The sequence below is a fragment of the Hemicordylus capensis genome, chromosome 3 (genome assembly GCF_027244095.1).
Source record: "Hemicordylus capensis ecotype Gifberg chromosome 3, rHemCap1.1.pri, whole genome shotgun sequence".
NCBI classification, from domain to species: Eukaryota; Metazoa; Chordata; class Lepidosauria; order Squamata; family Cordylidae; genus Hemicordylus; species Hemicordylus capensis.
The window spans coordinates 321,168,798-321,240,886 of record NC_069659.1 but is presented as its reverse complement, the minus strand read 5'-3'; the positions used below and the strand labels follow the sequence as shown (position 1 = coordinate 321,240,886).

The following is a 72,089-nucleotide window of genomic DNA, read 5'->3' as shown; positions in this document are numbered from 1 at the left end:
GGAGGGTACTGTAGTATCTTAAGCCTTGTTTGACAGATGTTACTATCCATGACTCTCCAGACTAATAGCATTATAGGCCTAAATAAATGGGCACATGATTGATCTTTAAACTTACAGAATACCACTACCATTTCTGTTTCAAAAATCTAATATGTGGGACACAACTCACCCACATCCATACATGCATTTTTGTGCCCCCCCCCATTTTTTCTGTATGCTTAGAAGGGGTAAATCACTGCTTTCCTTCCTGCCCACCAGTTTGCTTTCCATCTTGTCCCCTAGTTTCCTGTTTCCCTAGATGAAAGCTGACAGCTTGATTTGCTAAAATTTCACAGATGCTGAAAGCTGTAAGAATAAGGACATAATTTAATAATAATAAGTCTCTTTTCTTTCCAATATTATTTTAGCAGCCAAATAATTGTCTCCTCCCCCCCAAAATTTTTTTAGGTTTTTGTTCAAATTTTGTTTATTTATTTTCTTCGTTTCTGTTATTCTTTATTTTTTATTGTTGTGGTCAGTAAAAATCTTAATAAACTAATACCACAATATGAGAGAGAGGAGGAGGAGGAGGAGGAGGAGGAGGAGGAGGAGGAGGAGGAGGAGGAGTATTTATTAGTTATAATTATTATTACTATTACTACTACTACCATGGGCACATGATAATTGGAGACTTCCTTTTCATTTTCACATGGAGCATTTTCTTATGAATATGGCCCATCAGTCAGAGATGCATTTATTACCAACATCATGCAAGAGTAGAAAATAAACTGTTTCCAAGATCTAAATACACTGGCTCATGATATCCAGGGTAAACTACTCATTAGTAGTCCCATTGAAAATAATGGAGCAAGCTAGTCATGACAAACTTGTCCTATTAATTTTAATGGGACTACTCATGAGTAATTTAGTCTAGCGATCGGTGACTGGGTTGTTCACTGAAGAAATGGAAAGGGGAAATCACCTCATGTAACCTATTGTGTGCCCTGTCACATTTATTATACATAAATTACCTTTAAAGAATTGCAAGATTAAATGAAGGCACATATCATCAGTCTGAAGTTATTACTGTATGTCAGGCCTGCACAGCTTCAGCCCTCCTGCAGATGTTGGACTACAACTCCCATCATCCTTTGGCCATTGTGGCTGGGGATGATGGGAGTTGTAGTGTAACAACAGCTAGAGGGAGAAGTGGTGCACCCTGCTGTATGCTATTCAATGTCCAAAGAACAAAAAGCAGAGACACCAGGATGATATATTTTTCTTTAAAAAGCCATCAACATTTTCACTTCCATCCACATGAAAAGCTGTTTTGAACCTTAGGTGAATTTCAAAAGCAGTGCATGATGTGGTATGGCAGGCTGATATTCAAAGGAAAAAAGTTGGGACGAGTACAAGCCCTTGAGCATCCTAAAGGTACTCTCTGGATTATGGTCCTTGTCACAACATGCTGACAATGACAAAACAGATCCCATACAAAAGCTACATTTTGCAATTCAGCCAATTCATACAACTAGAACACAGTTTAGTCCTTGGGTACCTTAAGAAATAAATACTCTCTCTCTCTCTCTCTCTCTCTCTCTCTCTCTCTCTCTCTCTCTAACAGCCACTGCAGTAGTTGTACTATCATTAAGAATTTGAGGGTGACACTTTAGCTAATGAGTTGTAAATTGATTAAGCATCTTCAGGTTAATAATCAAGACAAATAGAACTTCAAGGGAAACAAGGGGCATAGTTTCTTTTTGTGTGGCTAAACTGCTCATCAAAAGACGAACACATACCCAGAGACGTAAAACAAAACAAGTTGTTCACATTCTGAGTTATAAAGGAGAGGAAAAATGTGGTTGATATGATGCACAGTGAACCAGCAATGGTGCACACTGCACCAGAGCTGCTGCGGATTCGTATGGTAGCCCTGATGCTATTAAGAACAAGTAGTTATGCAAGCAGTGCTACTGTAATAATTTACATTGCATGCAAGCGTGTTAGCAGATAAGCTCATGTCTTTAAGCAGGGGTCCTGTTGCTGGCTAGCCAGGGTTCTTCTAAGTTATACAAAGAATGCATTTATACATGTATCTCTTGCCTTTTTAGATGAACACTGAATTACTGGCAGAGGCGTATCTAGGGAAAATAGCGCCTAGGGCAAACACTGAAATTGCGCCCCCTGTCCAAGCATCTGACACCCAGCTTTCAAATAACTTTACCATAATATCAGCTGAAAAATACAAGTCAAGCTCGTTAATCTTTTAATATTTCAAGAACTATTTAGCAGTGGACTTAGCCAGACCAAAAAATGCTGGAAAACTACAAATTTCAGTATGCTGGGGCTCATGAAATACCCAAATACTATGTGGAGGTGTACTTGGAAAACTAAACAGAAGTGCCTGTCTAATTCTCTACTATGTATTGTAGCATCACCATTACATAAGTTTTAAAAATAAATGGAGAATTTGACTTTTCCCAGATACTCTGTAAATAATTAAAGGATATGCAGAGTAAACTGTGTCACTGCTTGGAATATATTCTAGTCTTTCAGAAAGTCAGTTGAAATGAGAGAAAGAGAGCAAGAAACTCCCAGTGGGCCTTAATATTAAGGATTTCACACTGATTCAAAGACAAGCTCACCATTAATAGCCATATTATTAAGACACCACATTTAACTCACTTATCATAGGAAGCAAAGTAAGAGCAAATGAATACAATCCTAGCTCATAAGCTTCAGCTCAGTATTCACAAGCCCTGATTCTCTGTACATAGTGCCAATCTGAATATGTGTACAGTGACTTATATTATATATTATTATTTTTTTACCTGTAGCCCCTTCGGGGGGCTTCCTATAGGCTGGGGGGGTTGCAAAGGTTCCTCCTCCCCCCACTGGCCTCTAGGGCCTCGCAGGGACCATTTGAGCATGTGCAGTGGCCATTTTTAAAAATCTTTTTTTAAAAAAAATGGCCACTGAAAACAAAATGGCCACTGCGCATGCTCAAATGGCCTCTGCAAGGCCTGGCAAGACCTAGGGCCTCACAGAGGCCATTTGAGCATGCACGGTGGCCATTTTGTTTTTGGCAGCCATTTTTTTTTTTAAAAAAATAATTTTACAAAATGGCACCCCCCTTCAAGTGGCGCCCAGGGCACGTGCCCTGCCTGCCCTACCCCTAGATACGCCCCTGATTACTGGACACCCAGAGTAGGGATGTGCATGAACCAAGGAGTGAGGAGAGCTGGACTTGTGGTAGCAAACATGACTTGTCCCCTTAGCTAAGCAGGGTCCACCCTGTTTGCATTTGAATGGGAGACCACACGTGAGCACTGCAAGATATTCCCCTCAGGGGAAGGAGCCGCTCTGGGAAAAGCAGAAGGAAAGAGAGATTCTTGCCTGCAAGAAGCCACTCCAGTCTGTGTAGACAATACTGAGCTAGATAGACCAATGGTCTGACTCAGTATATGGCAGCTTCCTATGTCCCTATGTCCCAAGGTGCATGCACCTCACAGTGCATGGCATGTGCATGCCGGCACTGCACATGGGTTCTTGTGGGGAGCACCATAGCAGCAGGAAACTGCATTGGGCAGTGGAGAGCAGGTAAGGACCTGCGCTACTCCTTTTTAAAGGTCCCGCTCTCTGCTCGCCACTCCCCTGCCCCGAGCGGCACCAAACCTGTGCACGAACCTCAGTTTGTGTACATCCCTAACCCAGAGGTTGTGACTAGCCAGTGCACTCCTGTCTTCAACTCACCCACCCCCCAAGTAGATAGACAGATTCCATAGAAGAGGTGGGTACAAATTGGATTTTGCTATTCAAATCGAGCTCAAATCGAATTGCAAAATGCTCAAATAGATTTGTTGATTCATCAAAAGGGCATCCATTGCTGGCTGTTTCGATGAATCAATTTGAGTGATTCAGCTATAAAACAAAGGAGAACTCAAATCACCCTATTGTTCCTCATGGCTAGGTCATAGGGACACCAAAGTGGTCTGGGAGGTAGTGCATGATAGGTGCTACCTACCACTGAATCCACAAAAGAAATGGGCAAGCAGGCAATTTTTTTTAACCTTTCCACCAAACCCACATAGGATCCACCCATTAAGTGAATAGAAGGCCACTGAAGATGACAGAGCCAAAGGAGGTTGCTATAGGCCACCTCCAGCCTCAAAGGCAGGATGCCTCTGAGTACCAGTTGCAGGGGAGTAACAGCAGGAGAGAGGGGATGCCCTCAACTCCTGCCTGTGGGCTTCTCAGAGGCATCTGGTGGGCCACTGTGTGAAACAGGAGGCTGGACTAGATGGGCCTTGGGCCTGATCCATCAGGGCTGTTCTTATGTTTCTAGGAAGCTCTGGTGGAGGTCTGTAGCGGCCCGCCAAAGAGGCAGTTCCTCTTGCTCTTCTTCCTTTCTGCTGTCTTCTCTCCAAGCAAATAAGTTCTTTTTGAGAGTTATGAAACTTAATATTATGCAACTTATTATTATTGTTGTTGTTGTTGTTAAGTTATTATGCTAGCTTATGCAAGCAGAACAGCAAGAACAACTAGTGATCTGCGGACACCTTGTAGTTTGTCAGCAATTGGTGCTGGCAAAAATGTGACAAATGACTAAAGAGAAGTTTTTCTTCTAGGTCTTAAGTTGGAACTGATTTTCAGGGCAAAGTATAGGCTGTTCATACAGTTGTGAACTGCTTGATCTGTACAACTGTGGGATAACTCTTGGTGTCAAAGCCATGCTGTATAAAAGTGGAGCACTGGAAAAATATTCCAAACTGTGTGGAACCAGGGTCAGTTCCAACTGGACAATTTTCCTCCATGGTAGATTTCCCAAGGCAAAATATGCATGATACATATTACATCAGAATGCAATTTCACTTGGTCTTTCCTGTTTCCTTGCACTTCTTGCACTCATCAGTTACAAGGCTGCATTGCTACTATTATCCAGCACCAGTGTTCCCTCTAACAGGGATTCCCAGATGTTGTTGACTACAACTCCCACAATCCCCAAGCAAAAGCCATTGCAGCTAGGGATTCTGGGATCTGTAGTCAACATCATCTGGGAATCCCTATTAGAGAGAACACTGTCCAGCACTAGTATCAAGTTCATAAATTTCCCCAGTTCACCCTGATGTGCTGAGCTACTAAATCAAAGGTCACTGGTCATGTTTAATAAATGTCAATAATCTAGGGGAGAGGGGTTGAGGCAGGGAAAAGGAGCTTGGATTCAACCCCGCTAGTCCCAAACAGATGATTGGCGCTGTCAGAGCTGAGTATGCCAACCATTTGTCAGAGGCTGCATTCCTAGGACCTGAACTAGCATGGTGAACCACAAGGCAAGCAACAGCCTTCTGTACATGTGGGGTCTGATCCACCACAGAGGATCCATATTTAGAAGCATGTTTCCATGCATGGACTCCATGTATTGGTGTACTAAGTTTCCTTTGGTCAGGATCAGAATAGCCAAGAAATCAAACCTTTGAGCCTAAGGGTCCCCTGCTAACAGAGCAGAGGCGCCTTTTAAAAGTGGCAATTCTCTTTATTTAGCAGCGGGAGAGCAACTGGCCCTATCCATCCCCAGCACAGCATCCCCACAGTGGCTGTTGCTGGTGTCTATCTTATGTTTCTTTTTTAGACTGTGAGCTCTTTCAAGACAGGGAGCCATTTTATTTATTTATTTATATCTATGTAAACCGCTTTTGGGAACTTTTGTTGAAAAGCAGTATATAAATATCCATCATATTCATATTCATAAGGGGGCTTTTTACTTTTTATCTCTATCTATCTATCTATCTTAGCAGCTAACATCCCTCACAGTAAATTGCTTCTTTTTTTTTAATTTATTCATCAATAGGATTCATATCCCACTTTTACCATGAACATGACTTACTAGAGTAATAAAACCATAAAGGAGCAATGAACCTTTGGTGATATAGGAGTGAAGCTATAATTGGTTGGACAGGTTCAAAGAACGCAAGCTGCCCCGCTCCTGGAAACTGCCTGGCTTGCCCCTCTCCCCTCCCCCCAGCTGGACTCATTCACAGCCATCTTCATTGTCAGCTGGGTGTTGAGAGAACAAAGCTGGCTGTGAAGTAAGATCCAGAGGGCCACACAAGGTCCTCCCAAGTGCTGGCCACACCCCCTGCATGTGACATCACATGAAGGGGGTGTGGCAGGCACACATGAGGGGCTGCTGGGGAGAGGGGTGAACATGAGCCTACTCTCCCCTAGCTACGGGCCTGCTAACATTGGTAAACTACCAAAATAAAATGAGCCAGCTGAGTCAGAGATAAAACCAGCAAAAATCAATTAAAGGCCCTCAAATTTTATTCAAGGCATAAGAAACAGGATAGATTTCACTTGGCACCTAAAAGATAACGGATGGTGCAAGGCAAACACTTCTAAGAAGAGAATCACATAATTTGGGCTACTGAAAAGCCACCATCATCAGGGCCTTTTGAAGATTCTGAGAGGCCCAGGGACAGAATATTCATTTGAGCCCCGCTCCTGCTTTCATTTCTGTAGTTCACATACTGCACAATGTTATGGATGCAGTGAACCAACATTTGTGCAGTTGCACAAGAGTGTTGTTGCACAAACACAAAAACTGCGCAAACTGAGATTATGGGTGTACTGTTACACAACTCCGTTTGCACCAGAGGAGCCCCTGGTGGCGCAGTGGTAAAACACTGCCGCCCTGTAACCAGAAGGTTACAAGTTCGATCCTGACCAGGGGCTCAAGGTTGACTCAGCCTTCCATCCTTCCGAGGTCGGTAAAATGAGTACCCAGAATGTTGGGGGGCAATATGCTAAATCATTGTAAACCACTTAGAGAGCTTCCAGCTATAGAGCGGTATATAAATGTAAGTGCTATTGCTAGTGCTATTGCTATTTTTGCACGTGCACAAGTGTGCTTTTGGGCATCTGTGCAAGCATTATGTTTTGCTGTGTATGTGTATGTATGCACAGTTGTATGTGCATACATTGCACAGTATGTGCACTGCATCCTGTGTCAATGCAATAACCCAAAATATTGAACTAATTCTTGATCCTGGGGTTATATTTCAATGTTACAATTTTACTGCCTTGAATGAAAAGGATTGTTGTATTCTGTCTAGTTATCTTTTGTGTTTTGTTGTGTGGGCGTTTGTCCCAGTGGGGATCCTGTAGAGAGTGTGGGGCGGTGGACAGTCAGAAAGGGGAGGGAAAGGAGAAGGAGAAAATGGAGTTATTTCTCAATAAACTCTTAGTTAACTCTATATAAGATTACTTTGTGTTTATAAGTAAGCAGTCATAAAAAGGATCGATCTGAGCATTTCAAATACTGAACCATTCTTTGGAGGGCTGCCAGGGTAACTGTCCCCTCCCCCTCTCCAAAGGCCCTGACCTAGGGCACATATATTCTGAAATATGGAATATATAAATATAACTGTTAATAATTCCCCTCTCTGCTATATTATATAATTCAGGAATACAAATTTCAATGAGAGACTGATTTAAAAAAAAAAAAAGATTAGATTTTCATTACAATTGGCCTATTAGGACATCTCTGAAGATAATCAAAACTGAAATTTCATAATATACATTATTGGAAGGCCATTAGCTCTCCAGAACTTTTTTCTAATAGCACAATGCACACCTATTACCTCAGTATCAAATAATTTTCAGGGAGGTTAAACTCTTGATGGTTCATTTATTTAAAAATATGACAGCTATAATTTATATCCTTGTCTTCATTGCTAAGTTTTCTAAAGACGACGTTTCTGATGGACTAATTAGAAAGATTTCTGAACAAGCAGCTACAGAAAACTGATACTCTAGCAGCTGAATCTTCTGAGGTTCATAAATCATTGCCCAATTCACACCTTGATTAATACATAATGCATGTTTGAGTTTTCCTCATACTTCTTATGGATCTGACAAATTTCTGCAGACCTTAACAGTGGCAAAGTATATTCTACTTGCATGTAATGCTACATTCCTCCTTCTGAGGACCAAGATATGTATTATCTTTGCCCAAGATATGTATTGTTTCTGTAGCACAGTCTTCTTTCCCACTCTTCACCATGCTGGATGCTTGTGCATCCAGTCACCAACTTTTTTTTTTAGCTCACTGAACTTAGTATGATAAAATCAGAAGATTAGGGAGAATCATCCACATCAGCAAAATAACATTTTACCTGGCAGATTTATATGATATCTCTGATCTATTATAGACAGCCAGGCATCCCTATAGATAGTCAGCCGGATTCCAAGCTTCCTAAGTTTGTACTATGTAAATTCTAACTTTCTTTAATTAAGGTAGGGTGCAGTTCATGATTTCTGCTATTTGATCCATAGACAAAATTTCTGCAGTTAGGTATGGGAACGTCGTATGGGCGAGCAGGATCCATTTCAGTGCTATTAGCATATCAGCCTGATGGAACACTTGCAAAGAAATCCCTTAGAATCTTTGGGGAAATCCAAAGCCTGCTTCGCCAACACCAAAATCAGATCATTAGATTATGTGAACAATCATTTCTCATTTGAAATCAAACAGTAGCACTGTTTCCATAGAGATGGATGTCTTTTGAAACATTGTTTGTGTCTGTGCACAAAAGCAGGAATGCACTCTACTGTGCTAAGCAGCCCTGCTACAAGAAGCAGAACTCAGTGGATCATAGCATGTCTTCATTGATTTAATTTCATTTTGAACAATGAGCAATTATTTCTTGACAGTGAAGACTATATCTTTCTGTCTATTTGTATACTATTATGCACTTTGTAAGGAATGACAAAATGTGGATCACTTGGTTTTCAGAAGCCTTCCAGTGGAAGTAATCAGCAGCTGACCAATGACGCACTGGTGCAATGGGAGAAGCACTGGTTGGTGCTTCTGAAAAGTTCAACTCACTCAGCTCCACTGTTGGCTCAATGGTGGGGGACAAATTTCAGTGATCTCCCACTTCAACAGGAAGCTCTCTGTGCCACTCAAAAATATGTCCCTGAGAGTCACCCAGCCCTTGGGGACATATTTTTGGGTGACACAGGGGTCTGGGGGAAGGGGAGGTCATTGACATCCCCCCTCCTCACACAAGTGATGCTGCTGTAGTCTGGAACAGCTGTAATGTGGATGTTTTCAGAAGGACTGGTGCTTCACCACTGCTTCTTCCATTGCACCGGTGCTTCATTAATAAGATGTCAGCCAGCAAGTTGACTTATACAGAGCATTTTCAATGTTCTTTGACCACAAGATACATGGACCCTGGTCCAGCACTAACTCTACATTGTTATATATAACTAGTGGCACTACAGAGGGATGTGCACCCACAAATGCATTCGACATATTGTGGATAATCTGTTCATTTTAGTTGGGGATACGGAGGTATTCATGCTTGCACTGCTATTTTATTAATGTGGAGCCTAACCTAGTGCCTGTTGCTAGGCAAATTAATAGAGGGTGTGACTTAACTGGGCTCATGGGGTCATTGTTGATGGGAGAGAAAGAAGTGACAGATGGAAAAGGTGGAGTTCAGTTGGAGTTTTTCTTACAGCTGCCTGAGGATAGACAGGAAGAGCTGGTGAACTGAGGATGGGAAGAAATCCTGAAAGAGGAGGGGGACACTGCTGAGGTCACCAAGAGGAAAGCCCATAAAAGTGTTGAAGGCATGGGTAGAAATAATTCCCAGGGCAACACTAGTAGGAGCTTTCTGAGGTGAGTACCTGAGACCCTGCAGATACAGCATCAGTATAAGACGTTACAGTCTAGTTTCCTGCTGTCAGAATGGAGAGAAACGAAGCTGGTTGACAGAACTAATGGTTGAAGTTGTGAGGAGATAATTCTGAATAAAGGGGAAATTGGCAGTTGGGTTCAACCAAGGGAGTGACTGGATCCTCTGAGTGGAAGCCACAGTCTTAAAAACCTAACAGGAAGGCACCTGGAACATCATTTATATTATTATTTATATTATTCAGCAATTAAGGGGAAAGGAAAGGAAGGTTCTGTTCTGATTTGTAGAAATAAAAGCTATACCTTTTATGTCTATGTATTTTTTAATGTCACATTTTTATGTATGTCACATTTCTTGTAGTTCTTTCCCTTGCCCAGTGCCAAAACCAGCCACTGAGAAATGAACTTTCAGTGTTTAAAGAGATCCTTGTAGATGATCATTTTGGTGGCAGTGAAGACTAGGTGAATCCATCATGGACATTCACAAAGTGCAATGGTGATGAGATGAGGCTTGTAATGTGCATCCACAAGCTGGAGTGTAGCAAGGGGAGAGGGGGCCTGTGTTCACATAGCAAACACGGGCTGCCTCCCTGCTCACAGTGGTGCCTCCTATGGTGGTGCATGTGTGAGTGCACACAACTCCATTCCCCCCATGCTTGCCTTCTCCCCATTGGCTGGCTAACACTGCCACTCGCTGGCCAGTCCCACTCGCTCATCACTCACTTGCCAGCCCCATTGGCTGGCCAACACTGGCCAACCGCTGGCTGCCTCCTGCCACCTGGCTCTCAGGCTCTCAGGCCCATCCTCCTTCCATCAGCCAAGAGTACACTGGAAAGGAGAGTGCATGCAGGCAGCAGCAGTGGCAATGGGGGAAGCCTTGGCCAGCCAGAGGGGGGAGGGGAGGGGAGCAAGGCAGCTCCTGGGCAACTGGGTGGCTCTCAGACACTGGGCAGCTTGGATCCTTTGGACCTGCCAGCCCAATTATAGCTCTGCCCCTGCCCATAAGTACATAGGGCATAGGAACATAGGAAGCTGCCATATACTGAGTCAGAAGAACATAGGTCCATCTTGCTTGGTGTTGTCTACACAGACTGGCAGCGGGTTCTCCAAGGTTGCAGGCAGGAACCTCTCTCAGCCCTAACTTGGAGAAGCCAGAGAGGTAACTTGGAACCTAGATGCTGTTCCCAGAGTGGCTCCATCCCGTAAGAGGAATATCTCACAGTCCTCACACTTCTAGTCTCCCTTTCGTATGCAACCATGGCAGACCCTGCTTAGCTTAAGGGGACAAGTCATGCTTGCTACCACAAGACCAGCTCTCTTCCCATCCAGATCAAGATGCCCACTTGCATCTAAAATCCTGTTAATGCTCGATAACTATTTCTCAGGGCTACTTTAACAAGACCTTCAAGAAAACTTCCAGCTCTAAACTTCTATGATTCTATCATGAGCTGTGTGCAGGCCTCCTTTGATGGATCAGTTTGATCTCCATCAAACCAATCCATCAAAGGAGGCCTGCATACAGCTGATGATAGCTGCTTCTTATGAAATTATTATAGAAAAAATGCATAAAGCAACACAAAATAAATATTTTTTGAAAGGCAGTGATTGTTTGGTCTTCGAACATGTTTAGTTTAATGAAGTCCCATTCCTGAAATTTCATTATTAATTTCTGTAGGTATTATCAGCTCACTTGATATTTTGTTTTGAAGTTTTTTCTTGTAAATAAAAAGATGTGGAGGCAAAACTTTTATGACACAGGTATAATTTAATAAGTGACTCTCAACACTTCAACATATTTTAGCTATCCATCAGCTATCCAATCTTTAGACCATATGCATAAATATACATTTTAACTGTATTATTAAATGTATACATTTTTAAAACAACCCTCTAGCATAAACAAACAAAACCTCTTAAAATTGTGAGCAGGCAAAGGCCTTCAAGGAGCATTGGGCTCTCACCCCGAATGGTGCAATGGGTTGGGCCTTCACACCCACCCCAAGGCAGCCAATGTGCAAGAGACATAGGGCAGCAATGAGAGGAGAGTGATAGCTCATCCCAGCCTCCACTAACAAATGGGGGATGCTTTGGTGGTAGCAGGTGGGAACTGCTCTCCCTCTTTCCTTCAAAGGATAAGAGGAAGAAGTGCCAGCACCACATCTTGCTCCATTCACCAGGGAGTTTGGAGGTTGGGAGAAAGAGAAGCTGCCACTCCTGCCGAATCCCTCAGTGGAGGAACCTTCCTCCCCACAAACCCTAAGGCTTTCCCCCAACGGCCTCTGCATCCTCACAGAAGCCTTTGGAAGAAAGTTCATTGGCCAGTGGGTAGAGTGGGATAAGGAGCTTCTACACAAGCCTCTTGACCAAGAAACTTGCATAGCGGTGCCTCCTTCTTCCACCTTCCCTGACAGTCAGTGGGAGCCCCCTCCCCCCCACCCAAGCTCCCATGATGATTCAGGACCCTGGAAGATGCTCTCATTTGTAAATGGGTGCTGTATGCAGAGGTTGTTGTAAGTCTCTTGGTTGACTACCACTACCACTGAAAGCGGGAAGCTTCAGGGCCTGGCCAGGTGGGGCATATTATCAGTGTGGACCCTCCTTTGGTGCCTGTTCTGATGTCTGACCTGGTGCATCAACCCCTGATGCCATTCTTTTTTTTTTAATGCCTTATTTCCCAGTTTGTTTCCTTTACCAAGGTGGTTTAAATGCATGGCTGTGAGAAAAAGCAGGCAAGTCATCTTGTATGGAGATGCATGTATTCCAAATGAGAATTTGATCCATGCATTCCAGTGAGAATTATGAGGTATTAATCGTCTTGTCCTGACAGTGCTGAAGAGAAACTATTACTCTCTTCATGCAGGATTCTAAGGAAGCCATTGTAATCCAAGAAACAGGCTAATACAAACAGCTACTGTAATACTAGAATACTTCAAGTTGTGGAAAGCACATCACATATGAAATCCTTCTCTGTGGAATGTTTAATGGCCCAGTTGTTGCTGTACTAATTGTCATGATCAGGAGGGACATTTCTGTTTGTCTTGTAATAACATGTTTCATTTTCTTTACAGCATTTTCCTTTAGCACAGTGGGCTGGTTCAGATTAACACAGACCCCATTAGCTTCCTACAGGGGATACTGTTGGAGCCATGCCTGCTCTGACATCACTCAAGGATCTGCTGATGTGTTTTTGGCACATTCTCTACTAACATATAAGGGGTAATCATCCAAATTATCCCTCTACACGTGCTGCAAATCCTGCTTAAACAAGGTTTTTCAGCACATGTAGAGGGGCAATTCAGATTATCACCCTTTAGATGTGAGCAAAGCATGTGCCAAGAATGCATTGGCACATCCTTGGGTGATCATGTTAACTTGAACCAGCCCAGTATTTTACAAACATTTGATACCAGAGCACAGGATTTTTCGCTCTAGATTAAACCTGGAGGCTCACTTTATTCTTACATGAACAGTAACAAGTGGAGAATGATACTTGGGTGAGAATACATAAAAATTGTTATGAATGCTAGCACCTAATGGTATCTGACTACTGTCAGTTATGGTCATTGTGTTGTTATAAAATTTGCCAAAATATAGACCCAAAAAAGAAAAGAAAAAGATGTGTGATATTGTTTATAAGATTTCAGAAGACAACTTCTTTGAAATGGTGAAATAGCCCACTTAATACTGCCTATTATGCCTTACTTTCAATTTCCCAAGCAGTGGTGATTTTCCTAGAATTCTGCCATACCTGTCAGCTGTACACCATAGCTGAGTTGGGGATCTCAGTACAACTTTATTCCCTCCCTTGGACTGATAACACTATTCACACACTCTCTGAGAGAAAAGGCATTGGAGCTTCATGAGACCTTCCTGATCCAGTAAGTACAGAATCGCTCAGTAGCACACTCATCCAATATAGAGGTCTAATTTTTTCCAAATACCTTTCAGTCCTTCCCCATACCACACTAATGTGCCCTGTCTCAAAGTTGGGGGAATTATTGCTCTAGATTACTCATTTGAAGCCCTCTGGTGTGGAGACACATTGGTTTCCAACATGGTGTTGATCAGACTCTGCTTCAACTTGTATACTAAATTTATTCTGGTTGCAATGGACTTGCAGAATTCAGCTTTCTTAGTTTGGAGGTCTGTGCTGGAGTGCATAACTCATTCTTCTCTGCAGCTCTGTTTTGTTGTTGTTTGCAAACTCCTTGCAAAGTACACTTCCCAAGGAGGCATGAAAAACTTCTCTATTTGATGTATAGCACTACCATATGATAGGACAATAAAAATTCAACATATAAATCTCATCAACCAATCATATTTTAAACAAAAGGTATGGCATGTGGCAAAAGGTAACAATTTACTGAAGTAATATGTTGTGCTTTGCACTTTTATAATTCCTGCCACCCTCAAAATGAGAAGAAGCCAGGATTTCCCTGCTAGTTTGCCTAGTCTAACATTCTCTTTCAGTCTGTGTCACTTATATGCCTCTGGAATGTCACTAGCAGGAGTGGGTGGAGATAGGCATTCCCTGTTTGTTCACTGCATCTGGTATTCACTGGGATACCTATTCTTCAGACTTATGAAGGACTCCTCCCAAATACACACACACCCCATATATTTTAAAGGAGGGATCATTTTCTGGTGTGCAATTCCATCTGGACCATGTCAGAAACACTAATCCAGTGATTTCCAAGCTGCGGTCTTCCAGATGTTCCTGAACTACAACTCCTATCATCCCCTGCTACAATAAATTGTAGTTGGGGTTGATGGGAGTTGTAGTGCAGCAACTTCTGGAGGACCCCATCTTGGGAACCACTAGACTAGTCAAAATGCAGATGAACATGGATAGTTTGATGGGCAGTCCTGAAAAACAGAGGACAACAGAGGACAACAAAAAACAGAGGATAACTGTCAAAATATTTTGAAAATTTTCTCTATGTTCTAGTAATTACTGGAATCTGTTCATTGCACTTTTGAAAATGCATAGAGAAATAAGATGGCACTTTGCAGATGTCCTGCATATGCTGGAGACTTTCTCATAGACAGCTGATAGTGACCTCTGTCAAGGATGAAATGTTCTCACAGACTGACATAATAGACCACAGCATTATTGATAGATAGGCAATGCATCATGTCTAAGGACCCTATGCTTTATATCTGCAACAAACCTTGGACATAAGATATTAAACATATTGCAAACCTGCTGTGTCAGCTGCTCTTTGGCATCAGGAAAATCAAAGGAGAAGACAAATGAAGCCAGCACCATCTTTCTGACAGAAGAGTCTTTCACATTTAGCATGGATGCTCATATTAATTGTTGAAACAGTGAAGTCAGCCCAAGGTGAGCTTTACCTGCAGTTTTAACATGCAAATGTACTCCAAAAGCACCCCCATGTGGTGAGATACAAGATTGAGCTCTTCTTGCAGAAACCAGGGCTACTTTAAATGCATGTGCACAGTGCATTTAACCAAATCAGTATTGTGCAGGGAACATCACATTAGAATAGGTTCTACACCTTCACACACCATCTATATCCCAGCAATTGATGGCCTGTATGAAAGCCATACTCTCATGTGGATAGTGCGTGTTGGGGTTGGTGCACAGTTTAGGCAGTACCCGTCAGTGTGATGCAGCAGTGCAAGATGTGGAACATCTCAAATCATGCTTCATGGGGTTAAAAAGTAAAATGACCACTACACAGAGACACATACGAGTAAAGTTAATTCTATAGTGACTTTGCTGTGCCAATAGCAGCTTTAGGGTGGTGAGAACCTTTTAAGTCAGGGCAATGGCAGAGGGAAAATGCTCCATTCCCCACTCCTTCCCAGCACTGAGTTTCTCCTAATCTAGATCAAACTCCTTCTCGCCCCCCACCCCACCACCCACACAGCTGCTTTTAATTAAAGTATATTAAAAGACCCAGTCACAGATCTGCTGTGTCACAACCCCAGCCCTGAGCAGTAGTCTGACTTTGAGGAGGAAATTCTGCCTCTGATAAGGAAAGAGCAGCCAGGCCCATCTCCGGCCCCAAGCCCTGATACCAGGCTAGTGCCTGAGCCTTCCAGCTGGGAGAGCCCTGGAAAGAGAACCCAGAACCAGCACTCACTGTGCCTGAGCCCAAGACCCCCAATGAACCAGTCTCTTCTGCACCAAGTCCTTTGAACTCCCCCCAAACTGCACAAAAGCTTGATGGAATAGAGAAGAAGTACTAGACTCCAGATCAGAAGACTGTCCCTTTAAATCTCTCTGCTCTCCAAGTGGGAGGTGAAGCCTTGTACCAGAGTTCCCCACTTGGAGCTAGCCAGAGTGCTGCAACTCTGATTGCCCTGCCCTGCCCATTCCTGATTGTGGGACAGGACATATAGGTCAGCGTCATTCTAATAGGCATGACATCATCAGTCTACAAAGGCTGCAGTTTTGCACACGGGCTGCTTGCCTGCTTCAGTTCCCTTGATTTCAGTGGGATGTAAGCAGCCTAACTCCCTACTAACTGAGCAAAGAGGCATCTTTTAAAGTGGTGATTCTCTTTATTTAGCAGGAGGAGACCGACTAGCCCTATCCATCCCACACACCGCATCCCTCCAGTGGCTGTTGCTGGCGTTTATCTTATGTGTTTCTTTTAGACTGTGAACCCTTTGGGGAGAGGGAGCCGTGTGTGTGTGTGTGTGTGTGTGTGTGTGTGTACATACACATACACATACACACATATATACATATATGGAACTTCTGTTGAAAAGTGCTATATAAATATTGGTCAACATCGTCATCATATGTGGAGTTGCAGCAAAAATATATTTGCCCGTAAGTGCTGCTTTCAACATCGCTTGCCATTAATCCTCAGATATAAAAGAAGGCCAACCATTTCAAATAAAATAAGGTGCTTATTTTTCAAAGTCTGCCTCACTGATGAATATATATATTTGAGAACTGTATGTGAAAATGACAGCGAACCAGCCTTCTTATCTAAGGAACAATGAACTATTGACTTCCATGGTTTTGTATTCTTGGTGCATTGATGCCAGTCCAAAGAAGCTGCTTTTATCCTAGGATTTGCTCTAAGTTTGCAAGCCCCACGGCAATGCCTCAGACATTCTCCATGAAGTCTGCAGTAAGGCAGAAAGTCCTGTGAAATATATAAGGATGACACAATAGAAGTTTCTTCAATGGAATCCCTGATAGAAACAGGGCTTCTGCTTTCCGTGAAACAGTCCTTTTCATCTAGATTGCCTTATTCAGTAGGAGTGGAAACTTTTAAAATGTATTTTATCTCTAAGTCTAGAGATAGTGCTTAAGTTTTTCTTACATTCTGTGTGAGAATGTTGTAGTCACTGTCGTGTGTGAATTCTGAAAAATATGCACCAGACTGCTCTGCCATTGTGAAAGGCTTAATACTACTGATTAGTGATGGCTGAAGTCCCCCCTCCTTGCCCCCCCAGCTCACCTCAATTTCCACTTGTTTTTTCTTGTAATATTTCTATGTAATTGTCCTTTTATAGGAACTCCAATCTTTCTAAGAGCTTGCAAGGAAAGATTGCAAAATCTTTCAGATGAGGCAGATTCATCAGTTGAGGCAATTCCACCACTCCTGTGAACCTGTGAAGAGGAGAACTGGTCTTGTGGAAGCAAACATGACTTGTCTCCTTAGCTAAGCAGGATCCACCCTGGTTACATATCAATGGGAGACTAGAAGTGTGAGCACTGTAAGAGATTCCCCTCAGGATGGAGCTGCTCTGGGAAGAGCAGAAGATTTCAAGTTTCCTCCCTGGCTTCTCCAAGATAGGGCTGAGAGAGATTCCTGCCTGCAACCTTGGAGAAGCCGCTGCCAGTCTGTGAAGACAATACTGAGCTAGATAGACCAATGGTCTGACTCAGTGTATGGCAGCTTCCTGTGTTCCTATGTAACCTCCTTAGACTCTTCCTTCATGGCCCCCTTCTTTCCCCTTCCACTCTCCAAACCTTTGTGGCAATGAGGCAGGGTCAACAGCAGCAGGGTCCTTCTTTCTCCCTGCCTCTGCCTGCCTCAATCCACTAACTCGGGAACCCAAGATAATTAGATTTTCCAGGGCTTCTGATGCCTGGGACTGTGTGTTGCAGCAATCCTTTCCACCAGAGGGAAGAAGGAGAAAATGAGGCAAACAGAGGCCTCCAGAATGGGGGGTAGAGAATCTTGTTCCTTACAAGAGATGTTTGGAAGAAAGGAAAGGGTGGTGGTGGAGGGAATGGTGACTGTTAGTTATTATGGTGATGGGTGGACTCCAAGACAAGCAATTACAACTCCAGGTCCAAATTTGGAAGAGTCTGGTTTTCACCTCTTCATACTGGGAGATGCAGTATTTCAAACCATATTCAGAACTCACTAGCTTGAACTTTGCAACATCACTGCTGCTGACCAATCAGTGTGACTAACCAACCCCTGCAACTATGTGGTCCAGCAGTTTACATTTGTCTTGTATAGGCATTATTGGGTTTAGTGATACTATTAAAAAGATGAAATCAATTAGTAATTTCATTTCTTGGGTAAATTGGCATTATTGGATTTAGTGATACTATTAAAAAGATGAAATCAATTAGTAATTTCATTACATTAGTAATTTCATAAGTATCGTTCTATTACTTTCACATCCCTTCTGTCATGATGATGATGATGATGATGTTTTACATTTTATATCCCGCTCTTCCTCCAAGGAGCCCAGAGCAGTGTACTACATTTTTAAGTTTCTCCTCACAACAACCCTGTGAAGTAGGTTAGGCTGAGAGAGAAGTGACTGGCCCAGAGTCACCCAGCAAGTATCATGGCTGAAGGTGATCCCTGAAGGTGATTGCCGCCCGCCCCCATCTGAGGCTTATCCTGAGACATACCCAAGGACTCAGAGGAAGAGGGTGCCATGATCCCTGAGTTGAACTCCCCTTTTCCAACACAGACCCCAAGGATGCAAGGGGAGAAGCAGTATGTGATTCCCCCCTGCTCCAGGATTTGGGAGATCCAGTATCTGCTGAATCTCCCTTCAACCATTGCCTTCTTTCTCCTCCTCCAGCTCAGAAAAGGAAGCTGCACCACCACCTTTATCATCAAGGCCTTAGCTACAGTATGCTGCAGCCAGTGATGGCATAACAAAGTGCAGGTATCTTCTGTCTTCCAGACCAGGAGGCATGGCCAGGCTCTACTTCCCCTTCAAAAGGGCTCAATCTGCTGAGGGACCTTGCTGAAGCAACATTGTTTCCAGACTCTCAGCCTGACCCTTGATCTTGTGTAAATGTGACTTCCTGGCTTCTGATCTTGGATTGTGACTTGACCTGCTTTACCTGGCTCCCACATAGACATGACTTTCCACCCTGTGACCTCGGCTTGGTGACCTCAGCTTACATCTCATTTCCTTGATGAGTCCTCACCTGGAGACCAGCCCTGCAAGACAAAATACCTTCCTTCTCTCAACAAGATAGAAATAAAAGGAACAAAATGATTGATAGTCTATATTTAAAGATATAGCCAAGCAATACTTCTCTCCAGACTTTATTGTGTAAAATAAAGTGTAAAATTAAAACATAAGTAAAACTACAACAGAGAACAAATGTTTTGATGTAAACTCGTCAGCCTCAGTGTCCGAAGAGGCCTCACTTCGAACACTGAGGCTGATGTGTTTACATCAAAATGTTTGTTCTCTGTTGTAGTTTTACTTATGTTTTAATTTTACACAATAAAGGAAGTCTGGAGAGGTATATTGTCACAGATCCATCATGCATATTATGTCGCCTTTATATCAGCTAATATGACCAAGTAGTTCAGATGTAAACTAATGCTTCTACTTTCTGTGCAGCCACCATCTTGAACTGGAAACATGACAGCATCACAAACCAAGCTTTTTAAATATCCCTATGTGGCACCACATCTGTACCACATTTGGTGCAAATCAGTGAAGGCATTACAAAGTTGGGGGGAACACACGCATGGATGGACATGTGTGGAGAGCAAGGTGATCTCATAAGGGTACTTCATGTGAAGAAAGTAGGCTACAAATGAAATATGACTCCCCACTGATTCCCTAACTGAATAGTAGCCCTGTTTTTGCCAGATAGATAGATAGATAGATAGATAGATAGATAGATAGATAGATAGATAGATATGCCTGTTCTATGAATTAAAAAGGTGGATTTTGAAAGCAAAAGTCCCAATCCTCCACATTCATCAAATTGAGTTTAGAGCAAGGCAAGAAGACAGAAAAACGAAAGGAGAGTTACTCTGCGTCACCAACATAACACTACTCACATTCTGTCATGTTTCGATATTTGTTATTTTTCAAGTAACTGCATATTTGCAGTTTTATTTTGTTATTTGTTTTATTTTGTCAAGAAACTGCAAAGAAGAAGCAATTACGCTGAAGAAAGCAGTCATGTTTTAAGAGGACAATATGAAATGAATGGTACAAAATAAGAATGGGGGGGGTTGTATCACTGTGCAGGTAGTGGGGGGCATTTGCCTATCAGGCACTCCACTTGCTCATAGTATAGGAAAACTAACAGAGGATAACCAAAGGGATCTTGACAAAATTGTCTGTTCACTGTCTTAAAACTGCACTATGTGAGTGTTTATCAAATGAGACTGAAATTTCAAATCTGAGTGCATCTGCTGTAAGGAAGACCCAATTTCACTGTCGCTACTTGGGTTTTGCTGAGCCACCTTCCCTTTTAAAGCAGTCTAATCCAATTTAGGTGAGCCTTTATTGCAACTGTCACTTGTGCTTTCATCACAGCCAGCACCAGTGTTTCCCTCATAAGCCTCAACTGGGAAGAGCTATAATGGAAGAAGGCACAGTTGAATTATTAACGTCTCTATCTCTATCTATTTTATGCTCATAAAAGTGATGGTAATGATGAAGTCATTTTATGCCAAGAGTTCAAGTTCTTGGGGAATGAGACTCTCCCTTTTGACGTGGTTGGAAGGCAGAAAGGGGATGGAGTTAGAGAGAACTTTGCTTCTTCCTTGTCTCTATCTTTATCCACTCCCACTCCCTTTCTGATTACAGACTCTCCTCAAGCACAGAATCTGTCTGATCCAACTAAAGAGTCCTTTTCCCCCTTGGCTAGCACAGCTACTGATCCATGCCTTAAACTCTCACTTCTTACATCAGAGACGCTTATTTGTTTATTTCAGCATATGTCATCAATTCTTGCTAAGCCTGATGAACTTAAGGTTGCACTCAATAAACTATCTTCAATTTCAACTTCCTACAGATATGAGACTATGAAGTCTGATTTATATTCTGCTGAAGGATCTCAAAAGATTTGCCAAGAGAACTCAGGTGATTTGGCTAATAATGTTAATTCTAGAGAATGGAATGGAAGCTTCCCTTCTGGAAATAATAGCCACCTGTAATAGCCCCTTATGAGAGACGTGTCACCTTTCAGACCAAGGGCTGCTCCTTTAAGGCTGCCACTCTTCGGGCAGAGAGGCAGAGCACAGCAGGGGTAGATTGCAATCATGGGTATTTAAATGATCAGTCTGCCTTTGGCTGTTACTGTATCAACATGTCCCATTGACCTGTCCATGGTGGTATCCCAGCCAACTCTGCCTTGTTGCCTTATCTCATTAGCCACCAGACTTCATGGGCTCTGTGCTATGGGACACAACTTGGCACATTTTTGTGTGTGCAAATGGATCGACATTAACTGTTCAAAAACCTGTTGCTTAACTGGGGATGCTTATTTGACTCTACAAATATGTATATTTGCCCTGGAGGTGGGGTGGGGGGGGGATGACTTGTGGACACATTGATTAGTATAAAGCGAAACTTGTGCAGGGAAGATGTGACTGCTGTTTCTGCATATGAAGCTTGCAAATGTCCTTGTCTTGGCAGCTACTTTATATAGCTGCCTGATCTCATATCTCTTCTATTGCACAGTTTCTCAGCATGTGGTATGCAGATCCCTGGCATACAGGAGAAACAGATGAAGGTCAACAAGGAGAAGAGTGCCTACTTGCCTTTGCTGCTTGGTCTTTGCTGCTGGTTACGGTCTAGAATTAGTCTCTTTCCCCAAATATCTTTCTTTTTCTTCCTCTCAAAATGATGGCAAAAAACTTGGCATGCCATGCAATGTACAGTGCCTAATATTTACCAGCAATAATGTGGCACTGGGTTCAGCCCTCCTAGCTTTGGCCAAAAGCATAGGCAGATAGGAAGCTGCCTTATACTGAGTCAGACCATTGGTTCATCTAGCTCAGTGTTGTCTACAGAGATTGGCAGTGGCCTCTCCAAGGTTACAGGCAGAATTCTCTCTCAGCCCTATCTTGGAGATGCTTGGGAAAGAACTTGAAGCCTTCTGCATGCAAACATGCAGGTGCTCTTCCCAGAGCAGCCCCATCTCCTCGAAGGTTTATGACCTTCTACATACAAAGTTGGTGCTCTGATACTGAGTCACACCTCCTGTTCTAAGGTTTCCATTGTCTTCCTCTTGCCTTCTTTTGAAATATAATTCAAATGCTACATTTGACCTAAAAAGCCTTCACCAAACACCCCTTATAACCCTGTCATCATCTCTACAGTCAGCTGAGATTCGCTTTCTTGATGCACAGAAGACACGAAAGGTAATGACGTCCACGGGCTCCACCATCTGCTAGCACTCCACTGTCCACTAGATGGCAGAAATACAACACACAATTCTGTAACATCAGCAACATTCTGAGTGATGGGATTTATGCAACCATCAGATTTGACTAATTGAAAAGATATCATAAAAACAAAAGCTAGACCTAGAATGACCTGCTCACAATTATACAACATAGGTTCATATCATCTTTCTTTTGAAGCAGAATCACCTTTACTTCCCACACTTTAGTCATGCCACCCATTCACTGTGCAAACAGGACTTCTGCCCGGCATACAAAGCTAGTATTCTTCTTTGGCCTCTTCTTTGTCTTGTTTCATCTGTATTCAGTTGAGAATACAGCAGTGTACTTTCATCTATATAGGCAGGCCACCTTCAAACACATATTTTTATAGATGTACATTGCAGTGATCTTTGTAGCCTATATGCCTGGATGAACCTATATAGTAGCAAGTTTCTGGTGGTGCAGTTTTTGACATGAGTTAGTTCAGCTGGTGTGATGATACAGAATATTCATAAACATTCCAGGTACTCAGGGAGCAAAGATGTCAGAATATTTGCATTCTGCAAACATGCCAGAAGGGTGACAGGGCTGCTGCATCTTTGTATAGCAGTAGAAGAGGAATTATTCCAGTTGTGGTATCTACTGCCACTGTATTATACAGCCCTAAGAAAACACCTTAAGTGGCGCATCTTGACTAACAAGCAGAAGGTTGCTGGTTCGAATCCCCGCTGGTATGTTTCCCAGACTATGGGAAACACCTATATCGGGCAGCAGCAATATAGGAAGATGCTGAAAGGCATCATCTCATACCTGCGTGGGAGATGGCCATGGTAAAGGTAAACCCCTCCTGTATTCTACCAAAGAAAACCACAGGGCTCTGTGGGTGCCAGGAGTTGAAATCGACTTGACGGCACACTTTAAGAAAGCAACAAAGGCAGAAAGCAGTGGAAATGGAGACTAGTGTTCTCTCAAAGGCATGCGAACTGCACACACTCACAAATTTTGTTATGGCAGTGCAGTTAATGTTAGCTCCTGCTCAGGTTGAATCAGGAAAGCCCTACTCTGAATGTATGCACACACACATTGCCTTGATACTGCTGCCCAGAACAAAACTCATTCTGCACACAGATTAGAACACTGGTGGAGACTAAATTTATTATATTGATTTAAACAAACCAGCCAGTTCCTTGACTACAGGCTGCTAGTGGACCTACTGTGCTACAATTACCATGAAAAATTCAATGACAATATTCCCATTGATCTGAAATGTCAGAATTCTATTTAGGATTTTATATCCAACTGAGCAGCTGGCATTTTTCAAAAACTCTTTGATTATTTTGCACTATTCATGTTTGATGCCTAAGGAACAGACAATAGCCAGTTCTCCTTTCCAACCGCCAGTTTTCTAATACTACATAATCTGCTGGTGATATTAATATTACCAACTGCAGAAAGGCTAGCCTACATGCACATTGCATTTCTTAATTAATATATAATTAAGCAGGCCATCCCATTGGTATGCCATGATTTCCCTCTCCCAGATGTTTATAATGTAGCCGTGTGACCTAGAATTCTTCTCTAGAGACTAAATTTTTATCTTGAATTTTGTGTTCCTAGTATTACATGTGCTCCCCACTTTCCTAGGACATGAGAAGGTCCAGAGATGCAGCACTAATTGGATTCTGGCTTGCTCTGGAGGAGTGATCACTGGAGGCTTGTGGAGATGGGATGCAGGTGCAGGCACAGAAGCCTAAAATTGGTCTGTCTCCCTCATTTGGAGGAAGGCGGGCCAGAGGAAGACAATCTTTTGCCAGCCGCTTTATCTCCTCCCCAGACTCCACCCATCCCTCCATCCCTCGTTTGGCTGCTGCTGCTGCTGCTGCTTGCTGAGCTCTGACCTCGGTACCTCACTCACTGGTGAGTGATTTGGTTTCAAAGTTGTCGAGCACGCTGCTGCTCCCACTCAGCATGCCTGCCCCAGCCCAGCCCCTAGCAGCAGCCATTCAGCAATTGGGAAGCAGTAGATTTCTCACCACTGTCCCATGCCACTGCTTAGTGGCGGCTTTAAAAGTTAAAAAACAGATAGGCCCTGCCCCTAGGTGGCCACACCCCTGGCCCCCCTTGGCCCCTCCAGAGTCCCCATCCCGAATTGAGCCAACGCAATGTTGGCAGCCCTAACCAAGGGTCTGACTCAATATAAGGCAACTTCCTATGTTCCTAAGACGGGAAGAATGGTAATAAATGGCTGGAATAGAGCAAGAGCAGCACATTATTTTCATGTAGAAAGCCAAGGGTTTTGTGTCCCTGCTGAGACCCTGGAGAGGGGGGGCAAGTACCGGGATAGCATCCCTGCCCATCCCTGCAGCAACCCCAAATGGCTCTGATCACCCACTTCCCCTTCAGTGTTTTTGACAGGAAACTCTGACAAGGTGGTCATAGCAGGAGGAAAGGAGGGTGAAGGCTTCAAAGGAAACAGTCTGTGTAGCATTGGGTTGTGCTCTCTGAAGAGCCAGGATTGCTTCAGGAGGCCAACTTATTGAAAAGAAAACACCCCCTGGCCCTTCCATCTGTCCTGCACCAATTTCTCCCAATCACCCTTCTCTGGATCGAAAAGCAAAGGAGCAGAACTTTGAAGAGGAGAGCTGGTCTTGTGGTAGCAAGCCTGGTTGCATATGAAAGGGCGATTAGAAGTGTGAGTACGGTGAGATATTCCCCTGAGGGGATAAAGCCACTCTGGGATGAGCAGAAGGTTCAAAGTTCCCTCCCTGGCTTCTAGGGATGTGCATAAAACCGGTTCTCCCGGTTCGGTTTGGATCCGAACCGGGTCCGAACCGGACCAGGGTGGTTCGGTTTTGGTTTTGCCGAACCACCCCCCGGTTCGGTTCGGATCCGAACCGGTTCGGATCTGAACCAAACTGGTTCGGATCTCAAAAAATAGCTGGTTTGAAAGGGGACCTTGTGTTCTACCTGCCACCCAAATTTCAAGTCGATTGGACCTTCCTCTGACTTTTGGCGATTTTTTAAAGTTTTAGTGACTTTGGGGCAGTTCGGGGGCATAGCATGGGATCTGGGCAAAAGGAGTGGGGTGGGGTGGTAGTGCCTAATGGGTGCAGGCTACCACCCCAATTTCAGGGGGATTGGGCAAAGGGCTGATTTTTGGTAAATTTCTGAAAATTTCATGTCTTTGGGGCAGATTGGGGCATATTGGGGCAGAAAGTGGGGGCTGGGGCAGAATAGTGGGGTGTGGTGGTAGTGCCTAATGGGTGGAGGCTACCACCCCAATTTCAGGGGGTTTGGACAAAGGGGTGATTTTTTGAGAATTTTTGAAGTTTTAGTGACTTTGGGGCAGTTTGGGGGCAGAAAGTGGATCTGCCCCAAAATAGTGGGGTGGGGTGGTAGTGCCTAATGGGTGGAGGCTACCACCCCAATTTCAGGGGGATTGGGCAGAGGGATGATTTTTTGAGAATTTTTGAAGTTTGGGTGTCTTTGGGGCAGATTGGGGGCAGAAAGTGGATCTGCCCCAAAGGAGTGGGGTGGGCTGGTAGATAGTGCCTAATGGGTGGAGGCTACCACCCATCCCCAATTTAAGAGTGATTGGGCAGAGGGGTGAATTATGGTGAATAGAAAAGGTGTGAATTCTCATTCTATCATAGCAAATGAGATATTTTTCAATTAAACAACTCTCATGACCCCACTTTCACTTTTTCACACTTTCCTTTACTATGAATAATATGAGGAAGTAATCAATTTAGCACACTTCACCTTATGAAGACAAACCTCATACAAATAAATTCACCCCAAAGTCACTAAAACTTCAAAAATTCTCAAAAAATCACCCCTTTGTCCAACCCCCCTGAAATTGGGGTGGTAGCCTCCACCCATTAGGCACTACCATCACACCCCACTATTCTGCCCCAGGCCCCACTTTCTGCCCCAATATGCCCCAATCTGCCCCAAAGACATGAAATTTTCAGAAATTTACCAAAAATCAGCCCTTTGCCCAATCCCCCTGAAATTGGGGTGGTAGCCTGCACCCATTAGGCACTACCACCCCACCCCACTCCTTTTGCCCAGATCCCATGCTATGCCCCCGAACTGCCCCAAAGTCACTAAAACTTTAAAAATTCACCAAAAATCAGCCCTTTGCCCAATCCCCCTGAAATTGGGGTGGTAGACTCTACCCATTGGGCACTACCACCCCACCCCAAAATTTTGCCCCTGGGCCCCTTTTTACCCCCCCGAATTGATTCAGATTCGGATTTGGATTAAATCCGAATCCGAACCAAATCAAGGGTGATTCGGGTGACCCAGATTCGGGCACAAAACAGAACAGGGGTGATTCGGTTCGGGTCCGAGCCAAATCACCCGAAATCCCAAATTGCACACCCCTACTAAGCACACACACAGAGAAGAAGCAGGAGGCGGAGTGTGGATTCTATGATAGCATATTAGAGTGGATTGATGGTGTCTCATTGAAAATCTCATTTTCTATCATAGAATCCACACTCAATACCTCAGAAACAAGAGAACCCTGTACCCATGGGGGTCCCCCTACCAGAGATCCCTGTACCTCATGGGTTAGAAACCCATGGGGGTGGTTGGCACCCTATGTGCACTACACCACCACTTGCTCTGGGCCACCCCAGCACCCCCATGTGCACTTATAGGGCTGCTGAAAGCTCCATTATAACTTATTATGAGGAAAAACCTTAAAGACGCGTAAACTTCAAAAATCACTTAAAAATCACCTCTTTGCCCAATTCCTTTCAAATAATTCTGATAGCTTCCTTGCCCACCCTAGGAACTACCACCCACCACACTGCACTCTACGACACCCCTTTCCCCCCGACGTGAAGCTATACATTTGCTGCAATCCTAATTATTCTCTATGAGGAATTCAAAAACACTTAACAATTCACCAATAATCAGAGGAGTGTCCAATTGCCTTGAGATTTTTTGGGTGGTAGGCACCCATGCCTGTCTACCACCCACCCTGCTTTTGTGCTCCTAGGTCCTCCACAACAGGGGATATGGACTGGTTCAGGTCCCATTATACTCAATGAGAAAAATAATTAAAAATATTTCAAATATTCATAAAAAATCATAGGGGTGTCTGATTGCTTCAGGGTTTGCATGGTTGTTGGCACCCATGAGTGCTCCACAATAAGAAATAATGGCCTGGTTCGAGTCCCATTATATCCTATGAGAGAAAAATAAAAATATTTTTCAAAAATTCATAAAAAATCGTACGAGTGTCCGATTGCTTTGGGGTTTGGGTGACAGGTACCCCTGGGTGCCAACTACCATCTGACCAATTTTCAGCTTTCAGAACCGATCCAAACCGGTCCGAACCGGTTCGAAACGAACCACCCCCAGTTCGGTTCGGATTCGAACCGAACCAGGGGTGGTTCGGTTCGATCCGAACCTCCGAACCGGAACCGGTTCGGACCCGAACCGGTTCGGATCCGAACCGGTTCGCACATCCCTACTGGCTTCTCCAAGATAAGGCTGAGAGAGAGATTCTTGCCTGCAACCTTGGAGAAGCCGCTGCCAATCTGTGAAGACAATACTGAGCTAGATGGACCAGTGGTCTGACTCAGTATATCCCTAATTCTGGACTTCTGCAAGAGCTATCTGGAACTATCAGTCAGTGATCTGCCTAACAAAAGAGTTGGCCAGCTAGCATTCCTAACCATAACCCCATGTTTGTTCCTATAGATTCACTTTTTAGAATCCTATAGATTCACTTCCTTTAGATTCACTTGTTGATATATTTTTAAACTGAAAGTAGATCCTATTTGAAACTACACACCATCTGAGGAAATTTTATTGGCAGTTTGAAAAATGCCTTTTTCTGACTTTTTGTGTGTGGGGGGGTATGGCTTGTGAATATGTTTGCCTGTTTATTTAATCACCCCCCGCTTTCTCTTTCAATTGACTTCATATGCCCTCACTGATATCAAAACACAGTTGAATCTGAATACAGTGATATCCCATTCACTATGGGATATGAAATTACTCCCAAGACAAATCCAGGGAGCATTTTCCTTCATAATTGACTTTGTTTCTAATGGTGTGACTTAAGTAAGTTTATTGTTGTAACCACAGGTCATAACACAAATGGTCTGACTTTGTATAAGACAGTTTCCTACGTCACCTATGGACTCAGTTATATCACCATGTCGCTAAATATATTTGGCTACGTAGTCATGATATCATTCTGTTCACTATGGGATCTTTGTTTAATGAGGATCACCCTTTTGAGTAATTCAGGAAGAAATAATGTCTTCCTTTCTTCCTGAATTGGGAATGGAGGCAGAAAATGAGGGGGCAGGGGAACAGCAGTAAACTCAAAGTTATTTTGTGGAAACGTTTCAAAAACCTCCACTGCTCCCCCAAATAATTGTTAGGCCCTGAAATCGAAACTGGAGAATCTGTGGCAAGCTCAGATAAGAAGCATCATCCAGCAGCAATATAGAAAAACTTTTGTGGTGACTGGTAGTATGATGAGCAAATCATCTGATTAGAAAGGGTGCCAGATAAAAAATGAGCCAAAATATTGAGGAGATGTAATGTGAGGAACCTTGGAATCACTGATATAATCTATATATATATTTCTCCTGGGTGTGCCATGGAATGTGCATCTCGGCGGCCCAGCTGATTGACTGAGTGGCGGAGGCACTTGATTGGCTGGCGCACCCAGGAGAATTGGCTGGCTGGGAAGATGTGAAGTGATGCGGCAGCGGCGGGCCTGGCACAGCCTAGCCGCAGATGCAAGGCGGTGGTGGCGGGCCCGGCCACAAATGCGAGGCAGTGGCTGGCGGGCCCAGCCCAGCCACGGATGCGAGGTGGCAACCGGCGGGCCCGGTGGCGGGGCGGCAGTGGGCCCAGCAGCATGGCAGCAGTGGCAGGCCCAGTCCGGCCGCAGAGTAAAGACGTGGTGGAGGATCCAGCCTGGCCCGGCCGTGGGGTAGCAAGGTGGCGGCGGGTGTGGCGACGCAACGACAGGTACGGCCGCAGCGGCTGCACTCGGCCCAGCCACAGCACTCGATCCGGCAGCCTGGGCTCGGCGCTCGGCTTGGCAGCCTGGGCTTGACACTCGGCCTGTCCGGAGACTGGGGCAGGTGGGGGGGGAGGAGAGGTAGCCGGCCCGAAAGAGAGAACAGATGCTCTGTGCAGGGGTCGGCTAGTAAAGATCTAATACATATGGACAAGAGCTGCTGCTGAATATCATCATTGTCTGAAATCAGAGAAATGAAGTCTCATATTATTTGCAATACGTTTGTTGAGAGACAGTTAATAGTAACTGGCTGTGAACAGAATAAAAAGTTTCCTCGTATTACCTTGTTTTCAAATCACATCTGATTTTAAGTAATCGGCATGTATGTTACTGGAAGAGTGTAGACCTGCGTGGGCTTCAAGGCTGTTGTTGACTGCTGCTCTGAAGAATCTAAAACCACTAGCTAAGCTGACATTTTTGCTTACAAAAGCATTTTAATTATATTGTCAGAAATGCAAAAAGTAGATGGTTAAAAATGGGATGGATTCACAGTCACAATTCCAAACACTTAATCCAGCAGGAATGTGCATTGCTTCCTCTTTTAAAAAAAAAAATTTTTTTTTACACTTTATTCAACATTAAGTTCAACAATCATTAGATTGACTAGTCCATAACAGACATCATTTCTAACATATTACAAGACACTTTTTAAATACTCTTCCTTATGTCCTCCTTCTGCTTTGTGACAATACCTCTTTTTCACTACAAACTTAACTTTTCTTAAATGCCTTCAGATTTTAGTTTTTCATAAGATCACTTATTTTTCATAACTCACTCATACAAGACCAAGCCCCCATTGTCTGTTGATCAATGTGAGGTTGCATACTGCTCTTCCAGAACATTAGCTTCATTCTCCCAGCTAGTGCTATGATACCATGAGCTTTAAGTAACTAGGGATGTGCGAACCAGCAAGAGGTTGAGCTGATTTGCCATCGAACCCAGCCCAGTTTGGCTTGAAGTTGAGCCAAACCCCGGGCCAGCTCATGGCTGGCTCGGGGTTCTAAAAGGTTTTTAAAAAACCTTACCACCAGGTTCGGTGGCCACCGGGTGTGCTGATGCGGCTGCAGAGATATCTCTGAAGGTTCCCCCTCCCCTGTTGGCCTCCCCCTGGTCTTTTTGGGGTCATTTAGGCCCATTTTCGGCCCTCTCCCTGCTCATGGTGGCCATTTTGAAGACCACTGTGCATGGGCTATTTGCATTTCCAGGTCATGACCTGGAGGTAAGATTAAAAAAAATTAATAATAATAATTAACCTTTAGAACCCCAAACAGGTTTGAATTCAAGCTGAATCGGGGTTCTAGCTCAGGCATGGCGAAACCAAACATGCCTGAGCCAGGCAAGCCTGGTTCAGACTCAAACAGAACTGGGCAAACTGGTTTTGTGCACACCCTATAAGTAACTTGAACTTCATTATATGTCAGCTAGTGAATTCAGTTGCAGTGTCCTAGTCATAAAGAGTTACAATATTTTGAAAGATGAATGAATTAAAATCATAATATATTTTCAATGCAATCTTATTCATGTTTACGTAGAATTAGGTCCCACTGGGTTCAGTTGAGCTTATTTCTTTGTAAACATGTTTAGGATTGAAGCCTAAGCTTCTTCTGCGAAGTGAGATTCTGATGTAAACCCTAGTAGTGGCACATACTGTAGTTTCATTCTGTGTTTCATTAAGGATTAACAATCTTGTACAGTACTGTAAAATCATCTCAGCTATGGAATTTGGTCCAAACCCTTATCTCAGCCACTCATCCAAACCTCTCTATGGCCATTATTTGTGCTAATGTGGGGAGTGCAACATCTAAATGCATTTTGTTATGTTTGTATCTCCCAGCTTATATAATGTTGCATACCAGTGCCACCATCAGTACCAGGACATGCAGCAATGGTGAGCAAAACATCTAGGAGCTGAAGCTGTGATGAAGCAATTTTAAACACTATTCTCCCCATGTATAGCATCAACACAGGTAATAACCTTCTTGAAGCCTGCACATGGGGTAAAGAAGAACAGCTTCATTAACCTTAACTGACTTTCACTAAATATTATGGAACATCTAGTCAACCACCACCAATGGGCAACACCACTGAATGAAAATTTAAAATGTTATAGTGAACATACATGATTGCATCCAAAATGCACGGGCTGACATCCTAACAAACAAAGGACATCATGGTTGCATAAAGCTGCTGTGTTAGCTACTTGTGCTAACTGGAGCTTGCTTTCCAGACATGATGAGCTACTGCAAGCATACTTACGCAGCGGTGTGAAACAATGTCACTTCTTGTTTGCTTTATATAGAACTTTTACACAATTGCACAACTGTGCAGTTGTGCAAATACCTGGTTCTTAGTGGAAGTATGTAATCTTCATGTGCTGGCATAGCATTCCTCATTAAGCAAGTGCTTCATTAGTCTGGATGTCATTTTTTAAAGAGTAAGTCCCAGTGGAATTATCTAGTGAGTAGACATGCTTAAGATCAAATGAAATCTTACTGGCAAAGATGGGTTTAAAATCCCTACTGCAGCAAATCTTTACTCATTTTTGCAAGTATTTTGCAAGAACCACAGGCATTGTAGACTATCGCACTTGATGAAATACCCGATTGCTCATACCATCATAAACTAGTTAATCTTTAAGATTTTGCTGCTGGTTCAAGGGTCACAAAAGAAGCATCAGAAAGAAAACAACATGCACCCCTTCATTAGAAAGACATAGGACCGGGTCTCACGATCAGTGAGACCTGGTTCAGCAGTGTGCACGGGGAGAGCGAGCTAAGCCCGTTCTCCCTGCACATGAGTGGGGAGGGAGCCCTGGGCAGCCGGATCGGCCACCCACATGATTGCCGGCTCCATGATGGAGCCAGCGGGGGCTGGGGAGCTCGGGGGCCGCGTGGTCCTGGAAGCTCCAGTATGCCCTGCGCGAGCACACAAGGCATACTGGGGAGATCCCCAGAGCCGGGAAGCAGCTTTTCGCCTCCCCTCCAAGTGTCTACTCTCGAGTAGCCGTGCCGTAGAGCCATGCCGTGGCTAGTCATGATCAGATAGCCCGGGTTTACGGAGCACACCCGGGCTAAGGGGAGGGGTACTTGAGCGGATTACCCGCCCTAGAACCACTGGGCTCGCAGCCGAGCCCGGTGGTTCTCACGATCAGCAAAAATCAGGCTAGCAGAGGCTAGCCCAATTTTTGCTGATCATGAGAATAGCCCCATAATGTAACACTATCTACAGCAGAATATGAAAAGATAAAAGACAGCGGACATAGGGACACTTGTATTACTACATGGCATCCTTCAAGAAGTAAAACTGCTGTCAAAGCGATCATTCTGAGGTCCAGCAAGTCAGTTGTCAAAAGGTCACTTAGTAGACCCCAACTAAATCACATAGCGAGGTCATTCACACAATCGAAAACTGTGTTCTACCAAGGTTCGGGAGCTTTGTGTGCTCCTAATTTTCAGTCACGTGGAAGCAAGGTAGGAGGAAAACCTGGGTAATAGTGATTGTGTGAAAGCAAGACAGGAGGAAAACCTGGGTAGCTTTTACTCGTACCTTGTTTCCACACAATCATTTCTACCCAGGACTTCCTCTAACCTTGCTTCCACACAGCCAAAAATTGGGAGCACACACAGCTCCCAAACCTGGGTGGAGCACAGCTTTTGATTGTGTGAATGACCACAGCATGTGAGATAATTAATTGGATTCCAAGCAAGGCAGAACAAAAATAGCTCTAAAACCACAATTTCACACTTGGAATAGTCAGAAAGGATCATTCCTTTGATTTCAATGTTTTATTTTAAATTAATAACAAATTGATTAAGATTTATTTATTTATTTTTAAAAAACAGTCTTGCCCAGAGGGAGAAAAGGATTTTGCAATAATTACAATGTCCAAGAAATTACATCAAAGTTATTGGCAGAAAAGAAACACTCCTCCTTGTACAAAACCCACCCCAAATAAACCAGAAAAAAAATAGAATCAAAGGAATTCTGTAGGCATTATTTCCTTTATAAATTCTTATTTAGCCATTCTAAGTAGTTATTAACCATTCTCTGTCCTGTAGTTAGGGTGAATGGGCTTGTAATAAAAATAAGAGCCCCATGAACAGCATCTTCGACATGGTCATGTGTTACCTGAACTCCTGCTTCCCTAAGTCGTGAGACGTACATAATTCCATCATCTCTCAAGACGTCATGTTGACAAGTAACAACATATGTGAGAGGTAATCCACGCAACTTGATGTCATCAACCAATAATGGTGCTGCTCTTGGATCAAGGAACCCTGGATATTTCTCTCCAAGCTTGGAACTTCCATGCGTTGGCGTGGTATAAATATGGCCCTTTTTGAACTTTTCAGGTAGCCAGTTACTCCAGTTTACATACTTAAACAAATGGCTTAACTCTGCAGGAACAAGCTGGTTGGTTTCCATCGCTTTGTGCAGAGAGATGTCTGTTGTAAAATACTCACTCCAAAACCTGAGCATTAATGACTTTGGCAGAATTGGCATGTACTCATTATCTTGATAGGATGGTAAATCCATATCAATGGTCTGAAGAGCAGGGTAAAGCAAAGCTTGGATCTTCAATTTAACTTTCACATCAGGGTCATCTAAAAGCTATACATTTTTAGGGGGGAAAATAATTGATGACTGAAGATGGCTTCTTCCATGAAAAAATCTCACTAGAAAACATATTTGTTATATGGTATAACCAAACAAGAACATTAGACATTCCAGATTTATTTGGGCTATCTGCCTATTTTATTCACACACATGTGTGTGCGCACGTGTGCGCGTGCACACACACACGTTTTCCATCACATGAAGGAGGAGGGGCATTTTAAAAAAATAATCTTCCCTTCCCTCTGCAGCTGCCTGTGCCTCTCAAAATCATGTCCCTGAGGGCAGGGGGGACCTTAAGGGCATAGATTTGGGAGGCACAGGTGGCTGCAGAGGGACTGGAAGATGGTTGAAAATCATCCTCTTCCCTCTCACAGTGGAAAATGCTGACACACCATGGGCGTAACTATAATAGGGCAAGGGGAGACAGTTGTCTGGGGGCCCACTGCCTTGGGGGGCCCCCATAGGCAAGTCACATGACTCTCCCCTGCCACGCACCCGCCCAGGCTTCCTTCAGTTGCATTCATCTTCCAAAATTGATGCGAGTGTTAAGACCTGAAGCTACCAGAAGAGCATGTCTTTTTATAGTACCATTAAATGACTTGCATCGTCCACAATTTACAAAACCTTTAAAAAAATAATTTAGGATGATGTTTTTTGTGACACATAGGTTGGAGATATATATAAAAAATTTACTATGCTTTTTGTTACCACTATTCAGCCTCGTTTAAGATTTCTTTACTTCATGAGCTGCGCTTCAGTGGGGGGGGGGCATGGCAAAATCTTGTCTCTGGGCCCACTCCAATCTTACTACGCCCCTGTGACACACCAACACCACAGTCTGGATGCCAGCCTCTACCTTTCATTTAAAGAGTTGAATTTAAAAAATCCATTCATCCACAGAATCTCTCACAGAAGGTGCAGATAGTTGCTAAGAGAAACCCATAATTCCTAGACAGCATTTTCTCCAGTTTTTTCATACCTAAGCTCACTTCCAGTATCAGAGCACATCTAAGGAGAAAGGTTCCTGGTAGGAGATGTAAATTGTCAACATGAGGAGGGTTTAGCAGTCCCACCCATGAGTCACTTCTGCTCTAGAAACTGGATCTCCCCGCCACACTTTATATTCCACGGTGGCAGATATTGAAGCTCTTCTCATGATCAATGAGAAGAGTTGGGGCTAACTGAGGGAAAGGAGGGTTAACCTTACCCTCTCCGCAGACAATCCTCTGTTAGTCTCTGGGAGGGCAGATCACCCACCCAGATGAGCAGCAGGTTCCCTGTGGTGCTCTCGGGTGCTCTGGGGGTTGGGCGCAGGGAAGTGCCATGGCACAGTGTCCCGCCCCCCCCCCCCCGCCCCTGGAGTCCCAATAATGCACCGTGTGAGTGTGCAGTGCATTACCAGGAGCCACCTCTCCCCACCAATGTGCCCACCACGGCTGCAAGCAGCTGTGGCAGACACATGGTCACTTAGCCCGGTTTTGGGGCATGCTTGCACCCAAAACCTGTGTTAAGCAGCGAACTGCTTAAGAGGATTTGCTGCCGTGCAGCTCCCGGCAGTTCTCACACACAGCGAAAACTGGGCTGGGCTACCCTGGTCTGTTTTGTGCTTTTCATGAGAATAGCTTCATTTTTTCAATCATGGATCTGCCATTGTCACATCTAGTTTGGTCTCCAGTGCCACTTCATTTTCTGATTCATCTTCTGAATGAATGAATGAATGAATGAATATATACATGCATACATTTATTTATTTAGAGAATATTTGTATAGAACACTCTTCAAGCATTTAAAGCAATTTAAAAAAAAATAGAATCAAAACTACACCATAAATCCAGAAATAAATAAGAGACTGACAAGTTCAGGAATGGCAATCCCAAAAGGTCACAGGCCATGGGATGACTTCAGCCACTGATGATTCAATAGTCTAACAAAGATTAAGTCTAATTTAGATTTTGGACTTGGTGCATGTATATGTCTACCACTTACCTGCTGTGCTACTGCTGCAGCTAAGTTCCCTCCTGCACTGTCTCCTGAAATGCATATTCTGCTTGGATCTACATTGTACTGCTCAAGAATACTGCTTTGCAGGAAATACTTGGCAACTGTGTACACATCTTCGAACTGAACTGGAAAATGATATTTTGGTGCCAGTCTGTACCTTTGTAAGTGATTTAAAGAGATGTTATTGTTAAGCACGCTTGCCAGTTGAGCAAAACAAAATAAAGACTTCTTACCTGATTTATTATATTAGTGAACTTGCCCCACCCTTCAATTAAGTTTACTTGTTTAAACACACATTTCAGAATAGGCACATACAAGCTTGTCTGTACCTATCCCCCTCCCCTGTTCCCCTTCAACAGGCACCCGCCCCCAAATTGCCCTCCCCCCTCACTGGAACTTTAAACCCATTTTAAAACCTTATCACGGCTGAATCTGGCAGAGAAGAGGTGTGTGTGTGTGGTTTAACAGGATCTGTAACAATAGTCCCCTGCTAACTGATCAAAGAAGCACCTTTCTGAAATGGTGAACCTCTTTATTAAGCAGGAGGAGAGCAACTGGCCCTATCCATTCCCAGCACATCATCCCTACAGTGGCTGTTGCTGGTGTCAATCCTGATTCCTTTTTAGACTGTGAGCCCTTTGGGGACAGGGAGCCATTTAATTTAACTTACTTACTTACTTATTTCTATGTAAACCACCTTGGGAACTTTTGTTGAAAGTGGTATATAAATATTCATTGTATTCATCATATATCACCATTAACTGAATTAATGGTCATTTTGAGAAGACAATGCACTCCTCAAAGTTGCAATCCATAACCATAACTAGTACAAAGGAAGAAGAAGAAACCTAGAAGCCAGTTTGTATTTATTATCTCTGCTATAATCATTAGTGCTTCTACTTGTAGGATGAATATTGACATAATATTGAAAGAGGATTCACAGTAGTTATGTGGCCTGCTATGCTCTTCAACTAAACTTCACCCTTCCAGCCTGTAGCGTACTGTTGGTGGGCAACGGATGATTTTACTACTTCATAGAAGAGCAAACCATACCATTGACCAGTCACATAATCCTAGGCCAGTGTTAGCTAAGCTACAAAACTATCTATCGTATAAGTGAGAGGTAATTATGGGCAGATCATGCTTCAGTGGTCTGCTACAAGGAATTGTCTAGTTATGCCAAGAACAGGAAGTTAAAAGGAATATGTACCTATGCATCTAAAGCATTTCAAGAGAATGGTGAAACTTTTCTTTTGATTTGCAGTTTGCACCTGGTATGAGCTGTTGCTGGGGAGGCAGAGTAATCTAAGTAGCAATCAGTCTAAGGAGTCATCAATCATTTCACATAGCCAAGGAGTATGATGAAGTATTAGGTGATTTGCATTATTTGGCCAGTGAGAGAAATTTTGGGATGACCCAAAGTGCAGTCAATGATATTGTAATCATTTCTCATTATTCTAGTAAACCAAATTCCAAGGTCTATCAGTATGAACTGTGTTTGTAAGCTTTTTTGCAATCTTTCTTTTACTATGGCCATTGTGGCTGGGGATGATGGGAGTTATAAATATAAATATTTTTTAGATTGTGAGCCCTTTGGGGACAGGGTACTATCTTGTTTGTTTGTTTGTTTGTTTGTTATTTCTCTGTGTAAACCACCCTGAGCCATTTTGGGAAGGGTGGTATAGAAATCGAATGAATGAATGAATGAATGAACCGGGTCTCACAATCAGGGAGACTAAGCCTGCTCTCCCCGCTCACAAATGAGCAGGGAGCCCTGGGCGGCCGGATTGGCTGCCCACATGATGGCCGGCTCCGTGACGGAGCCGGTGGGGGGTGGGGGGAGCGGGGGCCACGCGCCCCCCCCCAGCCCCAGTATGCTCTGCACGACTGCGCAGGGCATACTGGGGAGACCCCCGGAGCCGGGAGATGGTTTTCGCCTCCCGGCCAGGGGTCTACTCATGAGTAGACACAGTGTGAAGGCACGCCGCAGCTACTCATGATCGTAAAAAGCAGGTTTGCTGGAGCACTCGCTCCGCAAACCTGCTTTTTACTAGGGGTTCTCGAGCGGGTTACCCACTCAAGAACCACCGAGCTCGGCTGCGAGCCTGGTGGTTCTTACAGTCAACAAAAATCGGGCTAGCCTCTGCTAGTCCAATTTTTGTTGATCGTGAGAAGCGCCCCAATGAGTTGTAGTCCAACAACATCTGGGGATCCAAGGCTGGCAACCTGTGCCCTAAGCCAAGAGAATATGCCTAACATACTGGAGTCCAGTGTTCCCTCTAAGGCATCCACGTGTGTGCGTGCTAACACATTTTTTGATGTCTACTCAGTTAATTTTAGATACCGCTCAGGTTTGATCAGGAAGGTCCCACTCTGAATGGATGTGCGCTCATACTGTCTTGATATTGCCTCCCAGAACAAAACTCATTCTGCACACAGGTGGAAAAAAAAGAGAACGAACATTGCTGGAGTCTATCAGAGGGATATGAATCCCTCCCCAAAGCCTTCAAATGTGGCATCTCTTCAGTTGTTGAATTCCCTTCCTGCGTTGGCCTGTAGTCCAAACCCGCATGCTTTCCAGGAGTGTTTTTTTCTTTGGACTGACTTTGAACAGCCATGGTTATGCAAGAGTGAGATCGCGTTCATATATATCTTTTGGTTGGTTGGTTGTGCCGTCGAGTCAGTGTCAACTCCTGGCGACCACAGAGCCATGTGATTTTCTTGGTAGAGTACAGGAGGGGTTTACCATTGCCATCTCCTGCGCAATATGAGATGATGCCTTTCAGCACCTTCTAGGGATGGGCATGGGTCCGGACCGGCACGGGGGGGGGTCTACCTTTAAGGGCGGGGGGGTAGAACTTACCCCTCCCACCGCTCTTCCCCCTCTGGCGCTGCATTTAAAATTGAAGTTTTCAGGGCGGCAGGGTTCCTCCCTGCCGCCCCTGCCCCCGTCGTTGCCCGGAAGAAGCTGTAATAGAAGCACGCATGTGTGCGTCGCGGCGCGCGCATGCCTGTCGCTGCCGTGTGCACACACGACACGACGTGCACATGCGTGCTTCTATTACAGCTTCTTCCGGGCAACAACGGGGGCAGGGGCGGCAGGGAGGAACGCTGCCACCCCGAAAACTTCAATTTTAAATGCAGCGCCGGAGGGGAAGAGCGGCGGGAGGGGTAAGTTCTACCCCCCCCGCCCTTAAAGGTAGACCCCCCCCCCTCGGTGCCGGACCGCCGGACCGGTCAGTTTCCGAACTGGTTCGGAGGCCTCCAACATGGCCTCCGAACCGGTTCGTGCACATCCCTAGCACCTTCCTATATCGCTGCTGCCCAATATAGGAGTTTCCCATATTCTGGGAAACATACCAGTAGGGATTCGAACCAACAGCCTCCGGCTCTCTAGGCAGGTTGCTTCTCTACTGCGCCATTAGGTGGCTGGGTATATATCTTTTAGATATTCATATATCTTTTAGATACGCTTATTTCATTGTATTTCTTTCTTAAATCTGTGGTTAAAAGCCTGAACCTTGGAAAGGGGTCTGAGAGAATAAATTAGCTTTCCACATTAATAAATAAAGCTTGCCAGGTTGCTTTCTTTTTGTAGTTAAAAATTGTATTTAGATGTATGTTTTGTGTGGGCTTGCCAAATAAAAAAGTAAGTTATAGAAAGTGAGCTTTGTCGACAGAGCTAGATTTGTTTTGTTTTTTCTTGGAATCATTAAATCATTCTTGAAATGATTTCATTCAGATAGATAGATAGATAGATAGATAGATAGATAGATAGATACACACACACACATTGACATTTTCTTGACTGGGCTAGATCTTTTAGGAGATGTCTATTAAAGCAAAAACCAGAAACTTTGGTTACAGTCCAGGACAAAGGGTCAAACCAGACGTGATGCTAAATGTGGCATCATTACTTCCTTTTTTGCTAAACTCAGTAGCAGCCATAGGGCGTATGTGTAGGGGTGCTAATCATGATGCTACCATGGCATGTGATCCCAATATTTTACTCCTTCCTTCCATGCCACAGTCTTAATTAAACCCCGCCCCCACAAGCTATTATAAACCCCAGAAGAAACTTCCATAGGCACATACCTCCTCCTCATGCACTGCAGTCCTGATCCTGATACTCTCCCCAGTCCCTTTTGACCCTTTTTGGCTGCCTATCTTTTGCTGCCTCCTGTTAACTGGACTTGATGTGTTACACGCCTGCTGGAAAGGATGCTACAGGTGTGAATCTTCCAGCTGTTTTAGGGGAGGCAAACAGCCGTCAGTGTAGAGAGCAAGAAAGTCCTGTAGATCAGCCCTGGTGCTGGGCTGGTTATAATTATGTGTTTGGGCTCTGGTACAAATGAGGGAATAGGGCTGCCTTTGGGAGTTCAGGAGCAGCTATTTCAGTAGTGGTGGGGAATAGATTTGGTATGGGCTGGATGGCAGGCTGTTAAAGGGGAAGGGACCAGCTCGCCTGGTGGCAACTTGGGATCAGGCCTTCTCTTTAGTTGCTCCTGGGCTCTTGAATACGCTCCCTATGGATATTAGAAGCTTAGGAGTTTTCTCAGCATTTAAAAGAGCCCTAAAAACATATCTTTATAGTCTGGTCTTTAGTGAGTATTGAAATGATTTTAAACTGGTTTTAATTGTGTTTTAATGAGTTATTTATATGGTTTTTCTAAAACAAATTTAAAATAAAATCTGTTTTTATATTTGTGAACTGCCTAGAACCATCTTGGTGAGGCAGAATAAAAATCTAATAAATAAAAATAAATAATTAAACTAATAAAAGAACATGTCTGGAGTGCCAGGGAACTCCCAAAAGCATTTGTGCAACCACCTGCGCTTCAAGGACTGTTTCAAGCATGCAGCACCACAGGGATGTTATGAGTGCCAGTGTTAAGATGCTCTGGATATAAGCCAATGGACTTTAGCATGCCCATCTCTGTGTTGGATTGTGGCTTAGTTTTCTGCTTGAAAGTGATCAATCTAAAAATCACATGCACACAGACTACAAAAGAAACCAAAATGAACAAAGATTCACTCCAACTTCAGTCTGAACAATCCTCTCTTACTCGACTGATATAACAATGGCATTCAGTCTTTCCGAAGTCTGTCTCGACAGGAGGTCATAGGGCTCCATGGCTGCAACAAAGTAAGTGACAAAGCATATTTTATTGCATTTGCAAAACAAACAGATAAACAGTTCCCTGTTTGTCTTGGCAGTAGCTTTTTGAGCTCTTTCCACGAATTTCCACAGTTCAGTGCTTCCTTGGCAATTTAACACAACTACTGCACAAACTGCTTATATAGCACCTAGGACTAAATAAACCATTTAAGAGCTGCTCTAGAGAGGATCTTTACATTTACATTTCACACTTGGGGGATAATGCTCTATAGTTTTAAAACACAGCATAGTCTGGATGGCTTTAAGAGTGATTTAGATAAATTCATGGAGGACAGGTCTATCAATGGCTCTAGGCCACCCCCAGCCTCAGAGGCGAGACACCTCTAAATATCAGTTGCAGGTGAGTAGCAGTAGGAAAGAGGGTGTGCCCTCAGCTCTTGCCTGTGGGCTCCCCAGAGGCATCTGGTGGGCCACTTTGTGAAGCAGGATGCTGGAGTAGATGGGCCATATCCAGCAGGCTTTTCTTATGTAACATTATCCTAAAAGGACAAACAGCACAATCTTCTAGTCCATTTACCAGTTGAGGGAGCTTTAAGGTCCTGACTGACTCCTCTGTGCTGGCAGATCTTGAACTGGGCCAATATGGACGATACAGTCCCTTCCCTTGTGATTAGAGAAGGAACACACCTACAGTGCTTCCCTCAATGGCTTCCATAGATATCCCAACAGCTCCTCAGTGTGTCCTTTTACTGTATGTGTGTGGGCGGTGGGGGGGGGGCTGCTCATATGAATGGCAGCTCTACATGCCCTCCAAACTGCCCCCCACCCATGGCATTAGGCAAAGGTACCCCTGCACACCAGGAGGATAAGAGGATATGCACGTTCATGGTGTGCACATGTCATTCTAGCACTTGCTAGAGCAGAGGTATCATCTGAAGCAGGCCATTGTACATCAGATTTGGCTACTAGAGGCAAAATACCATTTTAGTCAACACCTTGACTAGTAGAATACCATTTGAGCAGAATGGAAGTTCCCTGAAATTATATTATAAGTGGAGCCTGGATAAGGTGAAGTGCCTCCACAACCTCACTAACCCATTCACAGGTGGCAAAGTGGTGGTGGTGGGTCATTTCAGTACTATTTGGGGTGGGGTCAAAGGGGGGTGAAAGGGGGAGAAGCGGGGCCTTAGCGGCAGAAACACCAATGCTCTTACCTGGCAGCTAATGGCTGGCATTGTAGTACAAGGGGGGGGGTTCCCCAAGGATGCTGTATTATAAGTTCCATATTCACTCATAACATCTCTTGCCTGACATGTTTCAAGCTTAGGAGAGCTCTTCTTCAGAAGCAATTGTATAGTGTGATATCTTTCTTTGGGGAATGAATTCCACATTACCAGGAATGCCCTGTGATAGCTGATGGGAGATACAATCCCCAAAGAAATATATCATATTATACCACTGCCTCTGAAGAATAGCTCTCCTAAGCTTGAAACATGTCTGGTAAGAGACGTTATGAGTGAATAAAAAAACTGATCATTAGTTACCCAGCATTTTTTGAATGCCCCTCCTCCATTTTTAAACTTCATGGTGCTGCATTATTTCTCTTCCCTGCCCTCCCTGTCATTTTAATTCCCCAGAATCCCACCTGCTTAGCATCAGATTTACACTACGTTATGATGTAGCATTGTTCCAAGAGAGAATTTTGCAAGAAAAAATTGTGATGCCAGGTGGTGGCCACTGGCAGGAGAACCATCCTCACTGTGAAACAGGTGGTGAAAGGGGTACAACCCAGGGCAGCTTTGTCCCCCTTTTACCCCTGTCCTCAACTGAGAACTTACAACTTATACCTAGACTTCAATCTTGTTTTGCCAGCAAGCTGTGGTCAGTATCATGCCAGGTTGTATCACATATTCTACCTCAATGTAACTCTACAATATTACAATACAATGCATTTTTCATGGGTAACCCACAATGGTGAAAACAAGCGCTTATGCTTACCTGATCCTCCTACGCACCATCCACCTCCATGAATAAAAATCACTGCCCTTTTCAAGGAATCAGGCTGCCCTTTAGGGACATACAAGCGAACTGGTACACCATTAAATTTGGTGTCTGTCACAGTGACCTTTTCATCTGATCTTGGTGCTGTATGTTCCATATTTGTTAATATCATCAGAATTTCCATGTAGTTTGCAAGACCCAGCTTCTCGGCAACGGTAGACTAGATAATAAGAGGAATATGAATATCAGTTTATTATGCAAAGCTCAGTGCAAGCATAATAATAGCCTGCATTCATCAATGCCCTTTTCCTTCTCTGTTTAAGATAATCTGTGATCCAAAAAGTTTAACATGCACAGAATCATCCTCTTTAATCATTGATATTTGTTCTGCATTTTCCTCTTCCCTGAGCTCTGAGAAGTTTCAGAAGCAATGCTACAGAGTTTCATTTCCTTTTGCATGAGAGAGCACTAAGGACTTACATAGAGATGTGTAAAACAATTCAAGCTCGAATAGATTCAGGCTCAAAATCGGCCATTTTGAGTGTTTCGAGCTCAAAACAAAATGCCCTTAAAATATAGGGCCTGTTTCGAGCTTGAAACAGCCCCATTTCAACTCAAGTGCATTTCGAGGCCTGTTTTTCCAGGGAGAGCTGGTCTACCAATTGGGGTCAGCAGGTAGACTACTCCACCAAGGCAGGTCAGCGTGCTAAATTTGAGGCAGAGAGCTGGTCTACCTGTCAAACCAAATCAGTAGACCAACTCTTCCCTGGAAAAACAGCCCCAGTTTTCTGGGGAAAGCTGGTGTACCAATTGGGGCCAGCAGGTAGACCAGCCCTCCGCTCGAGATGTAGCATGTTGGCCTGCTTCAAAGGACTGGTCTATCTGGTGGACCCATCCTCTGAGGTGGGCCAACACATGAAGTCTGGGGCAGAGGGCTGATCTACCCACCGCGTGAGGCAGGTAGTTCAGGCCTCCACCCTAGACTTAGTGCTTTGGCCCACCTTGGAGGACTCATCTACCTGCTGACCTCAATTGATAGACCAGCTCTCCTCAGAAAAACAGGCCTCAAAATGTTTTTAACCTCAATGTTTTGAGGTTAATTTTTGAAACAAGGATTCATTGGTCAAGGATTTGAATCCGGGGAGAGCTGGTCTACCAACTGGGGTCGGTGTATAGACCAGTCCTCCAAGGTAGGTTGATGTGATATGTCCAGGGTGGAGGGCTAGTCTACCCACTGAACCCAACCAATAGACCAGCTCTCCCCAGAAACAAAGGACTTGTCTACCCGCTGACCCCCAATTGGTAGACTAGTTCTTCCCAGAAAAGCAGGCCTCAAAATGGCACTCAAAACATTTCAAGGTTGATTCATCAAAATTGTCGGCTTAGAAAATTGATACTTGACTAATCAATTCAAGGATTTTGCAATTTGTTTTGCATCTGAAACAAATTGCAAACTCTGTTTTATGCACATCTCATAACTTACTGTACTTTGTGGTATCTGTTTATTTATCGTCAGACAGCTGTTCCTGGCCACCTGCCCCACCTGGGGCCTCTCTTGTCTTGGCTGCCGAGGGAACATTAGAGCCAGTAAGGCTGGCGGAGCTCCCACCAGACACAAATTTAAAGATCAAATGTTAAAAGGCCTGAGTCTTTACCTGGCATCTAAAATAAAAAAGAGATGAAGCCAGGCAAACCTCACTGGGGTGGCTACCCCATAAAATGCGGTGCAACCACCAAAAAGGCCCTCTCCCTAGCAGAGGAGAAACCACTGAAAGGGCCCTCACCTGCCTCACCTCATTTGGCAGGGACACTCAGAGCAGGGCTTCTGAAGATCTTAAGGTCCAAATATCACCATATGGGGCAAGGCGCTTTCTCAGGTAACCTGGTCCCAAGCCATTTAGGGCTTTAGCTTTAACTAGCTGACTCTGCACAAAGCATCTGTGCGCTCTTTGGGGCCAGTGGTTACCTCTCCCCCCCCCTTCTGCCCCAGTCTCCGCTTCCGGGCCCAGCTGCCTCTCCTCCCCACCGCCACTTCTGCCCCCCTTTCTTTCCCCCCTCCTGGGCCTTGCCTCCATGGGCAGGCCCGGCCTGCCACCACCTCTGGCCTCCGCAACCAGGCCCGTCACCGCGGCGACCAATCCTCCTGGGTGCACCTCAGCCAATCAGGCGCGTCCGCTGCCCAGCCAATCAGCTGGGTGCTGGGACACACATTCCAAGGCACACCCAGGAGAATTAATATAATAGAAGGTTTAAAACAGCACTTTGAATTGGGTCTGGAAATAGACTGGGAGCCAGTGCAGCTGATGAAACACTGGCATAATATGATCAAAACATGCAGTCCCAGTTAATAGTCTTGCAGCCCTATTTTGCACCAGCTGCAGTTTCCAGACCATTTTCAAAAACAGCCCCGTGTACAATGTATTGCAGTAATCTAAGTGAGAGGTTACCAGAGCATGAGTGACTGTACACAGTTCCATTATCTTGATGAAATTCTTACAACTATATAAAGTAAGTAACATTACTCCCATAATGCTGAGAGAGAGTGGCTTGCCTAAAGCCTCTAAATGAGTTCATGGTGATTTCATATTTAGCAGTTGTGACACCATATTACTGTGTTTACTGTTACATCATATTACTGTATTACACCATGTGCTTGCCATTTCACACCTCATTATTGATTTATCCTCACCTCAAACCCTAGCAGCACTGTCATGCATAGTACACAAAAGTACATTTGAGCTTCTTGTGCACTGTTTTTGCCATAAATGAAAATTGCAGATGTGATAGAGCACTAAAGAAAATCAAGTATACACATTCTAGATACTGTAAGTTTTATATCTGCGTACTAACCAGATGAGAAGGGTTTGCTGAAGGGAGGTTACAGCTGAGCTAAGACTGAACCCCTTGCCCCTCAAGCATAAGGACCTATATTATTTAGGTCCTAATAATTAATAGTAATTAAATCAATAATAATTTAGGTCCTAACAAAATTCCTAATAATGACTGGTGGAATGTGTGCAAATGGTTACCTTGTATATTGCAAAGATCTCAGGGAATGAACTGTTACTCTGAATACTGCACACATACCTCTTACGGAATCCATATGAACAAATGAAGCTGCCTTATCCCGAGTCAGACCATTGGTCCATCTAGCTTAGCACTAACTACACTGACTGGCAGCAGCTTTCTGGGAATTCAGACAGGCCCTATCTGAAGATAACAGAGATTGAATCTATCCTTTCCAGAAACATCTTTACAACACTATCCTATACTAGGGGTGCACACAAAACTTGTTTGCCCAGCTCAATTCAAGTCCAGACTGGACTCAAACTGGACCAGGTATGTCCATTTTTGTGTCCCCAAATTAGGACCCTGGCGTGGCTCGAGTTCAAACTGGATTGGGGTTCTAAATGTTTTTTAAAATACATTATTTTGCTTACCGGTGGGTCCATTGGCCTCTGGGGGTTCTGTCATGGCCATGCGGGGTGGTCCCTGAAGGTTCCCCTTCCTCCACCACCACCACCACCCCCCAGGTGGTGGCCCATTTTCAGGCCATTTCAGCCCTCTCCATGGTCATGGTAGCCATTTTGGAGGTCACTGTGCATGCTACCTGGCCATTTGTGTGGCCTGGGTCATGACCCAGGCAAATGACCAGGGTGCAATGGCCACAGCACATGTACGATGGCCTCCAAAATGGCCACCGTGACCACAGAGTGAGCTGAACCAGCCCATAGAGGACTGGGGACCCAGGAGAGGAGGGGGAACCTCCAGAGATCTCCCGCAGCCATGGCAGCAATCCCCCCACCCCCGGAGGCTACCCAACGGACTGGTAAGCAATAAAATTTCTTTTTTAAAAAAAATTAGAATCCCAAACTGGTCCCAGGTTGGCCTGGGGGAGATTTGGCTTGAGGTCGAGCTGAACCAGGCCCTGTCCAGCTCAAGGGTGAGCCCTCAAGCCGGCCTGGTTCAATGGCAAACCAGCTTGACCTCAAGCTGGTTTGCACATCCCTATCCTATACATGTTTACTCAGAAAAATGTCCCATGGTAAACCCAGTTAGACTTGTAAGCATGCCTAGTAAGCATGCCTAGGTTGCTGCCTGAAAGCAACATCAATTTAGGGAGAGGAGAGGCTGGCATGTTTGGGGCTGGCATGCCCCACTTACTGTGCAGGGACAGGGACTATTTTCTAGCCACTAATCTTGGTTAAAATTGTGGGTCCCTTGATGGGGGAACAGACATACAAGTAGGTAATAATTGTTTTCATTAATATTTTTAATTTTAATATAATAATGCACTAAAAATTGACCTCGGCCCCAGTACTGCATGTCATAGCTGTTTCTGGCTCACCGGGCATTTGAGTTGTGAACCCCGACCTAAACTATCCTGCAGTAGCTGCCCATGGCGCAGACCAGATAACCAAGGAAATGTGGGGCAAAACATCCCGTTCAGGCCTTGGTACAAGACAATAGGGATGTACATGGAACCGGGGGTGGGGAGGCTCGTAGGTGGGGGGGCGGGTTCTGCTTTAAGGGCAGGGGAGGGTGCACTTACCCCAACCTGCCTCTTTTGCCCTGCCAGCACTCCATGTTTTCAAAGTCCAGCAGGGTGGCAGCATACCTCCCTGCTGCCCCATTGCCGCCTTTACCAGAAGTAGGCAGAAGTATCCAATGTGTCTGTGCACACCAGGCACAGGTGCACGCCCATGTCATGCGCATGCGCCCACAACATGCACGCACCCGCAATGCGCATGCACAAATACTTCTGCCTACTTCTGGTAAAGGTAGCAATGGGGCAGCAGCAGGGAGGTATGCTGCCACCCCAGTGGATTTTGAAAACATAGAGTGCCAATGGGGGGAAGTGGAGGGAGAGGTAAATGCACCCTCCCCTGCCCTTAAAGCCATTTGAACCAGTTCAGAGGCCCATTTAGGGCCTCCAAACCAATTCCGTGCACATCCCTACAAGACAAAGCTGCAAAACATGATCCAGATGAGAAAGCATCTTTCACTTTTGAGGACATCCCGAAGTGCCCCCAGTGTCTGACTCACATACTCTCATGCCCAGACTGATTACAGATTTCAATTAACTTTCATCATAGCAAAATGCTAGGAAACATTTCTGCCACTGCCATTTTCCCACCATAAATTTCACACCCTCTGTCTGATGTTCTTCCTGGTGCAGACGGGGTAAAAGGAAGAAAAAGCATAACTAGACTAGGCCATCAAGTGGATATTGCAAACTCCCATGCTCCCAGATAAAAAGAAATTAGATACGCTACTAGCCTTTCTGGGAGAGATTCTTAACTCATGCTGCATTTATATTCCCAGTTTTTCAGGAGAAATTCCAAATACAGTTAGGAGCTTGAATAACCCTGCAGGAGCGAAAAGCAACAAGAACAGGCCTGTCCAGATAAACCTGTCGAAGTGGGAGTTTGATGCAATAGCCTGAGGCTGTTAGCTGGTGTCAAACGCCTATTAAGAGGCTCTGGGTAATTTGGGGCAAGTATTTAGAATCCATAACGGCTTCTATGTATGCAGGGAACATCACTCACACACACACACACACACACACACACACACACACACTTTTTATGCATTCACCATATGAACAAAATAGGAAACTCTGAGTGTTTTAGTAAATGCACATTGATACTTACCTATCGTCATCATATTTGATGCTCCCAGGGAGCATAGAATGAATGATCAGGCAGGAATCACACGGAGGAATTGCATAGCTGCTCCTTGAAAGATAATCATGTGCAAGTTGTAGAGCCCCCCTACATGTGGCATAGAACCTGGCCCACATGATCAAACCAGCATTGCCATCATCTTTCTTCTCTGGTTAATGAATGAGTGCAAGTGGAGCATGTTTTGAAATCCTTCTGTTCTACTATCAGAATTACACTGTGAATTGGCTAGGTAGGAGATGATCCAGGTGGCTGGGTTTAGTGCAGTACATGATCAGTTAATACAAATACAGCAGGGAGGGGGCATTGTGTACTGAGACTGCACTGCAGACAAGTTTGCTGCTAGCTAGAAGGAGGAGTAAGAGAGATTGATCAAGCTTCTGGAACAAGTACAGCAGCAGCAACCAGGAGAGGCCACCACGGTGCTAGGTCCAGCAGCGACTTACAGGCAGAAGAGAGAGGATGACATACAGCAACACCAAGCCTTTCTGGAGGAGGATGGACTGGACCTGGCAGATTTAAAAGAGAGCAGCTGATGGCATGCAGCTACCTGCTGCAATGGCGCACCCCCCCCCCCAGGAATTTGTGCAGTGCACACCGCTGGGATGCTCATGGTATCCACACATGCACGGGCACCATTTGTGTGGTCAGCATGTTATTGCTGACCACACAAATGGTGCCTGCACATGCATGGACACCATGTGCATCCCGGCACAATGCATGGGTTCGTGGGGGAGGGGGGGCACCATCACAGCAGGAAGTTGCATGTGATGGCAGAGAGCAGGTAAGGACCTGCTCTCCTCCTCCTTAAAGATCCTGCTCGCCACTCACCCTCTCCCCGCTGATGGCACCAAACCTGCGCATGAACCTTGGTTCTACCTCCTCTTTGGTTCTACCTCCTCTTTTTTCCCCTTGCCATGTCTTCACTGCAGAACTGGAAGGACATGGTGAAAAATAAAACAGTATTGACATCCCCTTTCTCTCACTCCTGTGCAAATAGTATCACACATTCCCCATGCACGCAGACACTTTCACACATTCACACATCCGTGAGTGCATTCCCTTAGTTCAGAAAAGTCACACACGGCTAAACACTGGTTTTGGATGGAGTTTGTTCAAGGGCTATGGTTGCTTAGGGCCAAACTAGATACTTAGAATTCCCTCAATTTCTAATGCCTTTGGGTCTTGATGCTGCTAAATGGCTTATAAAACAATGCATAGCAGACACTGAAAAGCACTGCAATCTGGCACCAACCTCTGCCATTTTTTGACAGATTTGGCAGAAACGTTTTTGGTAGTTTTACAAATTACCCCAAATCAGCCCACTATTTAATGAGTTTAACTACTCTGTCCCAGAGAAGGGCCTTCTCCCTTGCATGATTTAATGCACTTCCATCTGCTGTACGGGAGGGCAGGTATCATAAAATCCCTATTCGTCAGATCTGTCCCTGCGGGCAGGGTGTTGAGACTGTGTCTCACATTCTTCTATACTGTTCATACTTCTCTTATCTCCCCTTTCTTGTCAAACATCCCTGTTAGAACGGATGATGGATAAACATCTTTTTAACCAGCTGATCACTGTACACCTACAACATGGTGTGTGGCCAAATTTTGTGAGGCCACATGTAGGATCAGGTCTGAATTAGTTGAGTTATTGGTTTTATGAAGACCCTGACACTGAGGCTATTCACACGATGGGAGATAATCGGGCTAGAAGAGGCTAGTCCAATTTTCTCCCATAGTGTGAACCACCGGGCTCAACTGTAAGGCCGGTGGTTCACAAGCGGGTCACCCGTTTCTGTAACCCAGTGCTTAAACCGGGTTTGCGGAGCAAGCGCTCCACAAACCCGGTTTAAGCAATTGTGAGTAGCTGCAACGCGGCTCCGTGACATGACTACTCACAAGTAGACTCCCAGCAGGAGGCTGAAAAGCAGCCCCCCAGCTCGGAGGTCTTTCCACTCTGCCCTGTGCACTCGCGCAGGGCATACTGGAGCTTCCAGGGGCCACATGGCCCCCGATCCTCCCAGCCCCCGCCGGCTCCATCACGGAGCTTAGCCCACCCCACCCCCCACTTACCTTTACAAAGCTGGTCTCACTAATCATGAGACCCGGCTCACTATGTTTTGCACTACTTGTTTATCTTTACTGTGTTCCATTCTTTTGTATGTTGTTGGTTCAATGACTGTAATAAATCATACAGATACTGCTACTGCTACTAGAAGCAGACTCAGGTGTGGGAAGAAGTGCTTAACCCTTCTGCCACCTGCTATTTTTCACTTGAGTCCCCCTGGGGGAAATATATGTGGGGAAGAGAAGTACAGGAGAGAAGTGGCAAATGGGGATATAAGCAGGGGCGTAGCAAGGTTGGAGTGGGCCCAGAGACAAGATTTTAAAATGGGCCCCCTGCTGATATACACACACAAACATGCTTCACAATATATAGTACACTCACACTCACATCCCCATTATGAATACGGTGAATACTTAGTTCACATTGAATTGAGTTTCTTTTACTCTCTGCTCCTACCGATCTCCAAGAGACGCAACATAATTCATAGGGGGTGCAATACGGGTGGGCAGGGAGTCATGTGATGTGCCTCTGGGGGGCCCCTCGAGGCAGTGGGGCCCCAAGACGGCTGCCTCCCCTTGCCTAATGGTAGTTATGCCCCTGGATATAAGTAAGCAACCCCTCTCCACTGTTAAGCTCCCCCTCTTTCTTCCTTTCAGATGGTCCTCTTTCCCTGCCTTTTCCCAAATGATTGGCAAAAACAGAAAAACAAAAAACAGTTTCCCAGACGTGGGTGTCTTCCCAATGTCTGTCTGGTCCCCACTTTGCTTGTTTTTAGAAGCCATCTATAACTTTTTAATGTGCTTGGCCCTTGGTCATACAGCCATTGCTATTGTGACTGCCACTAGGACCAGGAAGGAAAGAGTGCTGACCAGGAGGCCAATGGAAAGGGCACAGAAATTCTTCAAGCTAAGAGAGGAACTCCCATGGCTGAAGAAGCTCACCCTTCCTTGTGGGAGGGGCTTCTCAATGCTCCAAAAAATATTCTACAAAAACCATATTGGAAAGAGAGCTGGTCTTGTGGTAGCAAGCATGACTTGTCCCCTTAGCTTAGCAGGATCCGCCCTGGCTGCATATGAAAGAGAGACTAGAAGTGTGAGCACTGTAAGATATTCCCCTTAGGGGATGGAGCCGCTCTGGGAAGAGCATCTAGGCTCCAAGTTCCTTCCCTGGCATCTCCAAGATAGGGCTGAGAGCAATTCCTGCTTGCAACTTTGGAGAAGTTGCTGCCAGTCTGTGTAGACAATACTGAGTAAGATGGACCTATAGTCTGACTCAGTATATGGCAGCTTCCTATGTTCCTATGTTCCAAATACTCTTGTCAACTTCCCTATTCAGTAGCCTTTTCACCCAATTTTATCTTTTCTTCTTCATGACCCTGGCTACACAAATGGCCAGGGTGCATGCGTGGCGGCCTCCAAAATAGCTGCCACCACCAGAGAAAGGGCTGGAACAGACCAAAAATGGGCCGAAACAGCCCTTGGAAGAATGGGAGGAGGCCGGTGGGGGGGAATGGCAGAGACACACACATACACCCCGTGGCTGCGGCAGCACCCCTCTCCTGAGGCTGCCGGACCCAGCGGTGAGTGGGATTTTTAAAATTTTACTTTAGAGCCCCTGAGCCAGCTTGAATTCGAGCAGAGCTGGGAGTCTTTAGGGGACACAAAACCAAACATGCTGGTTCCATTCAAGCCCAGTGTGAACTGAACCAGGCAAACCAGTTTTGTGCACACCCCTATACTATGAGAAGGCGCCATAACTCAGTGGAAGAGCACATGCTCTGCACGTGGAAGGTCCCAGGTTCAATCTTGGCATCTCTAGCTAGACTGAAAAAGACTTTTGTCTGAAACACTGGAGAGTTGCTATGAGTCAGTATAGACAGTCCTATGCTAGATGGACCAGTGGTTTGACTCTCTAAGGCAGCTTCATACATTCACACTTAAGCCTATTCACCTCACTGGGATTTAGTTCTGAGCAAACATAAATAGGACGGGCTGCAAGTCCTATACTTCTATAATGCAGGCACCATGGTGCAATAAATATAATTTAAAATGTATTCTAAGATGAAAAACATAATAGTAGTGCTGAAATAGGGGTAAAGAGACAACAGAAGGCCAAAGTGTACATTCAAAAGAGAATGTGAAGCTTGCAGCAGTAATTCCCAATACAGCAGTATATGCAGGCTCAAACTACAGCTTAAGTGGAGTTCTGCAATTCTTTCAAATATAAAAAACCAAGTAGTTTGGCAGAGGATAGGCTGTTCAATCATTTTTCTTCTGGTCCTTTTTAAGTTCAAAACTACCTTCCCCAAGATTCTTTTTCATACACATGGGGAAAGATAAATGCTGCATTCATGGTATGCCATTGGATAGAGGAAATACATTCCAATGGAGTATGTATTTCAGGCAAAGGAAGGAAACTGCATAGGGGCATGGATATAATTTCAACATGGGAATGGTCTAATGTTCCAACAATTCTGTTCACAGCATTTCCTCAGCAGTTCTAGTGTTAATTTATCATCTTGATAGTGGCATAGGAAGTGTCAATGAATACGAGGAATCTAATTTACACAGAAGAACTGAACCGTAGAAAACATTCATTCAAAACCAGGCTGTTGTTTCAGTACTCAAAAAGAGTTGCTTTGCAACTGAAGACCTGCAGGAATTGCCAGTCCAGTACTCCTCATTCCTAATCCATGTGACTGGGAATGGAAAAGAAGTGATGGTTAAACCATCAGCATATCTGAGCAATACATCCAGACATAAATGCCAAGAATGAGTAGTCGTTGTGTGAGCAAGGCTCTGTGAGTGTGGGAGTTGCTTGACTTAGAGCAACTCACGATCAACAAGACCCGTCTTCAGAGGATTAGCGGGGAAAGTGGGCTTAGCCCGCTCTCCCCGCAGATGACCAGCAAGTCTGCTCCAGGCAGCTGAACCGGCCGCCCACACAACTGCCGGATCCGTTACAGAGCCGGCGGGGCTTGCAGGGATCGGGGGATCCGTGTGGCCCCCAGAAGCTCCAGCATGCCCTGCGCGAGCGCGCAGGGCATGCTGGAGAGACCCCCGAGCCGGGAGGCTGCTTTTAAGCCTCCCAGTTGGGGGTCTACTCATGAGTTGCCGCAGCGCTGAGCTGTGCTACAGCAACACACATGCGTAAAGCCTGGGTTAGCAAAGCGCTCGCTCCACTAACCTGGGCTTAGAGGAGGGGTACTTAAGCGGGTAACCCGCTTGAGAGGTCATGGTCATGATTCTCATGGTAACCAGAAAGCAGGCTAGGCTCCCTTAGCCCACTTTTTGGCGATTGTGAGAAAATGTATAGGACTTGCAGCTTAGCACATATTCAGAGCTAGTACATTATCAACAGGATATCTCTATGCATCTATGCATCCCATCAAATCATTACTCTTTTGACTGCACAACCCTCCACCAACACAATACTCCTTGCTACCTGGGAATTCTCACCATATCTCCAAGATCATTCCTACCTCTCTCCACCAACACATCTGTCCCACTTTCCCAACTTCTTCCTCTCCCCACAGATCAGGGCTGCACATCTTTGATCCTCCAGCTGTTTGGGGACTACAACTCCCATGTTCCCCAGTCACAGTGGCCAATAGTCTGGGATGATAGTCCAGCATCTTCAGGATGGCTAAAGTTGTGCATTGCTGCCACAGATAGACCTTTCCTAGAAATGAAACCCACCACCAGCGATACAATAAATTATCTCCACCAACAGACCCTATGATCACACCCGCCCAATCTCCTATGAAAATATCCACAGTGCAGCTGTGGGTATGAGGCAGACATTTTAAAACCAGCTGTGTAACAACTGTGTAACCTTTGTGGCCTATATATAAGTTTGAGGAGAATGGGAGACACGGAATGCCTTAGACACCCCCAAGGCCATCACAGGAGTGACACTTGAGAAATTACTTTCCACATAGCAATCACAATAGCAATAGCTGTATGACCAAGGGAGGGTACCACCATTCCTCAAGTACAAAATTTTGCCCTTTGATCACTGGAAAATGCAACACCCACAGGAAGAAAGACATTTTGAGGATTGCATACAACATGAGCAAAATATATACATTTATTGCACAATAAAACAATCATGCACAAAAGGTCTAAAAGAGAGGGGAAGACTGAGGTCTTAAGCACATTTAGCCAGCTATAAATGTAACAGAACTTGACCATATGAAGCTGCCTTAGGCAATTGCCGCCTTGAGATGTAATGTGGAACCGTGGGTCCAGTGGACCCACAGTTCCGCACCCCCTGCCCTCGCTCTCCCGCCCCAAGACAGCTGTCTCTCTGCAGTCAGGGGAGCTGGCTGTGCAGGCTTCCTTCTTGACAGAAGGATAGCCCTGCACAGCCAATCGGGCTAGAGTGAGGGAAGAGCTTCTTTCCTCGACTCTGGGTTCCATGGGGCCAAAACTGCAGCACCAGTATTCAGATGTAATGCTGGCACCGCAGAAATGGAGTTTGCAGTGAAGAAACTCCATTCTGACCGAAAGGACAGGGTGGAGTTTGGGGAAGGAAACCCTGAGGCTATTCACACAAGCATGCAAATCCAGGCTAAGGGAGCCCAGCCTGGTTTTGCACACTGATGTGAACCACTGGGATCAGGCCTGATCCCGGCAGCTACACTGCAGCAAATCCACCTAAGTAGCCTCCCTCTAAAATGAGGTTAAGGGATCAAGCACTCCTTTAACTCCATTTTTTTAATCATGTGTCAGCCATGGCTGGAACATAGGAAGCTGCCATATACTGAGTCAGACCATTGGTCCATCTAGCTCAATATTGTCTACACAGACTGGCAGTGGCTTCTCCAAGGTTGCAGGCAGGAATCTCTCTCAGCCCTATCTTGGAGATGCTGCCAGGGAGGGAACTTGGAACCTTCTGATGCTCTTCCCAGAGCGGCTCCATCCCCTGAGGGGAATATCTTGCAGTGCTCGCACATCAAGTCTCCCATTCCTATGCAACCAGGGCAGACCCTGCTTAGCTAAGGGGACAAATCATGCTTGCCACCACAAGACCAACGCTGGCATACTCAGGGGAGAGGGGGGATCCCAATAATGCACCGTGCACTCATGTGGTGCATCATTGGAGCTCCGGGGCAGCAGGGCAGCGCACAGCGCCACGTCCCAGCACCTCGACCCCCAGAGCTGCCAGGCAAGTTGCTGGTTGTTGGGGTGGGCGATTTGCTCAGCTAGGGAAGGAATGGAGATCATCTGCGGGGAAGGTAAGTTAAACCCACCTTCCCCGCAGACCTCCCTGGAACTCTTCTCACCAATCGTGAGAAGAGCTCCCCGATTCCATCTCTGCCACAAACTCTATTTTCTAAAATTTAGACATGTGGGTGAGGAAACCAGAGGTGAAGGGGACCTCCAGTCTCCTGTTACATCTGAATTCAGCCAATGTCAGACACATAAGCCACTGTCACCTGCACTGATTTGTGGCAGCAGTTTTCCAGGGTTTCAAACATGGGTTTCTACCAGCCCTATCAGGAGATGCCAGGGATTGAACCTGGGACCTTCTGCATACACAGCATATGTTATATCTCCAAGCAATACGCCGCCCTCCACTTACTCAATTAAACAGGTTGAGCCAGCAACAAGTCTTACAGGTTCAGCCAGCAACTTTACAACTGTTCTCAGAATCTTTACGATAAAAAGCCTCTCTCCATGACATTACAGTGATCTTATTAAATGCCTTTTATCATTCAACAAGATACATAAAGGATATTATTTGCCCAGCCAAGGAACAAGGAGAGCATGCAAACTCACACTTTATTTATATAAGTATTTGTGTTTCGGCTAAGGAAAGCAGCAGGACTTGATATTTGTTTAAAGGTACCTCCCTTTCTAGTCTCAGATACTGTGGTTTTGAAAGCAGCCTGACAGAGGGAATTAGAAGAGGAAAAGTGGAAGCATTGCTAAATACTGGTCATGCGGTAGCTGGTCTTGTGCTAGCAAGCTGGTCTTGTGGTAACAAGCATGACTTGTCCTCTTAGCTAAGCAGGGTCTGCCCTGCTTGCATAGGAATGGGAGACTAGAAGTGTGAGCACTATAAGATATTCCCCTTAGGAGATGGAGCTACTCTGGGAAGAGCAGAAGGTTCCAAGTTCCCTCCCTGGCAGCATCTCCAAGATAGGGCTGAGAGAGATTCCTGCCTGCAACCTTGGAGAAGCTGCTGCCAGTCTGGGTAGACAATACTGAGCAAGATAGACCAATGGTCTGACTCAGTATGTGGCAGCTTCTTATGTTCCTATGTACTTAAAAGATACAGGGCCTGGGCCCACGGAGCTTGGCTCAGGCCCACAGCCTCTCATCCCCACTCCTGTTTTGATAAGCCCATTTTTTCAAGCAAGCAAACCAAAATTCTCCTCCATTTTTCAAAGCCCATCGACCACTAGAATATCTTTATGATATCTGGTGTGTTTTGACTCACTGAACTTGCTTTATTTTAAAATTTCCATCCCTTTTGCAGTCACTCCTTGCAGTGGCCTTACCACCTTGCGAAATTTGGGAGGTTGGAGGTTTCCTTTCTTGTTTTTACATTTCTATCCTGCTCTTCCTCCAATGAGCCAGGGCAGTGTATATGGTTCTGTTTATCCCCACAACAGCTCTGTGAGGTAGGTTAGGCTGCTGCACAGTTTGTTAAAACATTTGTGTGGGGGGGGGTGTGTAGGGGTGTGGGGGTGTCTGTATGTAAAGGACTGTCACCATCACTTCATCCACTTAGTCCAGGAGCTGGATTGCTGCTGGTCGTGAGACCAACCCACCACCCCCTCTCCTATGTTCAACAGGTGGATTTCTGCTGGGTACTATAATGACCAAGGGTAAACTGCCTTGGAAACATCTATTGAAATGTGGTATATAAGTAGTAGTAGTAGTAGTAGTAGTAGTAGTAGTAGTAGTCATAGTAGCCATGGTAGTGGTAGTAGTAGTAGTATGAAGGTTGCCTATCACCGCCGTCTGGGCATGAAGTCTGTCCACCACCAACCACCATGCCTGGCAACTGGTTGCTACTGAGCATGAGACCCACCTGCTGCTCCCTCAACCAAGCCTGTCCACTGAGTTACCACTGGGTACCAGCAAGTGGTGCAGCGGAGAAATGCTTGACTAACAAGCAGAAGGTTGCCGGTTCAACTCCCCGCTGGTATGTTTCCCAGACTATGGGAAGCACCTATATAGGGCAGCAGTGATAGAGGAAGATGCTGAAAGGCATCTTCTCATACTGCCTGGGAAGAGACAAAGGTAAACCCCTCCTGGATTCTACCAAAGTAAACCACAGGGCTCTGTGGGTGCCAGGAGTTGAAATCAACTTGAAGGCACACTTTAACTTTACAAGCACCACAATGCTTGACAGCTGGGTTGCTGCTGGGTAGGATGGCCACCCATCACTCCCCCCACCATGCTCATCTTCTGGGTTGCTACTGGGAGTGGGATCTGCCTGCTGCCCTCTCCACTGTCTCCAGCAGCTGAGTTGCCACTGCAGACAAGGGCTGTCCTCCACTCCTACCAATTTGCCCTGCAGCCGAGTTGCCACTGCAGCGGAGGGCTGCCTGCCACTCCCTCCACCATCCCTGACAACTTTGCCACTGCCCACAAGGCTGCCCACCACTCCCTCCAGTGCCCTGAAGCTCCCTCCACAGAAGAAGTCCTTTGACAGAGATCTCTAAAAGAGTTATCAATAAGAGTCATACTGAAACTGGACTGTGTCCTGCTGATTTCTTTGGGGGATTCCCATTTATCTGAAATGGCTCCTGTATTTTCAGTCGAAGGGTAAAGTCCACATACTGGCCTACATCTGGACCACTGGTAGTGCAATGATGTTGCACAAAGAAAGGAATGTTTGCTTCAGATTGGTTTGATAGGAACATAGGAAGCTGCCATATACTGAGTTAGACCATTGGTCTATCTAGCTCAGTGTTGTCTTCACAGACTGATAGCGGCTTCTCCAAGGTTGCAGGCAGGAATCTCTCTCAGCCTTATCTTGGAGATGCCAGGGAGGGAACTTGGAACCTTCTGATGCTCTTCCCAGAGCGGCTTCATCCCCTAAGGGATGTAAGGCATCTTACAGTGTTCACACATCAAGTCTCCCATTCATAGGCAACCAGGGCACACCCTGCTTAGCTAAGGGGACAAGTCATGCTTGCTACCACAAGACCAGCTCTCCTCTCCTCTCTGATAGCACAAGAACCGGTTGACAGGTTGCACAACAGGTTGCACAGTGCATTCCATAACCTTGCATGTATTTCCGAGTCCTTCCACTAGTGGTTATGTGGCACTGCATAGCACTACAAAGTCATGCAGCTGTACAAACCTGAAGAAGTGCATGTAACATCTCTCGTTGCACAAGAGCAATTCTAGTCTGGATGTCGGCCACTGCTTCTCCCATCATGCTATTGAGCTGGTAGGAAAAGCACTGAGCAAAATCGACTACAGAGGTTCCATACTGAATTCAGTGGTGGTTGGTGAAGGGTGGGGTGGGAGCAGAGCAGAAGGCAGCGTATATCTTCGACTCCTGATGAAGCAGGACTGCTGACTCCACCTAGCATCCTATGTGGCCAACAAACTGCTCAGCGGGACAATGTGCATGCATAGCAGCCATCTAAGGGGTCAGCATGGCAAGGCCGTGCATGGATGGCCGCCATACATGCACAGAGGTGGGGGTAGAGCATTTGGTTTTTTGGCCATACGGGATGCTGAGCGGCAGGAACATTTACCGAGGGTCAAAGGTATATTCTGTCTTCCACACTGGACCCTCTGCCCCAGCCTTCATCAGTCACCACTGGATGAACTTGACAATTCTGTCTTTTCCTTTCCTCTTCTCCGTGTTCGTTGTACTACTCAATTTCCTTTGCCCTATGCTCTTCCAGCAATGTTTCCCTGACTCTCTACTTCTTCTTCTTCCCTTGCTTTGCACTGAACTTTTCTTCTTCCTTGCTCTGCCATGCCACTCCCTGCTATGTTTTCCTCCATCCAAAGGACATATTTTCATGGCCCCCTGAGGCATGGCAGCCACCCAGAGAACAATTTGTTATGGGGCAGTTAACAAATAAAATTTTTGTTATATCATCATCATTATTATGATGGCAGACACTGCAGGCTCTAAGGCAGCCACATGAAGACTGAGTCCATAGAACACAACACAGGCGCGGATCGGCTTTTTGCACACCTCAGCAGATGCTCAGAAAGCTACTCTTACAACAGCATGCCAAAAGCTGATCTGTGCTCATGGCATTGGCTGGAACCCAGCATCCAGAGTAGTTACTTAATCTGCTGCAGAGAGTCAGGGTGATTAAATGCAGGTGGTGGATTCTCTTTTGCACACGTGATTCACAGAAAGGATACAGATGCAAAACATCCAACCATTTCCATGATGTGTGACAATCAGGAGTATATGCCTGAAACATGGAGATTGTTATGGTTGGCATCCATGAACTACCCACTCATATATCTTTACTCACATGAAGGCAGACACCTGCGCATCAAAAATAAGGGTAGGGTGATACTGTAACATGAGAACTAGCTCTCACATATTATTTATTAAGAACCACAAATGGAAAATAATGTGAAAAGCGTATGGAAGCCATGCATGTACAGTATATACAGCCGACAAAAGAGAAACAGCACTTAAACCTATGACTGATAGCTGTAGTAACCATAATTCCCTTCAAAAATAATTAGCAGAGTCTGGTGTGCTGCAGATTAGTAGAGCTACTCCTCTCTTTCTTACCAGAAGATTTCAATTACAAATTGTCCAGTGCTGAGGGAAAATGTTTAGAACACTCTAAGAGCTTCACACTTATCTGTTACTTCTAGAATTAGCACGGCTTGTTTATAGTGACACCCATGCAGACGACAGAGTATGTATGAAATGTGAATCATAGTAACGACATTCATTATCAAAGAGTGCTTCTAGTTTTCCTGCCTCAAACGTGGGACACTACAGCTCTTGCAGTACCTTGTGAAGCTGTATAATCCAACATAGCCCCTTCTCAATTTATATTCTTGTTAACATATAATTTATGTCCAAAGAGTAACATATAGAGACACATGCATAAATTCTACTTCCACGTTCCCTTTCCTCTATTCAGTATCAGAGTACCTGTTTCAAGTAGGATTCACTATAATTTTGCATAATCACAGTGTTCTGTGTTCTCTGCTTTTCCTTTGTTTTCCTAACAGTATACATCTTTTTAATTTAAAAAATTTCATACAAAGGCATCTGGAATTTAAAAAAATGATTAAACTTACCATATGTCCTAGAGTTTTAAAGCAAGCATTAATCAACATCAGTTTCCAGCGCTGCTCAACATTCTCTGGAATGGGGCTGTAAATGTAATAAGCAAGCAGAGCAGAAGCGATCAGAAGGCACAGGGATTTCTTTCCCATGTTTGACTATCTTCTTTCAGGACTGCTTCCCATTGAAGGCTCTCACCGAGTTTTAACAGTGGCAAATCAGCTGACAGCAACAAAGTTAGTCGGCTGTTACATATGGGTCACACCCAAGAGGTCAGCCCTCCTTTGATCACAATGAGGGGGGAAAAAAGGTTATGCTTCTATACCCGAGGCAAAACATCATGGATTCCATTAACAAGCATTCAGCTATCCACAGCAGGATTAGTAGCGTTGGCGTTACTATTTAGAGCTTAGGTTTTAACATCAAATTTTTAAAAGTTGCGCTTGTTGGTTCTGTCAGGCAGATTCCACAGCCTGCCCATTCTGGAGGCTTGAGAAGAAAGCTCTATTGCAAAATTAAAGTAAGAAAATGTTGCAGGTAGAGACCTGCAGCATATGCATTAAGACCAACATGTGCACACAATAGCAAATAAGCTCCTTGAGACTCTAAGCGACTGACAAGTGAAATCCATCTCAGAGAATGAAGAGGCTAAATAATAAAAAACATGTACTTGCCCAAGGATCACAGAAACACACACACACACACACACACACACAGGATTCCTTAGCACACTAGACCAGATTTTCAATCCATCTAAGCAAGAACTTTTGTTTCAATTATCGTATCTGTCAGCTCAAAGAAATTGATTTGTTTTAGATTCAACTGTATAACCATTATGTAACTTAAGATATGCAAACTCTTTAACACTTTGGACCCAATTTGTTCCAGCAACTCCCTTCAATTAGTATGGGGAGCGGGGAGGCAGGTTGGGGGAGGGGAGAGAGAGAGATGCCAAGTAAGAATGGGAAGAAAAGTTTCATCATTCCAATGAAAACATGCTAGTAAACTTGGTAATAAATGATATCATGGATATTGAAATAAAATAACCCAATTTTTCCTCATTTCATTTGATCCAACTCTGGCCTAGAAAAATGATAACCTTTTTATCTACAATCTTTGCTCCTGAAACTCAGCTGTGTTTCAGGATGTGTTTCTAGAACCTGTCTAAGTTTGTTCTTGCTTCTCAGACTTAAGGATTAGAGAAGGAAGTTAAGGAGGTCATTTATAAATTTTGGTTAAAGTAATAATACTTTAAAGTAATAATACTTTAACCATGGCTTTAGATACTATTGACCATACTATCCTTCTGGAGCGTCTGAGGGGGTTGGGGGTGAGAGGCACTGCTCTGCAGTGGTTCTGCTCCTACCGCTCGGGCAGGTTCCAGATGGTGTCCCTTGGAGACTATTGTTCTTCAAAATCTGAACTTTTGTATGGTGTCCCTCAGGGCTCCGTATTGTTTCCGATTTTGTTTAACATCTGCATGAAACCGCTGGGAAAGATCATCAGGAGATTTGGTGCAGGGTGTTATCAGTATGCTGATGACACCCAAATCTATTTTTCCATGTCAGCATCATTGGGAGAGGGCATTTCCTCCCTAAATGCCTGCCTGGAGTTGGTAATGGGCTGGATGAGGGATAACAAACTGAGAATGAATCCAGATAAGTCGGAGGTACTCATTGTGCGGGGTCGAACCTCAGGAGACAATTTTGATCTGCCTGTTCTTGATGGGGTCACACTTCCCCAGAAGGAACAAGTACCCAGTCTGGGGGTGCTTCTGGATCCAAGTCTCTCCCTGGTGTCCCAGGCTGAGGTGGTGGCCAGAGGTCCCTTCTATCAGCTTCAGCTGATATGCCAGCTGCGTCCATTTCTTGAGATAGATGACCTCAAAACAGTGGTACATCTGCTGGTAGCCTCCAGACTGGATTACTGTAATGTGCTCTATGTGGAGCTACCCTTGTATGTAGTCCAGAACCTACAGTTGGTTCAGAATGCGGCAGTCAGGCTGGTCTCTGGGTCATCTAGAAGAGACCATATTACTCCTGTATTGAAGGAGTTACACTGGCTGCCGATATGTTTTCAGGCAAAATACAAGGTATTAGTTATAACCTATAAAGCCCTAATCAGCTTGGGCCCTGGGTATTTAAGAGAATGTCTTCTTCGTTATGAACCCCACCACCCAGTGAGATCATCAGGAGAGGTCCATCTGCATTTGCCACCGGCTCATCTGGTGGCTACTCAGGGATGGGCCTTCTCCGTTGCTGCCCCAAGGCTTTGGAATGTGTTCCCTAGTGAAATAAAAGCCTCCCCATCTCTGATAATTTTTTAAAAGTCTTTAAAGACACATCTGTTCACCCAGGCTTTTAACTGATACTGTTTTGATTGTTTTTAATGTTGTTTTAGAGCATTGCTTAAAATTTTTTAAATTGGAGTGTTTTAAATTTCTTGGTTTTTGTTTTTAACTGTTTTAATGTTGTTTTTATCTATTGTAAACCACCCAGAGATGTAAGTTTTGGGCGGTATAAAAATATGTAGATAGATAGATAGATAGATAGATAGATAGATAGATAGATAGATAGATAGAACAGAACAGTGGAAGATGTCTGCTTGACAATAGCCCTGTTCAGGCCTTCAAAGAGAATGCCATTGAATGTGCTTGCAGGGCTGGAAGGGGGTCGGAAATCCTGCCCCCAGCCATAACTCACTCTCCCAACCCACTCTTCACACTTAGAGCAGTGTTCATCTGATGAGATGAACGCTGTAAGCTTGACTGCCCACTTTTCCATGACTAGGAGGTGGGGGGCTCCAGCCTCCTGTTCACGGAAGCAAGGTCAGTCACGCTTACAACATTTGTCTCTTAGACGAACACTGCTGTAAGTGTGAAGAGCGGGTCGGGAGAATGAGTGACAGACCAGGGGTGGACTTGTGACCGGCTTCCAGACTTGTAAGAGTGTTTGATGGCATTCTCTTTGAAGGTCTGAAGAGAGCTAAAGTTTCCTATTAGGAAAGGGCTGGAATGCTAATATATTTCACTAAGTTATGATTTTGTATAGTCATTTTAGGATTAAAAAGGGGAGATCCAAATCCAGATTCAGGTTACCTTTGGGTTTCCTCACTTGATCCTTTCTTACTTTACAGTTTGTACGTAAATACAATGCTCCATGCAACTATTTTGTATTAAATGCCTTGTATAATCAATGCTATTCTGATGTCCTCTGCTTTGTCTGTGTTAAAGCCTATGTATGCTGCACAAGAAGCTGAACAAGTAATATTTTAACAGAAATTTAGCTCAAGTACTCATCTATAGTTATTGTCATTACAATACCCTCATGAACACAAACTCACAGCATGTTGTAATTTCTGTATTGGATCCTTGCACACTACAGTTCTCTGATATAGTTCACAGCTAATCTAAATCTGGGGTGTGAGAGATCATCTAACCAGAAGTAACTTGCAATGCAGATAGCCAGGCAGCATATGGTTCTAGTTGTACTAGTGATTACTGTGTCAGGTCTAACCGCATAAAATTGACAGGATTCTCTACTCTCCAAGCTGTCAGAAGCATGGCAAATTGCTGTGAAAACAAAAACATAGCAACGCTAATAGCCGCTCCCACAGAGTTCATCACACCTCACCACTACCTACAAATCACAATGCCAGTTCCCGTCGCTGTGCTAGCACGATGAGCTGGGGGGGGGGCAGGTTTGTGCCCCCATCACATGAGGCAGGCATGGGCCATCTTGCCTTCCCCTCCACATGACAAGTGTCGGCCAAAGAGGGACGGAGGCAGGCCGATTGGGTCCTGGCTGCCTCCATTCCAAGCAGTGAGGGATAGCTGCTGCGGGGGTCAAGTAGGAATTTTTTGGTATCACAATGTCACTTTCCAGCATGGCCCATTAGAAGTGCACAGAAAGCACCAATCAATGTCCTTCAATGTCAGGAAGACTGGGGCCAAGTTTGAGGGGGCCCTTAGCAAGAGGGCCTCTAATGGCCCCCATACCTTGACCACAGGTGTTGTGGTAAACACAGGAAGGGAGTTTGTTGCTAGTGCTGGATCCGCAGCAAAATTCTAGCCAGGGAACCACCATGTTTTTGCACGCACAATGCCTCACTTTGGATAATCTTACTCTGGTGTTCTTCCTAGGAGGGAGAAATTGTTTGAGACAATTGTCTAAGATTTCTCCTTTTCAGGGTTTTAAAAACCAGGGTTTTAAAAACCATAACCAGAATTTCCACTTCAGAGAAATGTCTCTACACCCAGTCTTTTGGGTGACTGCAAGCTAGAAATCAGCATTCATCTGCTGAAATTCACATATATTGTGAATGCAGAGCGTAGTGAGAAGAGGCCCTTTGTGGCATTGAGCCAATGGAACCCAGGCATGTTCACACGTGTTTAAGGGGGCAGGTGCACTCACTATATTCTAGATGATGTTAATTAGAAGACTAAAGGGCTTTTAAAACATTGATAATAGGTTTATTATACATCTTTCTACACAGTGGTTGTTGCTGGCCCTTCAACTCCCTAACCTGAATCCGAGACAAAAAATTTCCACGTTCTTAGAAGTTAGAATTTGGAGTGTTGTCTTTGTTGGAGCTAGGACCCTGGCAGCATCAGCTCTCAGCTGCAATGTATCATTGTGTGTGTGTGTGTGTGTGTGTGTGTGTGTGTGTGTGTGTGTGTGTGTTAGGGTCATGGATAAAAGTGCTGGACTCCTCCCCACTTTGTTCTTCCAGTGTTTGTCTCCATTTTGTCTCTCCAGACATGGCTTTTTTTCCCTTTTCTTTTTTGTTTCTCTCTTCAGCCATGAACTACACCTGGAATTAAGCTGCAGGCTTTTCCACATTTGTTTGTAACCTTTTCTTTAAATAAATCCTTGTAGTTCCTCAATATTAAAGAACTATCTCAAGATCTCTTGCTTTGCTGCATTCATGGTTTTGCATGCCCGTCTGTACTGCCGGGATCAGGCCCGATTCCAGCGGCACCATGGCAGCAAACCCACCTAGGGAGCCACTCTTCAAAACAGGGAGTGAGTGGTCTCCTAACCCCGTTTTTCTGCTCGTGTGACAGCTGTGGCTGCAAGCAGCCGTGGCTGGCAGACTCAGGGAGGAAAGGGGAGGGGCATCCTCATAATGCACCACACACACACGCACACACACAAAGTTTATTTTTGGAGCTCCAGGGGGTGGTGCAGGCCTTCGCGGGGCAGCATGTCCTGACACTCTGACCCTCAGAGCTGGGCAGGCAATCCGTCTGTCCAGGGATGGCGGGATGATAGTCTGCAGGGAGGTAAGTGCTTTCAGGCTTCCTCCCCACATACTGGATAGCCCTTTCTCATTGCTTAAGGGGGTCATCTTAAACTAAGGTCATCTTCAGTTTGGGTAAATACAGTACTCTCATGGCATGATTCCTCACAACCTGAATCCCCCTATTCAGGCTACTTGCTATAAGCTTTTAAGGCCATGAGCAAGTCAGTTCCCTCTCTCCCCTTGCCCTCTGTTTTAACTGTCTCCTTAACAGTTCACGTCAGCTGTTCTCGGCCATACCTTTAATTAGTAGAGTCACATAGACTGTATGACATCTGGTTCCTAAAAATGCTTTTCCTCTCTCCAGAGTAGAAGTAAGAGCTGCCTGTAGAAAACAATGAAGAAATCCAGGATTTTCATTTAATTGTGATTGCGTAGCAGCAGCATGTTCCCTCTCCTGCTTCCCAAAATGGGAGCAGCAAAGACAGAAATTTCTTCTCTCCAGACATTTTGATGTGTAACTCTAGCATATTCTTATCTCTGTGTGTTGAATGTTCAGTAAGGTCCTGGAAGCTCAAAGGGCTGTTAATTTTTTTAAAAAAAAACCAAAAACCAAACATATATATGTTTGGATTTCAAGTTATAGATTATCATTATCATTATCATTATCATTCATTATCATTATTAATAAAAATATTTATACCCCACCCCTCCAATGCAATACTACTCAGGGCAGCTTACAACAATAAGACAGACACAGATACAAGTAATAAAATTATTTTTTTAAAAAAGTCATATTAAAAACAATTATTAGGTTCAAATTAAATCTGAAAATTATAAAAAGCTAAAGAAGCTAAAGAACCTACCACATAAAACAAAATAATAATTATATTAAAAAGCTTCCTTAATAAGGTGTGTTTTAAGATGTTTTTTAAACCACTGAGGATGGCGAAGCTCTTCAGGGAGGGCATTCCAAAGCCGAGGGGCCACAACTGAAAAGGCCCTGTCTCTAGTCCCCGCCAACTGGATCTCTGTTAGTGGTGGGGGTCATAAGCAGGGCATTAGATGATGATTGGAGGGCCCTGGCAGATTCATATGGGTGAATGCGGTCCAACAGGTACCCTGGCCCCAAGCCATGTAGTGCTTTAAAGGTCAATACCAGCACCTTGAATCTAGCCCGGAAGCAGGCCAGTAGCCAATGAAGCTGACCCAGGATGGGTGTAATACTCATGAAGCAATTTGCACCCACGAGCATCCTTGCGGCAGCATTCTGAACCAGCTGAAGCTTCCGAACAGTCTTCAAGGACAGCCCCACATAGTATAAGGGTCTGCCAATTATGTAGAAACTAGCTTGTTTTTGGTGGCTCTTTTTTGCTTCCAAACTTATAGGTGCTCAGATACCCAAGTTGGCAATTAGTATATATGATATTCATGATGAATATATGAACAAAATAGATTCAACAGTTGCTATTCCTAGTTAACCTGTAAGAGTGTGAATAATGCAACCAGCTTCTGATATCTTGACAGCAAACCAGTTTTGCTACATGGTTGGAATCACACAAGGAGCCCTTTCTCACGATCCCAGAAGTGGACTTGAGGGTGGGAAGCAGGGGAGGCTGCAGCAGATTACCTTCTCTAAAAGAGTTGTTGGGCATGCGAATTGCGCACACAGATGAGCCGCTGCTGCCCCAGGCAGAGTGGAGGTCCGGGGGCTGGGACCAGTGGTGTTCTTACCCCTGGACTTTGGGGCCAAAGTCCAGAGCCTCCACAGCAGTGTTCCTTCTAACAGGGATTCCCAGATGTTATTGACTACAACTCCCAGAATCCCCAGCTGCAATGGCTTTTGTTTGGGATTCTGAGAATTGTAGTCAACAACATCTGGGAAAGGAATCCCTGTTAGAGGGAACACTGCTCTACATCCTCTGGGGCCTCCCAAATCCTCTTTAGTCTGTCCTGGGTGGTGGTGTGGTTGCCACTGACCTGCACTGCACCAGGTGACCAAGTGTGATTATGACCTGTGCCGGGTGCTTTAGAGACAGAGTGGGGAGAGAGGACACATGAGTGTGTCACAGTGTATGTGTGTGTAGAGGAATGATGCTTAACTTGCAGTGGTGGAGGGGGGCCTCTGGCAGGCAGGGGGGCCTCCAAAGGCCTTTAGGTCCAGGCTGCAAAATTACCTAGGTGCACCTCTGGCTGGGATGCCCAGCCCCCGGAAATCCCACAATGCACCACATGAGTGTGCAGTTAGCTTGGTTTAAGGGCACACTCATGCCCTTAACCTTGGCTAACTAGTCGGCTCCCTAGGCAGGTTTGTCACAAAGCCACAGTGGTTCTCCCGGGCTTAACTGCCCTAGCTCAATCTTGGCTGCTCATGAGAACAGCCTCAAGGATTCTCTTTTCCCCATTTTAAATTGTGTATTACTTGCACATACATCTGTTGGAGATGAAGCACCATCTTACATGTATACCATTTGTTTGATGGACCAGGATAGCCATCAAAAATTGTTTGCACTCTATTTTATTGCAATAAAGATAACACAAGAAATCACATTATCTCAAAAAGTAATGTGTTGGCTCCAAGTACCATATATAACAGCCAGCCTCTATCAACAGTATAGAAAGCATAACTAATGTTGAGTTTGCTATTTGTTTCTCTCCAAATGACATGCACCAGCAGAGATGATCTGCCTCTCAAGACTATCCAGAAGATTCAAATGGTGTAGGTGGACAGCCTAATAACTTGTTCTAAAATATTTCTGTCAAAGCACCACCAGTCTTACCATTAGCAGCTTGATGTTTTCACTACCATAGCCTGTTTTGCAGTGGTAGGAGTCCTCCTCTATAATCATAGGCTGACAGCTGCCATTTTCCCCCAGAAGCCCCCTTAGAAGAATGCTATTTAATAATTAGGGTTGTCAACTAGGGACTTTTATAGAGAACATACAATGATTTAGGGAAATAATTGATTTTTGATTTATTTATTTATTGCATTTGTTGTGGTATCCAAAGTTTCTGGGGGCAGCTGGAACATCTTATTGGCTCAGACCACTTTGCTCTCATGAGCAGCTTCTCTTCCTCTGTCTCCTTCACCTGCTGGCATCCTTCTGGCCATCCATCCAATGGGGAAGCCAGAGGGGAGGTTCTGCTTCAGTGGCAGATTGTAGAGCCAACATGCTGACTGAGCAGACATACAGCTCACCTGGTCATCAGTTTCACAGGGGTGAGCTGTATTTATTCTCAAATGGTCCAATTTTTATCAAAATATGCATATATAATAATGATAAACACATTTTATGCAAAGTGGAGACTTTTTTGGTGAAAAGTGTCCTTTATTTCCACTTTTTTGGTGATGGATTATCAACCTTTTTCGCCATCTGGACCTGGCAACCTAATAATTATATATAGAAAAGGCTAAGGACAGATGTGGCAGCAGAGACGTGGCTGGCAGGATGCAGGAGAGGGGTGACTGAAGCAGGGATGGCTGCAGAGGTGGTGAAACCTCCTTCCTTGGGCCCTCCTGCTGCCCAAATGACAGGTTGGGCCACTTCCAGCTCATTTCGGGGCTCTCTGTACATGTGCTTCACTGCCTTTTCTGCCATTTCAGATGTCAGAGGTGCTGGGGGGAGGTGGGGCAGAGAGCCAGATTGGCCGGTGTAGGGGGAAGATGATGCAGATGCTCTGCGTCAGGCCAGCTAGTATAGCATTATTCCATGAAAAGATTCTGAGGAGAGTGGAATAGCAGTCAAAGCTGGCAACCACCAGCATCACTGTTTCAGCTAGTAGGTAAGACCCTCCTTTTACTCCATTTTAACTTCCAACTGCCCAAACTGTTGAAAGGCTGCCCAATTTCATCACCTGTGAATGGAACAGCAAAGCTGGGAAGACCATTTTGAGGGAACCTCGGGGACACTGTTCCAGAAGGCATAGGCAACTGCAGAAGGAAGGGAAGATGGTTGGAAATGCCCCTCCCCCACTCTTGTGTGATGGAAAATACTAGTGCATCCATGCAGTGTTAGTCTGAATGCCAGCCACGGTTGTAATCGAGGCAGATTGATAAAGTAAAAGGGAATGTGCAGCCTAGGGATGGTTTACTAATGAGGCAAGGTGAAGTGACAAAGAGCACATACACTCAAGGAAGCATCCATCACCGCAATCCTCCTAGTCCCGGTGGGCTTGATCCATTGACTGCTGCCATATCAGGCCCTCCTCCTCCTACTCAGCCTCTCCCTATTTGGCCCTTATATCCTTCCTCCAGCCTCATAGCCCCAAGTTGCTCCCTTCCAACCCTGCCCCACATTAGCCTTCCCCAGGCATCCCCACCTGTAGTCTTTCAAGTGGCCTGGGCTGTCAGGTCCCCACAGTAAGGCACATGCTGCAGCAGTGTTTGAGCAAATGCTGATCAAACAATATCAAACCCTCCTAGTTTGATACCTGGCATCTTTGGCTGGCGGGGAGTCGGAAGAAGAGTGTATCTCCCAGCCCTGTGGGGGCGGGGAGGGGTGTCTTGTGTGTCTTTGGGTTTCTCAGCTCCAGCAGGTGGGGATCTTGGAGTCAGAAGCAGGACCTCTGACGTGGAGAAATTGTGACCTTTTTGACCCAAGTTAATCCTAATGATGTTGTGACTCTTTTGACCCAATTTATTGCCTCAAGTTTTTGCCTTGTTCAACATTTTCCAGGACCCTGGGTGGTTTTCAACATTTACAAAAACAAACATGAAGCTTAAGTGACTAAATTACAACATGAAAATAAGTAGTATTAATTTTTTTAAAAATATAGTGTGTTTTGACCACCAAGAGGCAGCACAATACCAGAAATATTCAATCTTCCTTAGTGGAATTTTTTGGAAATAATATAAAATCCTTTTACTGTATCAATAAAATTATAATACAGGTAGATTGTTCAACAATTAAAAATGAATATAATATAAGTGAATCATGAAATAACATTTGACATAATTAATAGACACAAAATTAGATCAGAAAGCTGCACATTTAAGGAGACTGACAAAACTTTGTTTAAGTAATGGTGACATCTAATTGTAATGCGGTCTTTTAAATCTGTTTTTAGCAGGCTTTTGCCTTGCATTTTTTTAATAATAAGGCCGATTAACAATTGGACAATTGGCTGAGTCCCAGTCTTGGCTGTTGGCATTTAGAAGAATGCTTTTAAGATAAGATTTAACAGAGTTTCTGTAAGGAAAGCAGGCAATGAAGAAGGAACAAATCAAACACAGGGAAAAAAGCTCTCAAGGCCACAGTAAGGCATCTAAGCCCTTAAATAACGCTGATATTGCTACGCAGATGAAGATTGATTCATTTTATATGCTATCACAAGTTGTAAGTACTATGAACACTGATAAAGAGAACAAAGTTAATAGCTGTTAATAACCAGATGTGGAAATGGGGTGTGGCTTACCCAGGGATTGCTGAGATAATGATCAGAACTATGCTTATAATACACTTCTAAAGTCCATTTGGATATGAATGAACAGAGGGATCCTTTATTCTTATCTACAGATGAGTCAGCAAATCCACCTCCTAGTTCTTTAACGAAAATGACCTCATCAGAGACTAATAAGGAAACACCTTTAAGAATGTCTGTGCTTATTATGGAGACTCTGATTTATCTTTTTCAGCATTTTTCAAAGATTGCAATTAATATGGACACTTTAAATGCTGAGATGAAAAAATTAACTAATTTAGTCATCTTAAGTAATTATTATATTAGCAAAGCTTCACAGTCCAATAAATGTACTCA

The 72,089-nt window shown here is 44.7% G+C and overlaps 1 protein-coding gene across 5 annotated transcripts; it reads right to left on the bottom strand.

Annotated features, from left to right (window-relative positions):
* Positions 1–33,116: 33,116 nt before the first annotated feature.
* AADAC (arylacetamide deacetylase) lies at positions 33,117–61,399 on the bottom strand. Of its 5 annotated transcripts, XM_053304363.1 has the most exons (6): positions 61,106–61,241; positions 54,325–54,524; positions 43,086–43,308; positions 41,035–41,104; positions 35,954–36,125; positions 33,117–33,961 (listed from the first exon to the last, which is right to left on the bottom strand). In XM_053304363.1, the coding sequence occupies exons 2-6, from the start codon at positions 54,475–54,477 to the stop codon at positions 33,353–33,355; spliced, it is 1,227 nt and encodes a 408-aa protein (XP_053160338.1). In that variant the 5' UTR covers positions 54,478–54,524; positions 61,106–61,241; the 3' UTR covers positions 33,117–33,352. The 5 variants fall into 5 exon arrangements, with proteins under 5 accessions (XP_053160338.1, XP_053160339.1, XP_053160340.1 ...); XM_053304364.1 differs by lacking the exon at positions 54,325–54,524 and having other exon boundaries at positions 61,106–61,399; XM_053304365.1 differs by lacking the exons at positions 54,325–54,524; positions 61,106–61,241 and adding an exon at positions 45,536–45,630.
* Between the last annotated feature and the right edge of the window lie 10,690 nt (positions 61,400–72,089).

What these genes read in the sequence shown, in the direction of transcription:
- AADAC (XM_053304363.1), bottom strand. Translation starts at nt 54,477, where the DNA reads ATGCTGGACTATCATCCCAGACTATTGGCCACTGTGACTGGGGAACAT. An exon ending in AGATGTGTTGGTGGAGAGAG is followed by an intron (nt 43,309 to 54,324) that starts GTAGGAATGATC and finishes CTTATTATCTAG; the next exon opens with TCTACCGTTGCCGAGAAGCT. An exon ending in CTGCAGCAGTAGCACAGCAG is followed by an intron (nt 33,962 to 35,953) that starts GTAAGTGGTAGA and finishes AAAAATGTATAG; the next exon opens with CTTTTAGATGACCCTGATGT.